Here is a 60,948-nt window from a genome sequence, read left to right on the forward strand (position 1 = left end):
AAGCAACCTCCTGATCCTCCAGCAGAGTTCCCACCACACCTCTCACCTGGCAGAACAAGTCCTGTGTGTGGGACTCCATCCAGCTGGTAGGAAGGATTTCACAGGATCATCTATTCTAAGTTGCTAATAGTAACACAATGGGCTAAATCTCCTTGGGCTGTTTGTATTTTCATGAAAGCAGACAGCTGAAGGGAAGAAAGTCAAGGGGTGAGATTTCTGGCAAAACTGCAGGCTTCTGGGGGGAGGGAGGTGTTATTTGGGAACAATGAGTGTTTTATTTCTTTTTTTTAATTAATTAATTTATTTTAATTGGAGGCTAATTACTTAAGTGCTCTCAGGTTGGTTGCCACCTAATGGTTACCCTGCTCATCAATTTTGCAAGTCTGGGAAGAACTGATGACAAGAATAACAATGATGATGGTGATAACAATGATATCAATGTTAATGTCTATCTGCTGTCGGTCCCATAATGTCCCAGGAGATTTCTCTGACTTTGGGGGAAAGCTCAAAGAGTAGAGAGAAATGGCTGGAACTTAATCTCTGTGAGGCACTGATGTGAAAGTGCTTGTTGAAGAGCAAAGATGTATTACCCATGATTTGACAAGATTCTAAAGACTGTCCTGTGATAGCATCCAGAAAAGGCGCAGTGACTCAGAGGGAGCAAACTCGGGTCTCCTGGGGACCACAAGCATCCTCTCCTTTGACCAGCGTGCTGATTCCTCACTCCTGGAACTTTCACCTCCCTGGAAGTTTCCTTCTGGATGTCATGAACAGGATACACCTGGATATGCCTCGTCCACAAACAGGTTGGGGAATCAGAGACTGGAGACAACCTCCGGAATCATAAACCCAGGAGTGGCTGGCGGGTGTTGTCCGGGACAGTGACTCAGGGGCAGACCCAGACTGGCCTCCCGTTGGCAGGCTGCCAGGGGAGGTCTGGGAGCTCCTATCATTTCTCAGAGGCTCCTCTGGGACTTTTCACTCTCTGGCACCTGTTTCTTGTTCAGCTCTTATTGCTTATGACTCATATGGCATTTTCTTTTTAATGCCTAATACATTAGGGACTCTGCTGATTCATACCAGGAGGAAAGCAAACTGGCTTGAGGTGAGTTCAGAGTCCTGTACTGAAGATGGGATTCATTGAGTTTAAGAACACAGGACTTGGGACTTCCCTGTGGTCCAGTGGCTAAGACTTCGACTTTCAATGCAAGGGGTGTGAGTTTGATCCCTGGTGGGGAAGCAAAGAGCCCACATGATTTGTGGCCAAGAAACAGAAGCAATGTTAGACTTTAAAAATGGTCCACATTAAAAAAAAAAGATATCGGACTTAATTGGAATTGACATGCATACAACACTATGTATAAAATAGATAACCAGTAAGAACCTACTGTGGAGCACAGGGAACTCTGCTCAGTGCTGGGGTATCTGTAAACATATAGTTGATTCACTTTGCTGTACAGTAGAGTAACACAACTTTGTAAAGCAACTATATTTCAACAAGAAGTAACTAAAAAATAAAAAGGACGTCTGTATCTTGAAAAAAAAAAAAGAAAGAACACAGGAATTAAAGACAGACAAGAGGTAGAATTCTGAGGCCCTGGAGATAAGAGCCTTTTCAAGGTATGGTGTTCAACACTTATTGTCAAACTCAAGCTTTGGCTAAGCCATTTACACTTCCTGGATAACTGCTTTATTTTTCATGAATGTTTATTCACCTTCTTACAAAAAAGAACTATGTACTTATTTTTAAGATAAAAAGAACCAACTCTGGAGAGTTCTGTAATAATACATCTTTATATTTCTATAATACTTAATAGTTTACAAAGCATATTATCTCATTTGATCTTTTTTTTTGGGGGGGGGGGTGCGGGTAGGGGGCTTGCTACGCAACTTGTGGTTATCTTAGTTTCCAGGGATTTAACCCAGGCCCGGGACAATGAAATTGCCAAGTCCTAACCACTGGGCCACCAGAGAATTCCCCTCATTTGATTCTTACATAAACTTTTTGAGGTTGATATTTTTATTATCCACCTTTCACAGATAAGGAATTAAAGTTCACAGAGGTTTGGAGACTTTGCCTAAAGTGTTGTGGGTGAACTAAAAATCGAACCCAGGTATACAGAATCCAGAGTGCAGGTTTACAAACAGAAAACAAAACCCTCAAGCCCTATACCATAACTCTCGGAAGAAGCACTGCAGTGTAGAGTTCAGGAAAATTTGATCTTGAACTCCTTTTTGCTCTTTCAAAGATGATTGAAATCCTGGAGGCTCTTGTAAGGACAAGGCCTTTCCTATAACACAGAGTCCTCAGGATGGTTCTAAATAGTGATGTTCCAAATCAGATTAGCACTGATCCATACAGCTCTGGATGGAACTTCTCTTTGCACCCAAAAATTAAACAAACAAAAACAAACAAAAACTGCAATTTTTTAAACTGCTAATCGGTCCACCTTAGCAAGTATGCCATTCCTTATCTGGAAGATAAAGAAATATTCCCCAAGGGACTCTAGACTCCTGCTGTCAAAGGCTAGATGACTGTGGAAATACCTGTCAGTACTCTGGTGTATGCAGTGTTTAGGAAGATCAGATGAATCCCTGCAGATGAAAGCACTCTGTAAACTCTAGGGTTCTATGTGGGTGTTTCCCACCTTCAGATGAAAAGAAAGCCAATAAACTTGTTCAGATGGGCAAGGAGTGTCCAAGCTATACTTGTATTTAGGAAGAACATAGACATATATGAGAATCTTAATGAGAACTGGTTTGAAATACCTCTAGGTATCATCTTGCCTACAAATTATACCCCCACAACAATTTTCTTTATTCTCAATAACCCTTTTTATTAAGCACCAGGGCTTCTCTGGTGGCTCAGCTGGTAAAGAATCTGCCTGCAGTGTGGGAGACCTGGGTTCAATCCCTGGGTTGGGACGATCCCCGGGAGAAGGGAAAGGCTACCCATTCCAGTATTCTGGCCTGGAGAATTCCATGGACTGTATAGTCTATGGGGTCACCAAAGAGTCAGACACAACTAAGCGAATTAAGCATGAATTAGAACTGAGGAACATACACTCGCGTGACATCTATGGTGCAGTGACTCGGATTTAACCTGGTTGAAACAACCTCCTCGCGGAAGAGGCCAAGCACAGCAGGAGCCCAGCTCAGCGAAGCTCCCGCCGTAGAAGCAGAAGGCAAAGAAACCCAGCGCAGGGGAAGGCCCATTGTGCTGGAAACTGGGACAGCGAAAAACGAACTCAGCAGAAAGCTCACGCGGCCCAGTCTCAGATTCCAGAAGACCTCCGGTTAAGGTAAGAGGTCCTCGCTCCTATGGCTGGAGGGACCTTTAAAATCTCTCGTTTCTTTACATCAGTGTCTCTTTTGCTGTCTCGTACACCGGGTTATTGTTACCATCTTTCTAAATTCCATATATATGCGTTAGTATACTGTATTTATGTTTTTCCTTCTGGCTTACTTCACTCTGTATAATAGGCTCCAGTTTCATCCACCTCATTAGAACTGATTCAAATGTATTCTTTTTAATGGCTGAGTAATACTTGTTTCCTCGAACCTCCCGCAAACAGGCTTAGGCAGGGGCACAATTGAGGGACTCTGGAGAGGCTACTCCTCAGCATGTCCCAAAGGCGCTATCTGCTGAGCCCCAGTAGCTTTTACACAAGTCGGTGGGGGCTCTTCTGTCCTTTCTCTTCTCTGTGCCAAAAGTCAGACCAATGAAACTGTGAGCACCGGTCAGATATTTAGCAAATTTTCCGGCGGGCTATAAAGGGGATTCCTTGGCATGTTTTTCCCACTGCTTTTTCCTCCTGTCCTTCAGCTCTCTCCCGGGACTCAAGCCCGGCCAAAACTAATGAAACTCAGGCTCTGATGTCTCATTGCAAAAATTCACTGAGAGACAAAGCAATAAGAGGTAGATTTGTTAGGATCCAGAGAGAAGCCTATGGCACCCCACTCCAGTACTCTTGCCTGGAAAATCCCATGGGCAGAGGAGCCTGGTAGGCTGCAGTCCATGGGGTCGCTAAGAGTCAGACACGGCTGAGTGACTTCACTTTCACTTTTCACTTTCATGCATTGGAGAAGGAAATGGCAACCCACTCCAGTGTTCTTGCCTGGAGAATCCCAGGGACGGCGGAGCCTGGTGGGCTGCCGTCTATGGGGTCGCACAGAGTCGGACACGACTGAAGTGACTTAGCATGCTTTATTCTGTACACATTTCCACTGTACATCACACATTCTCCTCTTGCTTTCACAGTAAACAAATGTACAGCAGTCCTCTGGCTCAGGTTTTACAGGTCTTCTCTGGAGAAGTCTGTCAGGCCAGTTAGACACATATAACTCTGGGCCAGCGTGTCCCACTGCCCAGGAGCCTTTGGGTCGTGTATAAGTGCCCACGAGGCTGGTCCCCTCCAGCTGGAGCTGCCGGAGCAACTGTCCAGAGGAAGTGGCTCTGGCTGGAAAAGTGATCTCTCTGGGGATATAACTAGATCAAGATTAAAAGAGGCAGAACTTGTCCTGAAGGGTCAAATCTTAGAAACCTGGAAGGTACCTAATCAGTGCTTCAGTTACAGTGGGAGGCAGAGGGATGAACAGATGCTGGACAAAGTGGTCAAGAAGGAGGGTGTGGGACTTGCCAATGAAAAGGGTCGTTCAAGAGCTAAGCCCACGAGCTCTGGGTATCCACCAGCATGACTAATTTTAATGTTTGAATCAGAGTGATCCATTAAGAGGGTCAAGTTAGGACACAGAGGATACGTAGACCTCTTACAATTTCTTAGTTATTCATCAAAATTATCTCTTGGTTCATCTGATTAGTATGGATTCTTCTTTATAAAAATAATCTCTTATTTTTAAAGGGTATGCGATCTTCAGTGATAGGAGGTGGTTTTATATCCTACTCAAGCCTGCAAAGTCCAAATGTGTTGTCAGCATCTGCTTTGGATGGGACTCGATCACCCAAGGATGGCACTGCAGCTGAGAGGCAGGACCTCTTGGAGGTTGTTCCTGGTTCGTGTAGAGCTGGTGGGGGGAAGGGCTGGTCATTCTAGGGTGAGATCTAAGGATTAACTAAGGGGATCCAGCGATCCTACCTAATCAATGCTCCAGGATCAATTAATCTTTGGGGACAAATTCATAATGCTTTAACTCACGAGACTGACTATAAAGAAGGTTGACTATTTACAGGGAAGGTCATCCTTTTCAGCCTTAATGTGTACATATTCTCTAGTTAACTCTCTTTGAAATACTGGGGTTCCTGAGAAACTGAATCTGTTATAAAACTACGGACTTAGCAAGGAAGGGTCTGGAGGGGAAATACTTCTCTACTCCAGAGACCAGAGGTGCTCATGCCTCCCTTCCTGAGCGCACGCGCTGTTGTGTCTGACTCTCTGCGACCCCAGGGACTGCAGCCCGCCAGGCTCCTCTGTCCATGGGATTTTCCAGGCAAGAATGCTGGAGTGGGTTGCCATGCCCTCCTCCAAGGGATCTTCCCAACCCAGGGATGGAACCCACATCTCTTGTGTCTCCTGCATTGGCAGGCAGATTCTTTACCACTGAGCAACCTGGGGATTGCTTTCTGAATAGGTGCTGAAAAAAAGTAGAGCTGTTGTTCTCAGAATCCCTCTTTCTAGAATCTAGCTCCAGCCCTTGCCTGTCTCTTCAGATACACTGATACCACCGATGAGGCTCTGGATTCCTTCATTTTCATTCCCGACCTCAACTCCCAGACTGTACTTTAACCCTCGCCTTTCCAGCTCTGATCCAGAAACGTCCTGACGTCTAAGGCAACTTTGTCATTTCACTCAAGATGCACGGATATTGTGACCAACAATAGCTCTACAACAACAATTAACATTTACTAGGTGCTCCCACGTGACAGGCATGGGAATAACGCTTCATCTTCATTAACTCACTGAATTCTCATAACAATTCTCTGAGGTGGGTAGTGATAATTAGCCCAATTGTATAGACGAGGAAGCTGAGGCTTTGGGTGGGACCTTCCCCAGTATCGTAAGCTTGTTAAGAAGTGAAGCCTGGACTGGAACCTAAGTCATTCTGACTCCAGGGTCTGGGCTCTTACATTAGGCAACACGCCCTCTAGGAGTGACCTTGATCCTCTGCTGAGAGCATCTCCTTATGAACACCAACTGAATGGCACACAATCAACAAAGACAAGTGGTCTCAGTGTTTTCCGTGTTGAAATTTAAGCTTAAAAATAATATTTTATTTAAAATGGATTACCAGTGAGGACCTACTGCATAGCACAGGGAACTCTGCTCAGTGGTACGTGACAACCTGGATGGGAGGGGAGTTTAAGGGAGAATGGATACGTGTACATGTATGGCTGAGTCCCTTTGCTGTCCACCTGAAATTATCACAACATTGTTATATATGTATAATTTACTTACTTAATTGTTTTGGCTGTGCTGGGTCTTCGTTGCTGTGAGGGCTTATCTCTAGTTGCAGCAGCAGGGGCTCCCCTCTAGTTGAGGTGTGCGGGCTTCTCCTGGTGCACAGCACAGGCTCTAGGGCGAGCCTGAGGTTGCAGCACGTGTGCTCAGTAGTTGTGGTTCTGGGCTCTAGAGCGCAGGCTCAGTAGTTGTGGTGCACAGGCTTAGTCGCTCCCTGGCAGGTGGGATCTTCCCAGATCGGGGATCAAATTCATATCTCCTGCATTGGCAGGTGGATTCTTTACCACTGAGCCAGCAGGCAAGCCCCCTATCACAACATTGTTAATGAGCTATACTCCAAATCAAAAAAAAAAAAGTTTGGAATGTAATTATTAGAAATCAAGCCATGATCTGGGAGAAAATACTTAGAGAGAGAAAGAGTGAGAATTCTGAGAGCCCATTTATGAAGGCCAAGGAGTCTACACTACACGGCTCCTAGTGTAACATTTTGAAACCTCAGTGGGTGACAAGTTTAGGTGAAATGCTGAACAAGACATCAAATCACACATAAGACCCAGCCCACAGTGGGAAGGCAAGAGCTATCCCAAGGTTGAGTGTCCTACCAAAGGCCACAGAAGACCACCTGTGTTGAGAAGACCACCACTCAACCATCCCAGGGTTGAAAGCCCTACTAAAGGCCACAGAAGACCACCTCCCTCCAGAGACTGTGTCGTATCTCACACTGTGGCGGGGGTGGGGGTGGGGGGTGGGGGGTGGTATTCCTAAAATAAAAATTTAGAGTGTTCCTATAACTTCCTATGTGATTCAGAATCAGTGAAGCAGTAGGTTCCTGGGTACTTCAAATATTTCATGTCTCAAATAGCTTTTCAGAGAAATAACATGGAAAAAAGGTCCAGGGCCGTTTCACTGATCTAACCTCTCTGTTTTCTCATGTGTGATTAAAAAATTAAAAGAAAAAAATCCAGGTGGGAGTGGAAATGGCTTGAGTTAATGTCAATCAAGAAGAAAATGGAAAAAAAATAAAATAAAAATCAAAGATAACCCCCAACCTCCTTCCAAGATTCTCCCCCTTTATATATTTTCCAGAACAGCTGATGAGTTGTCAACAATTATTTTATTGAGCATTGCAAGGTGCACAGCATTGTACATAGCTTGAAAATGTCAAATTGACTCATCACGCCCTTTATAAAGGCTTCCCCAACGTCCATGTTTTGTGGGTTTTCCTGCTGTGCTCCAGGGATGCTAGTACCATTGCAGGCTTACCACGATGTGGTACATGGATCAGCTCACCGCGTCCTCCCCACTAGATATCTGAACTCCTCGAGGATGGGATGCACGTATTGTCAATCTCTGCAACTTAGATGTTCAAATGGACATTGGATGGATGAATGACCAGTGTTTCACTCTAGCTCCTTCTCCAGATCCCTTCATCTGCATTTAGGGGCAAGTGCTGATGCTGAGTGAGAAGCGAACACTCAAAAGGCACAATGGAACAGAGGAGTGTCCAAAGGCGTGGCTGATCCAGACTAGAAAGTCAGCGCAGCAATGATGAAGAGAAGGCTGACCTCTCCAAGGGCCTGAGAACATAGCAGAGCCACAGAAAAATCTTTCAGCCAGATGGGGCTCGTCAATTCAAAATCCCACCCCAAAGGCCAAAGTGGCTCACTGGGGTGGGCCAATGGTCTGGCCACCTGCTGGGGCTGGTGAGCCACAGGCACAAAGACCCACAGTCCAGAGTGGAGGCTCTCAGCCACCCAACCTTGGGGATTAGTTTTCCCTTTATTATCCCTTTCCAGATTTCAAAAAAGGCCACACCATAATAAATAAATAAGACGCAAAACAACTAGAACTGAAAAGGAAGACATTTTCGAATGGTTCTCGAGAAAAGTTCAGATGCCCTGCTCCTTGCATGGTGCCAAGGGGCTCCAGCTGCCATGGATGGCCCCCGTGGGCCTTTCGGTATGCAGATAGGTACTCTGAGGGGACATTAATTCCACAGGAGGCAACAACCCTACTGGTGCGCATGGACAGCTAGTTGCTTCATCACATGGGCCAAACCCATTTAATTCATCAGAGTCCAGTTTGTTCGATGGATGATGGAGAAAACCCCGCCCTAGACCAGGGAGACACAGATCTGACACCCAAGGTGTGGGATGTCACCTCGGATAGGATCCAAGCAGAAGACCTTGGCTCCTGGTCTACCATCAGTTAGCATCAGGCGCTAGCTTCCTCATCAGAGGCAGCTTTGGTCAGGCTGAGCTTGTGTCTGGTCAGACCATCTCTCTGGTCCCCTCTGAAATTCCCTTTCTTTCATCTGGCAGGATTCTACCTGACCCATCAGTACCAAGGCAAACTCTTCTCCTCCATGGCTCCTCACACTACCGAAATGAAGGAAAGCCTGACTACAGATTTTTACGGTCACCAACAGAAGTGTTGGTAAAATACTGCTTAAGAGTCTTAGATAACCTAGTGTATTACTTCCTATGACAGGTTCACGGTCTGGTGTCCCACTACCCTACCTCATGCAACAAACTGATCAGAACGGCAGCTTGCTGGCTGCCCTGCTACTTCGGGTCCAATTCCATTATTTTTCTGCAAAAAAGTAACTCTCATCACACTCACATTTCTTGGGCATCAACTTGATGCCGACGGTTTGCCCATCCTTCTCCCCTCATTGCCTTTCTGGACCCAGATCTCTGCACTGAACTTTCAGATGCACGGTGGCCTGCACCCCCAAATCAGTAGTTTACACTGGGTGCTATTCTACCTCACAGGAACTCTTTAGAACACTCAGAAAAATCCAGGTGATTCCCTCTCAGCTCTGGAAGGCAGAGTAAAGTTTGGGAGCTTTGGCTTCCTCCTGTTATCGTTTTTCAGTGCAAGAATTAAAATGACAAGTGCTTGATCAAAAAATTGGAGATTAGCTCTCATAAATAACTTGCTTTAATTGGAAAGTTATGTTTTCTAGCATCAAACACACTATAAAAATAATTTCCTGAGATAATGATTCGGAATTAAGATTATATACATATAAACTTAGATATATGTGTCTATGATTTTTTTTTTGCCAAGATAGGCAGAAGAGTTATAATTTTCTGACTATTTTTTTAATACCTTTATACTAAAACCACCATTTAAGGACAGAGTCAGAGCATTTTACTCTATTGGGTACTTGCTGGAAGTTTAAGAAAGACTGATCTAGTATTTTGCAGGATATGAATTTTCATATTAGCTTAACATGTAGGTCTTTGAGCTCCATTTTCTCAGCCAGAGATTTAATATATGTCAAGTTAATCCAAGCTTGGCTAAGGATATCCTCAGACCTATGGCACCTATTCAGAGCAGAGGTCTGATCTTTGCACCCCCTTTTTAATACCTGGGTAGCATTCAAGGGGCAAACAATCTTAGTCCTTGCATTCAGAATTTGTTATGCCATATTTGCATATAATGCTTACCATTAACTCAAAGGAAAAATGCAGCAAAATTCAACATTGGAGAAACAAAACCACCTTACAGATTCTCGGGAGTCATGGAAAGCTAAGGGATGTAACAGATTCTATATCCTAAGAGAGCTATTTCAACAAGGAAGTGTCTGCACCTCACCAAGTCAGCTGAGCTGGGGAGAAAGAGAAGCAAAATGATCACAAATTGGCCAGGAATACTTATATCAGTTTTGTCTTGAGTCTCAGAGAGTGATAGCAGGAATAAATTCCTTTCTACTTTTCTCAGAGACAGTTTGGTTTAAAGTGGTCCTCTTCCAGATTCTCCTTCTTCTGTAATTTTTACTGATCACAAATGAACACCAGCATCTCTCACAAGGTCTCCTGTATCAGAGTGATTCACTGAAGGGGACGGCTTGGAAGTTCACCCACATCCCAGCAGGCAACCTACACATAATCCCACCCTGAACATGTCTCTTGGGTTAGGTTGGAACAGGCAGACACCCCCACCAAAGGCCAAAATATAATTGACAGTGAACAGAAACCCATAGTATAGACAAAATATTCCAGCTTTCTCTATTAAAAAAAAAATCAAATTCACTGGGACCGGGCACTCACTATTTTTTTTTCTATAACTCCCCAGGATTGTCAAAAGTAATCTTATAGCCAACCCGCTTGCAGACAGTAAAGATGACCTGAAATAGACCACCCATGGTGCCAAAAGCTGTGTCAAAGAGCAGAGAGAGGATGCCACCAAGGCCCATGGCAATTTCCCTGCAGACGATCGGAACTGCACCTATGGTGTACACGGGGAACGTGGCCACGTCCACAAGCACCCGGACAGGGACACCCACAACGCGGCAGACCACCTTCAGCAGGCAACAAAGGATCCGGAGCACGGCCCTGGTGATCCTGACCGTGACTTTGAGGACCTTCCAGGGAATGCTGCCCAGCTCCTCCCCGATGGTCAAGAAGTAGGTGATGGTGGCTGACCCCAGGCGATAAAGGCAACTTTCTAGACCGTTAATCACCTGCTTGGTGACATACCAGAGGAAATACACAGTGTACTTCAGGATCCCGAAGGCAAGGTAATAAATTAACTGGCAAAGCTTGATGAACGGGGTAGCGACAAAGCCCAGGAGGCCTCCCAGAAGGCTACTCCCTTCCCCAGATGTCTCCGGAGGTGGCAGGGCAGACCTGGTTCCCCTCGCGCTGGAGAGCATCTCGGAGCCCCCCTCAGAGTCCAGCCTCCGCTCCTCGTCCTGGACTTGGTTAACCACCTCCAGGATTTTTTTCATCTTCTCTGTGTCTTGGTCACTTTCCCCACAGTTGTTCTGGAACAGCTGAAGGTGGAACGGAAGCAGCTTCTCCAGGTCCCTCAGCATCACATCCTCGATGACCTCCCGGTCGCGGGTGTGCTTGACAAAGCCCATGGCCCAGCCTCCCGCAGGGACCGCGCAGCAGGCCGCCAGCCAGACAAACTCCGGGATGCTCACTCTGTCTCTGACCCTGAGGTCTGAGGGCACAGCGCCTGCGATGATGTAGAGCTCGTCCCCACTGCCACACTGCGGGGTCAGAGCTCGCTCCATCAGGCTGTTGAGATTCATGTACCACCTTTCCTGGAAGGACGGGGTCATCGGAGCTGCGTTTGTGAGAGTGAAGGTGGCCGAGTGGGGATCACTGCTGAGGGAGAACGGGTAGAGCTGCCCGGTCCGGTAATCAGAATCCAGGAAATCTTCATTCAAGGCTTGGCTGCTTCCCAGCTTGTTCACAGACCTGATGGCCTCGGCCTCATCCGTCACCTCCTCCAGGCTGCTGTTGGGGTCATCAATCTGAAAACAGAGAGCGAGGTTGAGATGCGTCCCTGTTGACAGCAGACTGGGGATCCTCAGACCATTCTGCCCAGACTCTAGTGAAGTCCCTACTATACAGACACTTCCAACACTTTGGTCTGAAAGTACACACACACTTCGTCCTAATACCCCACAACCCTAGTGTCTGAAAGCATCTTTCAAGTCGGCTATATCCTCTTCCACTCTCTGTGTCTATTCCACTTTTGACCTACAGTAATCACCTATCACACACTCACACAAATACACCATCAGAACACCGGTTTTCAATCTGCTGTGGTTTTATAAACGTCATACCCTTTTCCGGGAATGTTTTTCCATGAGATTCAAACTGACTGTAAAAACGAAAGCAAGAGGAAAAGTAAATCTCAGCAGGCCTGTAAAAATCAGAACTGGAATTCAGATAATCAGCCACCAATGTGAGCTGCAATTTAAAGAACATAGTCTTAAGTGAATTTTGCATATTTTGGGATATACAAAGAGCAATCAACTCTAGAGAATTTAAATCAAATAGAGGGACATGTATAGATTATTGTCAGTTATATTAGATACTTCCCAGGCCAAGATAAAATTTGACCAGCTGCTCTTCGAACTTCATCTCCTCATAATATTTGCTATTATTAACAATGCATTTTCTGTCTAGGCCTATTGAGCTATGTGCTAAATATCAATAATTATATATATATATATATATATACACACACACACACACACACACATATATACACACATCCCTTTAGTTCTGCTCTTATTCATTTCAAATTCAGCAGTATAATATATACTTCACCTTGCCAATCTGAAAAGATGAAAGGAAAGAGCTCAGGACTGACCCAAAACTCTGTTTTTAGCTCCCAAATTAGACTATAAATTTCTTGACACCATGGATCTTGTACATAGGACCCAGTCAAGGACTGACACATACTAGAATCTCACCTTGTTGTTTTTTAGTCACTAAATCATGTCGAACTCTTTGTGACCTACGGACTGTAGCCTGCCCAGCTCCTCTGTCCATGGGATTTTCCAGGCAAGAATATTGGAATAAGTTTCCATTTCCTTTTCCAGGGAATCTTCCCAACCCAGGAATCGAACCATGTGTCCTGCACTGGCGGGTGGATTCGTTACTACTTGAGAATCTCAAGGCACTCTTGTTAATCTGAGATCAGTATTAATTGATCACTGCAGTATTTATAATAGCAGGAAGCTGAACCAACCTACATTTTCAAAAACTAGGAACAGTTAAATGGTGTTATATCCATCCAGGAAATATCTCAAAGCCATTAAAAAGCACTTGTAATGATAGGGAAATATGTGCTATAATTTTGAAAGGAAAAGGCAGATTATACAATTAAATGGCAGATTATCAAATTAAATGGATTATAAAATTAAATTAAATTAAATAGGCTTAAATTAATTTAAGCCTATAAATGAGCAAGAAAAAAGTCTGAAACACATGAAAATGTCCATTATGGCTGATCGACTCCCAAGGATACAAGTGATACATTTTTTCCCTTGTTTTCTTGTTTCTCTTGGTGCACTTCTTATCTACATCAACCCGCAAATGATTTATATGTTACTTGCAAAAGGAAAAAAATAAATGACTTAAAAGAAGTAAATTCTGACTAATTGATTCCCTAGAGTTGGTGCCACTTGCTAAACCCAAGAGGGCCAAGGCCATGTGGATTGCTGTACCTCACGTGGGGAGGGCAACCCACTCTGCATTTCTCCAGCTCTGCAACAGCAAATGTAGGCATGCTCATGCATGCATGTGTAGCTTTAGTGAGGGCAACAGATGAGCAAGGTGGTGTGAAAGCAGGAATAGTTACGAAAGCTAATGGAGTATTCCACAGCCTCACCCTTCAAGGTCGTTCCGTCCCTGCCCCCAGACTTCGAATTAGAAATGATCCTGGATGGTCCCCACTCCCACCGCACCCCTAGAGGACAGAGATAAGAAGCTCATCCATTTTGTAAAGCTGCCCTTGCTCTCCTATGGCCAGAAGAAACAACCCATGGAAATATCTGCCTCATTCCTGAATCATGAGATCAAGGTACAGCAGAGCCAAGATTGTAGAGGCTTAGGTGGAATTTTAGGGTGCCTGTTTATTCTCCCTGCTTACTAGGGTACTGTGTCTGCATTTAGCCTGGTGTAGCTTCTTTATCCCATCTAGAGGAAGCCTGGAGCTGGTTTTTTTTTTTTTTTACTGGTAGCGATGACAGAGCATAGGGCAACACACTGGTTCATCTTCTGTCCAAGAGCCACCCAGCAATGAAATAATGCCTTCAAGGACAGAAGGCAGGCTGGAACACAAACAGAGAAGAGAGATTCTTAGATAAAGAAGGGGAAGGAACCAAAAAGTACAGGCAGGGAAAGAAAAGGGGAGGGATAAAAGAGAGGGGGGAGAAAAGAAGAGAGTGAGATTGGGTGTGTGTGTGTGCCTGTGTGTAAGAGACAGCCTACAACATCCTGCTTTTAGACAGAAACCAGGATTGTGGGTTGATTTACTCCCAAACTTCAGAGCGTGGTCTCCCGTGGCTAAGGTCAGAGGAGACTAAGCCGGGTGTTTCCACATCCTCTCAGGCCACTTGAGTTCAATGGGCTCCATATATCTGCCATAACGGAATCTCTTCTGCCCGCAGCTCACAGGTACATGGGAACGGGCCAGGATGACCCAAGGTGACTTCAGAGGTTGGGACCTAATTCCGCAGCGGGCCCTGTGCACCTCCCTGCTCTGAGCCTCTGCGGGCAAAGCAGAAACTAAACGATGTGGTCAGGATGCACAGGCAGGAGAGAGCATGTCTTCCTTTCCCTTTTCCTGGCCTTCTTCAGAACCCCACATCCATGGTCACTGTATTGTTATGAACCCCAAATTGGCCCTATGGTTTGATGACAAGGTAGAATATAGTGCTGGAAATGAAGATAGAATGTCTGCATCCGGTACCTATATAGCAATATAACAGGAGGTCAAGGACTAATTTTTCTCAACTACCAATTAAATGATTTCAATATAATGTTACAAAAGGTGTTTTTTTTTCTACCTGATTTTACAGGTGGGGAAACTAAAACACAGAAAGGTCAATTTTTCCAAAGTCATCCAATAATTAGCAGGACAAAATTTGAACTGAGGTCAGTCATTTTATTCCTAAGGCACACATTCTTTATGACTAAGCCATGCTTTCTGCATATTAACGGACACTGCTGTACCAGTCTTCTATGCCAGAGAGTAGAAAACCAAACAGAAAAAGAAATCACAGTCTCCTTTTCTCTCTATGACATGGAATAAATGAAATTCCTTAAATGTAAAGGGAGAGAAGCCGATGTCTGAGCGCCCTGGGGTTGCAGTCCCCAGAAAGAAGGGAGAGTGGGAAGGGGAAGGTAAATGGGCACACGTGCAGACCGGCCCTCAGGCTTGCTTTCTGCCTTTGCCCAGAGCACATGGAAGCTCAGCCGCCAGCTTCACAAGCCAAGGTAGGTGGCAGCTCAGGCAGGAGCAGCCAGCCAGAGTAGTTTCCAGCTTGCACGCTTGCACTCAGTCGCTCAGTCATGTCCTGACTCTTGCGACTCCACACACTGTAGCCCGCCAGGCTCCTCTGTCCCCGGGATTCTCCAGGCCAGAATACTGGAGTGGGTTGCCATTTCCTTCTCCAGGGGATCTTCCCGACCCAGGGATCGAACCCACATCTCTTGCATTGCAGTCAGACTCTTTACTGACTGACCTATGAGGGAAGCATACTACTACCCTTAGAAAATGGGCAGCTGGCTGGTCTCCCAGAGACGTTGGTTCTATTAGCACCTTACATGGTTACTTGCTTACTTTCTCTACACCAGCAGCTGTAACAGAGAACAGTAAGCACAGTGAAACGTCACGGAGAAAAACTGTCAGGCATTCTAGGACTGTCTTGCCTGGTCACAGTTCAATACAGTGATGTATATACTGTACATAAATCACTGTGGATGCTGCCAGTCAAAATTAAAACAGAAAATAAATACTAGATTTCTCAAGGCTTATCTAACACAGTCTTATGAGGGAAGTTGCTCAGTCGTGTCCGTCTCTTTGCAACCCCATGGACTGTAGCCCGCCAGGCTCCTCTGTCCACGGGATTCTCCAGGCCAGAATACTGGAGTGGGTTGCCATTTCCTTCTCCAGGCGATCTTCCTGACCCAGGGATCGAACCCAGGTGTCCCGCATTGTAGGGTGACACTTTACCGTCTGAGCCACCAGGGAACACAGTCTTAAATCTCTGACCAAAATGCCAAGGAACATTTTATGAGACCATATACTGATCTTCAGTGAACTCTCTATTCTCTCCTCTGAGGATCCAATCACATCAAAGCCTCTCTTTCTATCCTTTTTTGTGACTTATGTTCTTTTTCATAGTGTTGTCCGTTAGTCGTTCTGTCAGGTCTGACTCTGAGACCCCATGTACTGTAGCCCTCCAGGCTCCTCCATCTATGGACGCCTCCAGGCAAAAAGACTGGAGTGGGTAGCCGTTCCCTTCTCCAGAGGATCTTTCCAACCCAGGGACTGAAGCTGGGTCTCTTGCATTGCAGGCAGATTTTTTACCATATGAGCCATTTATATCTTATTATCTCTCTATATTGCATTCCAGGTGAGTCCCTAGATCTATCTTCCAAGTCACTAAGTCTCTCCTTAGCTATGTTTAGTTTAATACCTATTTTGTTGAGGTATTTTTCTTTTTTTCTTTTTGTTTCTCATTTCAATGACCTTCTTTCTTTCCTAGCATTTCTATTTGGTTCTATTGAAAATTCTGTTGTTGGTTTTTTCTCTTGAGAAATTCTTTTTTTTTTTAATCTTTCTTAGACATTCTTAAATTCCCTTTAAGATCTGTCTATTTTATTTGGCTTTTCAATTTATTTTGTTGCTCCTATTGCTTGACTTTAGGGTGGTGTGTATACTTAAGTGCTCTGTAATTTTTGCCCATGAGCTTGTCTTCATAAAAGGTCCATGATGGTCTGTTGAAAAAAAAAAAAGACAAAAATGGAAACAAAACCAAATCTAATAGGACTGCATTTGCAGTTGCCTCTGCTGGAGCTCTAAAGAGTTCAATGATTCTGGACTAGCTTCTGAGTTTTTCATAGGTTAGGGTTTCCACATGGAGAAAGCAGTGCACATCTGGACCCATACAAAGGAAAAATGACAGCTTCAGGCTTACTTCTGGAGGTTGACTGTTTGCACTAATGACATGGTGTAGGCAGCTACTTCCTATAAAAACTTGCAAGTAGCTTTCCTGCCCGGTTCACCAAAGCTGCAACAGTCTGCCAGCCCCCAGCTTTACCTGGAGAGCTCAGCTCCAGACCCACGTCATGAATAGGTTATGTAACCTTGACGTCTGTCCACAGGCAGTATAGAGCCCTAGCCCCTAGCATCTACGTGTCCTCCCACACACAGCTTTGGCTATTGATTTCTTATATATTTCTGGCACCTGAAAATTTCTTCGTACTTTTTTGCTGAAATATGAATTTAATTTAAATATATAGATAATTTTAAAATTCAGTATTTCTATGTGATTGCAGTGGAAGGAGAGGAACTGCACACCTGCCCAGGAACTTTGTCTAAGGTTATAAAGTTTCTGCTAAAGCATGCCTTGTTTACTTTTATAACTCACTATAGATTTATCATCCCCAAATTTACTTACTTTGCTTAAATCTCCTTCTTTTATATTTAGGCCACCTCCTGTGTGGTGTAAGTAGAACAGTACCTTCCAAGACCTTTCTCTGATGTGTCAAGAACTTTACAGGCTGAACTCTCTCACTAAGAATAAGACAGAAGGACTCCCAGCCCTTTGCCAAAACATACCAGCCAGCTTACAAACAACCTGTTTGGTTTTTGTTTATTTTTTACTAATTCCTTTGCTTTATCTATTAGCTATAATTCTCTCATCTCTTCATATAGGTATTTCTGTCTTATTCAAATTCATTTTCATTGATTTTGTATTTGCAATTTGGAGTCATTAAAAATGGATATTCCATTATGAAATCACTCTACCATCTCATCATAAAACATATTAAATCCCAGGGCCTTAGAACAGTCTGCTAACTGATCTCCACTGGGAGAAACGTCCATCACGATTTCTACTTCCTGTCTTAAAGCCGCTTTTTTAACTTATGACAAAACTTTGTTTTGATCTCAAGATGACTGTGGTTCTAATGTCATTTGTTCAAGAATCATCTGAAAATCTAAATAAAATCAGTTATAACAGCTTCCCCCATCATCATGCTTACGAAACTCCATGAAACAACCACTATGTCTTAGTAGGTTCTCACTTTCTGAAGGAACAGCCAAGTGTGAGTGTAACTAAAATCTCTGACTCGTGTATGGAAAACTGTACTGAAAACAATAAGAATATTTGATTTAAAAGTCGAATGCATTCTTTGAGACACTGTCACATAAAGGGCAGGTGCTTTTTGTTTTTTCCAGGCTCTCTGCAGACACAGTTTAATGAGCTGGTTACTGCAATTACACTAAATTACCAACAACACTGCTCCCTAAAGACAAAAATACACCTATGATGTAAGAAGTAATTTCAGATTACAGTTTTGGGGCTGCTCTTGCCCTTTTGCAAGTACCACTTATCTTTCTCTTTGGTTTCTCAGCAGACTCCCTGGATAAAGGGACAGGTACAAAGCTCTCTGTGTAATCTACCTCCCTATTGACCTCGTCCTCCTGGGCTGCCAGTGTTATTTGATACAGCTCCTGTATTTAACGGAATTTTTTTTTCCCTAATCGCCACCAGTTTTAGAAGAATGAGCACTCCGCATCCACCAGCATCCTGCCCCATAAACAACTTTATAATAAATTCCTTTTCAAATTTAATGCCAAGAAAAAAACTTGTTTCTCTCAGTGAGTTGGTCTGTTTACTTTAGCAGACAGCCAAAGCTACTTAAACCCATGGGATTGTTTCCCCCCCCCCCCCTTTGGAATTAAATAAAAGGAGCCTTTCAATTTTCCTGCTAATATGCATGGAAGAAAAATAGATTAGGAGAAAACTAAGAAGGAGAACTGGAGGGGAAATAGGCGCCCATTCAACAATATGTATTGAGGCTATTTATGTGTGAGTGCTACTGTAGGATAAAGCAGGAGGAATGGTAATAATAACAATCAGCAACACTTAGTGAGTAATACATGGCAGGCACTATTCTAAGAATTTCACAGTACTAAATCAGTAAGTAGCTGCACCAAGTACTCACTCATCTAAACCCACAAAAACTAGGTACTATTATTATCATTTTTTGACAAGTGGAGAAACTGAGGCACATGAAGATTAAGTAGCATACTCAAGGTCACATAGTTGGTGAGTGGTGATGTCACAGCTGCTGCTCTGAATCCCTGCTTCACATACCTCCAAATGGCATGAAGAAACTCACCATCTACTTAGGGAAGCAAGACACAGACACATACAAAACTAAATAGGAAACCAAGGAAAAACCAGATAAAGTTAACTGCCAAATAAATGTTATAAAGAAAAAAAGCAATCAGATTCCAGAGGAAGGAAGGACACCATAAACAGTCAGAGAAGATAAGATATCTTTAGCTTTTGGAGAAAACAAAAGTTGAGGCAGGGTTAGAAGGATAGGCAAGGTTTTGATAAACTTAGAGAAACAGAAAGGTCAGTATGGCTTAAGGAGACATCTGCACAAAGGCTTGAGAGATGGGGAGTCTGTGAAAATGGGACCTGAGAAAGGAAAAGCTTTAGCTGGGAGGGATAGCAGGGGACCAGATTATAAATGATCTGATACACAGATAACTCGTCATAGAATAATCACAACTAAAGCTCACTGAGTGTTCTCTAGGTAGTGGGCACCATGTAAGTGTGTTACAGGACATACCTTCTTTAATCCTAACAGGATCCCTACTACCTCCTCTGTAGAAAGTGTAATGTAGGCTCAATCACTGAGTAGCATGTGGATATCACGCTGTTGGTGAGGGAGGCCGAGTTTGCAAACCCACGTGGTCTGACTTCAGCAACCATAAAGCTCTCCAGCTCCACTCTGCTCTCTGGGTCCTTTCAATGCTGCGTTTCTGAGTCTGGACTTGATCTGTACATTCCCTAAGGCCAGAGCATCATTCAGTCAGTTCAGTCGCTCAGTCATGTCTGACTCTTTGCGACCCCATGAATCGCAGCACACCAAGCCTCCCTGTCCATCACCAACTCCCAGAGTCCACTCAAACTCATGTCCATCGAGTTGGTGATGCCATCAAGCCATCTCATCCTCTGTAGGCCCCTTCTCCTCCTGCCCCCAATTTCTCCCAGCATCAGGGTCTTTTCCAACGAGTCAACTCTTCGAATGAGGTGGCCAAAGTATTGGAGTTTCAGCTTCAGCATCAGTCCTTCCAAAGAACACCCAGGACTGATCTCCTTTAAGATGGACTGGTTGGATCTCCTTGCAATCCAAGTGACTCTCAAGAGTCTTCTCCAACACCACAGTTCAAAAGCATCAATTCCTCTGTGCTCAGCTTTCTTTATAGTCCAACTCTCACATCCATATATGACCACTGGAAAAACCATAGCTTTGACTAGCCGGACCTTTGTTGGCAAAGTAATGTCTCTGCTTTTGAATATGCTATCTAGGTTGGACATAACTTTCCTTCCAAGGAGTAAGCGTCTTTTAATTTCATGGCTGCAGTCACCATCTGCAGTGATTTTGGACCACCAAAAAATAAAGTCTGACAATGTTTCCACTGTTTCCCCATCTATTTCCCATGAAGTGATGGGACCAGATGCCATGATCTTCATTTTCTGAATATTGAGCTTTAAGCCAACTTTTTCACTCTCCACTTTCACTTTCATCAAGAGGCTTTTTAGTTCCTCTTCACTTTCTGCCATAAGGGTGGTGTCACCTGCATATCTGAGGTTATTAATATTTCTCCCGGCAATCTTGATTCCAGCTTGTGCTTCTTCCAGCCCAGCGTTTCTCATGATGTACTCTGCATAGAAGTTAAATAAGCAGGGTGACAATATACAGCCTTGACGTACTCCTTTTCCTATTTGGAACCAGTCTGTTGTTCCATGTCCAGTTCTAACTGTTGCTTCCTTAGGAATGTGTAATTCCAGGAAATGTACACCTACCCACACTGGGCAGGAAAGACCGTGAGGTAGCTGAGGGAATGGAAAGGAAAGGACATGTGCGTAACTACGGAAAGAAGGTGCCCCAAGATGTGGAGGTGGACCCGGAAGGGTCCCCAGAAGGTGAAAGATGATGTCCAACTCTGGAGCCCAGGTCACCCAAAAACAAAGGGCAATGGAGGGAAAGTGAACAGGCCGACCTCTAAAAGGGACCAAGCTGACAGGCAGAAACATTTTATAGCAGCTGGAGATACAGGACTGGAGCTTGGGCATGAAAGCAAGGTTGGCCACAGAGAGATAAAGGCTCATCCTGGTGCACACGCATCCTAGGGTCGGGGCACTGGGGCATGACTCATGTAAGATTCGCAGGACAGTGCCTGTAACTCTGTGGTTTCTTGTGGACAGCGAGAAGTGAACCAATGGATGCTTCTATTTTAATAGCTATGCATTCATGTTTAATTTCTCCTGGGAAGATATAACCAATAATTCCTACACACAATTTCAAGGATATGATTATTTAGGATAAGACTAAATTTGTTTTCCAATGACTTGATTAAAAGTCAATGTAAAGACCAAATCTCAAGAAAATAGCAGTACAAGCGGGACTCTGGTGAAGCAGGGGTGCAAATGACTATTATTTAGAAAACACTGCAGTGCAGCAACGCATTCAGTTCAGTTCAGTCACTCAGCCGTGTCTGACTCTTTGCAACCCCATGAATCGCAGCAAGCCAGGCCTCTCTGTCCATCACCAACTCCCAGAGTCCACCCAAACCTATGTCCACTGAGTCGGTGATGCCATCCAACCATCTCATCCTCTGTCGTCCCCTTCTCCTCCTGCCCTCAATCCCTCCCAGCATCAGGGTCTTTTCAAACGAGTCATCAACCCATTGACTCTCCACAGAACCCCACCAGGTAACTAGTATCATCATGTCCACTTTACACACAGAAAAACTAAAACTTGGGTAAGGGGCAGGTATGAGGCCACTCAATTTGTCAGTGGCATGGCCAAGGCCGTGCCCGGCGTTCTCAGATTCAAAAGGTCCTAGCCCCACCACAGCAGCAGCCCAGCCTCTAGGTGAGGGCAGTGAGGAAGGAGGCACTAGAGGATGGAGTGGAGGGTGGGCAGGAGGGGCAACTGGAAACTGATGGAGCCGTGGGAGAATCAATCATCCAGTATCATGTCGAAGTCAAGGGAGGACAGAGCTTTGGCTAGAGGAGGATCAGCAGTGCACGACACCTGCACAGAAAGGAAAAGGAAGGATGGAGACAAGGGCTGAGGGCTGTGATGATGAGAGAGTTATTCATGAGGATTCAGAGGGCAATTTCCCCAGCGGGCTCAGGAAGGAAGACAGGTGGTGGACGTGGCTGGGTTTGAGCAAGAAGAGGCTGCAGACAGACCTGCATTTGAGCAGTCTTCCCTAGTGGCTCAGAGGGTAAAGTATCTGCCTACAATGCAGGAGACCTGGGTTCGATCCCTGGGTTTGGAAGACCCCCTGGAGAAGGAAATGGCAACCCACTCCAGTATTCTTGCCTGGAGAATCCCATGGACAGAGGAGCCTGGTGGGCCACAGTCCACGGGGTCACAAGGAGTCGGACACGACTGAGTGACTTTACTTTACATAAAGGCAGGGGAGGAACATGGTCTCAGCAGGAGAAGCAGGGCCTACAGAGGTGAGCAAAGATGCTCCACCAGCCCCCCACAAACCCCCAAGAAGAAGGGGCACTGGGAAGGTGGGACAGCCTAGGTCTCCAGACATGCAGCATTGGGGAGCATCTCAGGGGATGATTACAAATCGATGGGCTAGAGGGGCAGGGGGTCCCTGAGCAGGGCTCCTGTCCCAGAGGACTCCTGGGCTGCGAAGTCCAGGCAAGCCTCAGGGCACCGCCACTGGGAGCGCACAGAGCAGGAGCAGAGGAGCAGGGTGGGCTCCGAGATGGGGCAGTGGCACGGGGAGGGGGCAGGTGGGCCCACGGCTGACGGGGGCTGACCAGAGTACAGACAGGGCTGAGGGGTGCAGGACACAAGGGAACCGGGTGCTGGGCAGGCAAACCCCAAGGACAAAGTGGGGAAGGGTCAGCCCAGGATACCAGGGAGACAATTTCAACACGATGAAAGAATGATCTCCCGTGTGAGCCACAGATGCACACACGATGTCCTTGCAGACAAGGAAAGAGGGGCTCCAGGGAGAACAGACGGGCCTCTATCTCTGCTCCAGGATTTCTCCCTGGGAAAGCTTGTCGTGGAAAAGGATGATCAAACGGGTGTTAGAGCTCCGCACTGATTCGCCCTAGGAAGGCTGGAGTCTCCTTCCCCGGCTCAGTCTCAATCTCCATAAGCACCGCGCTGATAATGATTCACACCAGACCCTATGGTCGCAAGCAACCTCGCCAACTCCTATCGAACTGTGGCCACGGGGACAGGATGTTTCCTCTGGGGGTTGTTTTGTTTTTCAACCAGAGTTAGGTCCATGGATGAGTTGAACAGCGGGAAACACGGTTATTAAAGAAACGCGGTCACCCCACGGCCCATCAGCAGGTGGGCGGGAGGGCCCCCCTCGCAAGAAACTGAGACTGCAGCTGACCATCGGAACATCAGATAACCTTATCAGAGCTGAAGCTGCGGACCGCCCCCCCGCACACTCCCAGCGTCAGAATGAACGAGATCTGAGGACTCACCACGGAAAACACCGAGCTGGGGGTTCAGAAAAGCCATGTTTCAAAAAAGAAGTGGAGGCCAGTGGGGCCACAAGAGGCGAGGAAGGACTTTTGAGAAGGAATAAACCGCAAGGCCTTTCAGCTCTCAGGAAAGGCATAAACAGCTCTGACCCACCCACTGGAGGAAAAAAAAGAAAGAAATCCTCCCTGCTTGGCATCAAAAATCTTCTTTATCCTCTTGGGAGTAGAAACAGCTTTAGAAGAATCAGAAGGATGCTTTTTCCTTTTTTTTTTTTTTTAGGGGATGAGAAATGCAGGATTTTTCTTTTCCTGAACAGCCTTCCTGCCCTGAGTCACCCTTCCTCCAGGCTGCCCACACTCCCCACTGCCTTCGGGAGGAGCTGCCCCGGCACTGGCACACCATAGGCGCCTGGCACGCATCTGCATTGGGGCAGCCGTGCAGACCCAAAGACACGGGCAACCTAGGAGTTCTCCCCTCCTAGGTCAGAAGACGGTGGGACAGGAGAGGGGAGGAAAGGATGGCGCCCTTGCATGTGAGACCTTCCTTTGTCTTCAAAATCTGATGAATGCAAATGAAAGGGGCGGGGTGAAAAAAATGATCCAATCCCGAATTTGCTGTATGACTCAGGGAACTCAAACGGGGGGCTCTGTAATAATCTAGAGGGGCGGGAGAGGGTGGAAGTCGGAAGAGAGATTCAAGAGGGAGGGGACCTAGGTACACTGGTGGTGAATTCATGTTGATGTGTGACAGAGATCAAACCAATATTGTAATCATCAATCAATTAAAAATTAAAAAAAAATTTTTTTAAAGGAAAGACAAAGCAGAAGAAAAAAGAAAGTGGAAGAAAAAGAAAAAAGAAAAAAAAAAAAAAAACAATCCTAAATTGGCATTGGGTGCAGGCAAGGGAGACCTTGAGGAAAACTCCTGTGGGACGTCTCCCACCGCTTCCCGGGGAGCCTGAGACAGCCCCCGGCGCCTTTAAGGCCTCTCTAGACCTGTGGTACCTTCTCAGATTACAACACCCCTGGTCCTATTCCTCCTTACTCGCTGAAGCCAGTTTTCCACTCCACTGTTGCTTTCTTTTCCAGAGCAATTATTTTTAGCACTTGACTATGTGCTACAGAATTCAGAAAAGTCAGTTAAATTGAGACATCCCCATTTCTAATTTTTTCCACCTTCTGCGTGCAGACAAGATCAGAGGTTCTTAGAATCACCTGTGTGTATACTCAGTTGTGTTCGAGTCCTTTCAACCCCAAGGACTGTAGCCCACCAGGCTCCTCTGCCCATGGGACTTGCCAGGCAAGAAGACTGGAGTGGGTTGCCATTTCCACCTCTGTCTCCAGAGGATCTTCCTGACCCCAAGATCGAACCGCATCTCCGGTATTGGCAAGCAGATTCTTTACCACTAGCGCCACCTGGAAGCTTCAAAAAGCTTGAGTGGAGTGTGGTGCTTGGAGATCGGTTCAGGATTTTTTTTTTTTTTTAAGTTCTCCAGCAGCAGCAGCAGCAGGTGATTCTAAATGGAGAACCCCTGCGCTAGATCACTCTTAGATTCATGTTTGGTCTTCAGTGGAAATAAGCCCCCCCTACGCAGCTTCTATAGGAAATCAGTGATGTTCCCTGAAATAAATACTTCTCAAAAATTCAGCCTGTATTAGAAGCAACTTAATCTTGTTAAAAATGCAGATTCCTGTGCTCCACACTGGAGATGCTTTCAGAAGGCCTCTGGTGGTTTCAAGATTGCATTTTTAACCACCACCCCCAGTAAGGCTGATGCCGGGATGGGGGTCTATGGACAACTCCTGAGGCACAAACTGCTGATGAGGTCAGCTCTGGTGGTGGCCCAGCTGGGCTTGATTTTTTCACACCCTATTAATACTCTGTAAGAGGTGTCATCCTCAAATTGCAGGAGCTGGGATGGTAAAGCCGAGAAAGAGAATAAAGTACTACAGGATCCTCCACTCATCAGAACAGCTAACGTTCTGATCACAAAACCGGATACACATGGATTTCCTGCCTTACTCACGTGTGAAGTGAGAAGCCTCTTTTTGCTATTTGTACTCTTTGGATCATGTCTAAGTACTCTTTCTAACATCTTCAAGAGCATCCTGAACTTGCAGGTTAAATGACAAACTGGCACAGTCATGACCACCCGCCCCCTCCAATGCCTCCTGCCAAATCTTCTCATACATCAACCAGAAAAGTACACTCTGGTCCCCTAGCTGAGTCAGTTACATGGTTAGGATGGAAATGCGGCCCTGCTTACCTCTGTGCTGCGGCCCATGTCAGCACTGGCTGGGGTGCCTTCACCACTCCTCTCTGCTACCTGTGTCCCACCTGGGGGCCCAGGCCTGCCTCTAACCTCACAGCTCCTGTGCGGGGTGCTCTTCTTTGGCCTCCCAGATCCATTCTCCACTCTCTTCCATCCCCTGCTCTGTGTCCCAGGGACCTGATTTCTAGGGACCACATCATCTGAGCTCTCCGGCCCTCTGGCTTCTGACTGGAGCAGCCAATGGGAGGAGAGAAGACATGATTTATTCCCTTGCTCCCTCCAAACTCCAGGAGACACTGAAGGACAGAGAAGCCTGGCTTGCTGCAGTCCATGGGGATGCAAGGAGCTGGACACGACTGAGCGACTGAACAACAACCTCCCCACCTGGCTGGTGCAGTTCTGACTCTAGCTGAGTTTCTCTGCAGTCACAGCTCTTTCCAGGCTCCCTGCAGGCCCCATAGGCCTGGGATGGTAAAGCTTCCTGCAATAACCAGGCCCTGGGTACTTGATCATATCTTAATGACTTCCTTGTGTGCATGTGTGCATGCTTAGTTGCTCAGTCGTGTCTTACTCTGTGATCCACAGACTGTAGCCTTCCAGGCTCATCTGTCCAGGGAATTTCCCAGGCAAAAATACTGGAGTGTGTAGCCATTGCCTTCTCCAGGGGATCTTCCTGACTCAGGGATTGAACCCAGGTCTCCTGAATTGCAGGCAGATTCTTTACCATCTGAGCCACCAGGGACCACCAGCCACCCTATTGACTCCCTTAATTCTCTGCAGTTTCTTCATTCAATTCTTAAACTACTTTTAAAGTTCTGTCTGTTTCCTTCCCAGATCCCGGCTGATACAGCCTCAGTAATATCTTTCCCAAGACCCCAACTCACGTAGTCCTGGGGGATCACACCCACCTCAAGGTCTTCTGGAGCATTAATCACACACATGGTTGGTACACAGGCCAGGCTGTGTTGAGCAATGAGGGTCCCTCGAGTAGTCTAGTCTGGCTGCCCACCCTACACTCAACCACTAGCTCTGCCAACCATGTCAGCCAATGCACCACACCCAACTCTTACGTCTAACTTAACCTAGCACTTATTTCTCCTCACATGACCTCTCCTACCCACCTCCTTACCAGGCATAACGAAACGACAGCCAATCTGACCAGCAGCCTACCAGATGGCTTTCTTGGATTCTCGATCCAAGTAGCTCAGAGCCCGACATTGTCAGGGTGGGGAGGTTGCTAGATGGCCTTCAGGAAGGCCAGGCTGACCCACAGGAAAATGGAAGAGCTGGTCAAGAGAGAAAAGCCAGAGGAGGGTGGGAGAGAGATCCTGAAGGCTCTGTGGGACCACTGACTTTCCAGAAGTTTTCCGGTTCTGGATCCTTTGAGGCCTGTGTGCACCGCTGTTCCTATGCCTGTGAATTTACCAGTGATTTCTAACGACAGTTCTGGCCTTCCCTTGAATAAGCTTGGGTAAGTTTATGACTCATGCACCAACAAGCCTGAAACCTCGGGAATCCTACTCTTATGAGAACCCAAGAGAATCAAGGCAGGGACCTTGCAGACCAGGAACTTTCTAGATACCTGGATTAAGTCTTGGGCACAAAGGAAGAGACATGCTTGGTTGCAGAAGTCTGGGAACGGATAAGAGGGGCACCTGTGGGACTGAGAGAAGGCACTCCTACTAAATTCTTCAACAGAGGAGAGCATCAATGGGCAGAGGAACACAGAGGACAGAGCAGGAGAAGCTGAACCCAGAGGAAAAGCTGAGACCAGTCTTGGGCAAGGCGGCAATGAAGCAGGGCAGAGGGAGAAAGGGCATTTCAGCAGGAGCATGGAGACGTATTACTGAAATGTCTGACCTCAGGGTCAGACCTAAGGACATGGGAACTCCCATCCTGGTTATCTCCAAGGAAGGCATGGTCTGGGAAGCAAAGGTTTCTTATTCATCCCACATGCTTAACATATGTGTATTGAGTATGCAGACACAACGCAGAGTCATCCTGAACCTCCCTAACTCATCCACAGGGTGGGAGTCTTAGTCGCTCAGTCGTGTCCAACTCTGTGACCTCATAACCGGCCAGGCTCCGTTGTCCATGGGATTCTCCAGGCAAGAATACTGGAGTGGGCTGCCATTTCCTTCTCCAGGGGATCTTCCCCACCCAGGGATTGAACCTGGATCTCCTGCACTGCAGGCAGATCTTGACTGACTGAGCTACCAGGGAGGCCCTCATCCATAGGTTAGGGGTGATTTATGAGCTCTGGGCCACAGATGGGGACCTGGGCTCTGTGAGATTCATTCACCTGGTCAGTAACTAACAGAGTCAGTTGTTGTTAAGCTGTGTTGCTCAGTTGTGTCCGACTCTTTGCCACCCCCTGGACAGCAGCATGCCAGTCCTCTCTGTCCCCCTCCCCCATCTCCTGGACTTTGCCAAAGTTCATGTCCATTGAGTTGGTGACACTGGGACAGAGCTGGGACTCAGCCCAAATCATCTCACTACAAAACCCATCTTCTGAATGACTCCATATGCCCAGTCCTTGCCCCTTCCAGTGGGGCATTTCTTGTCTCTGATCCACCTTCTTCACTAGGTGAAAAGACATCTGAGGGCAGGGACTAAGTCTTGTCCCAGGCCTGTGTCATGGACTCCTATTTCTGGGCTTAGACCCCAAAACTCAATAAATGGTTGTGACCAACAATAATAAAGACACTACTAGAGGAATCAATCAGCAGCCTGATGTCTGGGGACTCTTCCTTCAGGATGCTAACATTCTCCCCCTGCTGCCCAGGAATGAAGAGATGAAGGTACAGATAAACAGGGTGAGCTTGTTTCTGCCACTGAAAGAAAGTGAAAGTGAAGTCACTCAGTCGAGTCTGATTCTTTGTGACCTCATGGACTGTAGCCTACGAGGTTCCTCCGTCCATGGGATTTTCTAGGCAAGAGTACTGCAGTGGGTTGTCATTTCCTTCTCCAGGGGATCTTTCTGACCCAGGTCTCCCCCATTGTCCATATACACCCCAAATCATTCGCAGAAAACAAACTGAAGATAATCTTTCATCCGTGATTGGCTGTGACCATATTTATTATGTAAATGAGTGACAGGAAACTCCCAGGCTCTGATTGGCCTGCGACAGGAATGGAGGGGCAGAAGGCCACCCAATATTGAGAGCAAAAAAGCAAGAGCAGTGATAAGCCGGGTCAATGAGCTCCCCGGGTGCAGAATTGCAGCCTGCAAGGTCCCACTGTCAACTCAATAATGCGTCACCTTCATCTGAAAACTGGGGAAGGCTCACAGCCAGTCTCCACACAAGACTGTAACTATGAGATGGCCCTGCTCCAAAGCTAACAGGCGAAGTGCTATCTTTATCTTCAAGTTCATGAGGGAGGGGGACCTGATAGCTCTTGGGCCCTTTGCTCTCACATCAGTTCAGTTCAGTCACTCAGTTGTGTCCGACTCTTTGCCATCCCATGGACTGCAGGATGCCAGGCCTCCCTGTCTATCACCAACTCCCAGAGTTCACTCAAACTCACATCCATTGAGTTGGTGATGCCATCCAACCATCTCATCCTCTGTTGCCCCTTATCCTCCTGCCCTCAGTCTTTCCAGGATCAGGGTCTTTTCAAATGAGTCCGTTCTTCACATCAGGTGGCCAAAGTATTGGACTTTCAGCTTCAGCATCAGTCCTTCCAATGAATATTCAGGACTGATTTCCTTTAGGATGGACTGGTTGGATCTCCTTGTAGTCCAAGGGACTCTCAGGAGTCTTCTCCAACACCACAGTTCAAAAGCATCAATTCTTCAGTGCTCAGCTTTCTTTATGGTCCAACTCTCACCTTCATACGTGACCACTGGAAAAACCATAGCCTTGACTAGACAGACCTTTGTTGGCAAGGTAAGGTCTCTGCTTTTTAATGTGCTGTCTAGGTTGGTCATAGCTTTTTTTCCAAGGAGCAAGCATCTTTTAATTTCATGGCTGCAGTCACCATCTGCAGTGATTTGGGAGCCCCCAAAAATAAAGCCTCTCACTGTTTCCACTATTTCCCATCTATTTGCCATGAAGTGATGGGACCAGATGCCATGATCTTTGTTTTCTGAATGTTGAGTTTTAAGCCAACATTTTCACTCTCCTCTTTCACTTTCATCAAGAGGCTCTTTAGTTCTTCTTCACTTTCTGCCATGAAGGTGGTGTCATCTGCATATTTGAGGTTATTGCTATTTCTCCCGGCAATCTTGATTCCAGCTTGTGTTTCCTCCCGTCCAGCATTTCTCATGATGTACTCTGCATATAAGTTAAATAAGCAGGGTGACAATACACAGCCTTGACATACTCCTTTCCTGATTTGGAACCAGTGTGTTGTTCCATGTCCAGTTCTAACTGTTGCTTCTTGACCTGCATACAGATTTCTCAGGAGGCAAGTTAGGTGGTCTGGTATTCCCATCTCTTTAAGAATTTTCCACAGTTTGTTCTGATCCACACAGTCAAAGGCTTTGGCATAGTCAATAAAGCAGAAATAGATGTTTTTCTGGAACTTCTGCTTTTTTGATGATCCAACAGATGTTGGCAATTTGATCTCTGGTTCCTCTGGCTTTTCTAAAACCAGCTTGAACATCTGGAAGTTCATGTACTGCTGAAGCCTGGCTTGGACAATTTTGAGCATTACTTTACTAGCATGTGAGATGAGTGCAATTGTGCAGTAGTTTGAGCATTCTTTGGCATTGCCTTTCTTTGGGATTGGAATGAAAAATGACCTTTTCCAGTCCTGTGGCCACTGCTGTGTTTTCCAAATTTATTGGCATATTAAGTACAGCACCTTCACAGTATCATCTTTTAGGATTTGAAATAGCTCAACTGGAATTCCATCACCTCCACTAGCTTTGTTCATACAGATGCTTCCTAAGGCCCACTTCGCTTTGCATTCCAGGATGTCCGGCTCTAGGTCCTATATCAAGAAATGATTTATTTGCATCTGACCTCAATCCTCCTCATGGAGAAGGAAATGTCAACCCACTCCAGTACCATTGCCTGGAAAATCTCATGGACAGAAGAGCCTGGTGGGCTGCAGTCCACGGGGTCGCAAAGAGTCGGGCACCACTGGGCAACTAACACTAACACTTACTCAATCCTCCTCAACCTGTTGAAGCTTAAGGCCTCTTGTCTTTAGCACAAAAGACAGCATTTGCTTCTCCATGTTGTGTCACCAACAGCCTCTGAGGCTAGTAAGTCTGCCCCCAGGCAAAATCATTTCCCTTTCTTTGACCTCTCCTCCAGGCTTTTGTGGGCATCCGGTCCCATCACTTCATGGGCAATAAATGGGGAAACAGTGGAAAAAGTGTCAGACTTTATTTTTTTTGGCTCCAAAATCACTGCAGATGGTGACTTCAGCCATGAAATTAAAAGACGCTTACTCCTTGGAAGGAAAGTTATGTCCAACCTAGATAGCATATTCAAAAGCAGAGACATTACTTTGCCAACAAAGGTCCAGCTAGTCAAGGCTATGGTTTTTCCTGTGGTCATGTATGGATGTGAGAGTTGGACTGTGAAGAAGGCTGAGCACCAAAGAATTGATGATTTTGAATTGTGATGTTGGAGAAGACTCTTGAGAGTCCTTTGGACTGCAAGGAGATCCAACCAGTCCATTCTGAAGGAGATCAGCCCTGGGATTTCTTTAGAAGGAATGATGCTAAAGCTGAAACTCCAGTCCTTTGGCCACCTCATGCGAAGAGTTGACTCATTGGAAAAGACTCTGATGCTTGGAGGGATTGGGGGCAGGAGGAGAAGGGGACGACAGAGGATGAGATGGCTGGATGGCATCACTGACTCGATGGACGTGAGTCTGGGTGAACTCCGGGAGTTGGTGATGGACAGGGAGGCCTGGCGTGCTGCGATTCATGGGGTCACAAAGAGTCGGACATGACTGAGCAACTGAACTGAACAGAACTGAACTGGTGGCTCAGACAGTAAAGCGTCTGCCCACAATGTGGGAGACCTGGGTTCAATCCCTGGGTTGGGAAGATCCCCTGGAGAAGGAAATGGCAACCCACTCCAGTACTCTTGCCTAGAAAATTCCATGGATGGAAGAGCCTGGTGGGCTACAGTCCATGGGGTTGCAAAGAGTCGGACACGACTGAGTGACTTCACTTTCTTTTCTTTCCAGGCTTTTGTGAATGTGCTTTTCTTCAAGCTCCTCTAAAGGTGAGACTGTTCAGCAGCAGTGACAGAACACCAGGTTGGAAACGAGATCCCTTCAGCTCTGTCACTTAGAGCTTGTGACTTCAGGCAGCCCAGGGTCGCCCCAGGCCCACTCTCTTCTTAATGTAGAGGATAACACTTCCTCTACTCAGCTGGACAAAGAAGGTATTTCAGGCCACCTGTCAGTTATACATGACTTTAAAGTTGCGAAAGAAGAAGGCGATGCAATAGACTTTGCATTTCGAGTCCCCAGGCCTTCTAAATATTTATTACATTTTGCCAAATATCAAAATGAATCCATCACAGGTATACATGTGCTCCCCATCCTGAACCCTCCTCCCTCCTCCCTCCCCATACCATCCCTCTGGGTCATCCCAGTGCACTAGCCCCATGCATCCAGTATCGTGTATCAAACCTGAACTAATACAATTATGTAAAGTTTAAAAATAAAATAAAATTTTAAAAAAATAAAGAAAAAAAATAAATATTTATTACGTGCAAATGCTTCATGAGACAAACTGTTTATGCTTCTGTGCAAATCTGCTCATCAAAAATCCCTTTCCTCTCCCACTCCATGCGGGTGCTGATTGTTTGAGAGACTAGTTAGACGTGGCTTCACAGAATCCACATGGATTCTGTGGATGGATGCTAATGCTTGACCAGAAGAAAGGATGTGAGACTGCACAGTCTCTCTGTATGTGATGGAAATTTCTGAAATGTTACACACACACACTCATACACACACCCATACACACAAACTGTGAAGACTGGCTATCTGTTAGAAGCAGGATCTTTTTCTTTATATACTTCCAAAATGCTCAGAAATTTTTTAACCATAAGCACATGATTACTTTTATCATCCTGCTGCTGCTGCTGCTGCTGCTAAGTCGCTTCAGTCGTGTCCAACTCTGTGCGACCCCATAGACGGCAGCCCACCAGGCTCCCCCGTCCCTGGGATTCTCCAGGCAAGAACACTGGAGTGGGTTGCCATTTCCTTCTCCAATGCATGCAAGTGAAAAGTGAAAGTGAAGTCACTCAGTCCTAAAAAGGCCTAAATATAAAGAACCACCACCAACACATTAAAAAAGTTCCTGGAAATTGACTGTAGGTCTCAATCTGGGGCTGCCATGCCCTAAGAGGAAGAAGACTGCACAGTTTTCAGATTTCACTGCCAACGCTCAATCCATACCTGCTGAGTGCTCAATATTCAACAACATTGACTAATAAGCACATACTCGGGGCTGGCATCGTGCTAGACCAGGAGTTGGCCAGCCACAGCCTGTGCACCAAATCCAGCCCACTACCTGTTTCATAAATAAAATTTTCTTGGAACATAGCCACGCTTACTCATTTATGCATTGTCTGTGGCTGCTTTGTGCTAGAAAAGCCGAGTTGAATAGTTGCAATAGAGACCAAATGGCCCCAAAGTCTAAACTATTTACTCTGTGGCCCTTTACATTAAAGATTACCAGCCTCTGTGTTAGGATGGTGAGTGCAACAGGCCCATATCCTGCACGCATGGAACTCAGAGTCTAGTCAGGGGCACCCAGTCATACAAATAAATGTACATTTGTGCCACGCTAGCAAAGAAAGCTGTGTTTGGTGCCTTTAGAGAGTATTATTGACAGCTGACAGCTTCGCTGGTGGCTCAGATGGTAAAGAATCTGCCTGCAATGCAGATCTGGGTTCGATCCCTGGGTTGGGAAGATTCCCCTGGAGAAGGAAATGGCAACCCACTCCAGTATTCTTGCCTGGAGAATCCCATGGACAGAGGAGCCTGGCGGGCTACAGTCCATGTGGTCACAAAGAATTGGACAGGACTGAGTGACTAGCATCTCATTGGCGGCTGACGTAGTTGGGAACGTCATGGAAGACAAAAATGTCCAGTAGGTACAAAGACCCTATGATGCAAGAGAATACAGAAATTAAAAACAACAACAAAAACAAAACAGGAAGAAGCCAAAGCAGACAGAGGTTAAGGCCTGGCAATGTGTGACAGCAGATAAGGCTGGGAGGGGGCTGGGAGGGGACTGGGAGGCCGACCACACAGGACTCTGGAGACCCCGATAAGGACTGTATCTGAAGAGAAATGGGGAAACCTTGAAAGGTTTCCAGTGAGGTCAATGGAGACAGGATGAATGTTTTGAAAGACTTTGACTTCCAGATGGAGGAAGGCTAAAGGAGACCCAGGCGGGATGGGTCAGCCAGTTGGGAAGCTGTTTTACAGAGACCTGGATGAAGATGTGGCAGCTTGAACCTCGGGGTACAGATGGTAGGACTTAGAAGGGTGAAGTCTGTCTAGTGAGGCGCAGAAGCAAGACCATCAACCATCCCAAATGGTCCCACCTGGCCGTGAAGGAGGCATCCGAGGTCATCACGGCTCCATGGTTTCAGATACAACAGAAATACTCAATAATGAGAAAAGATCTTTCTATGGTTCATAAGCCGAGTTTTCCTTTCTCTGTGCTTCCTGAGTGTTCTGAGACTGTGGTGGATGCCGAGTCTTTCAGATGCATAAATAGTGGCCATTTCCTCACATGGTCCCTATTCCATCATGCCTCCCGGTCAATTCAATCACCCCTAAAATGAAGGTGCAAGTCAACTGGAACATGCAATTTATGTCTTCAAGCCCTAGTTCAGTCATCTATTTACTCTGAAAGAGGAGAAGTACTCATTTTTCAATTTTGATTAAAAATATAAAATGCCCTCATTTGACCTCCTTTGAATGAGCCACACGTCTGTCAGGCACTGGGTCAATAAAAGCATGACCGGAATACTAAATGGTGCTTCTATTTTGGGTTCACTCGAAGAGTTGGTTTCTTTCTTATGTCTCCTTCTTTTCAATGGCCAAATAGCTATGTCAGTAGGCAATGAATTACTGCTTCATATGTGTCAGGTTCTATGGAACCAACAGGCTACGGGACCACTCAGAAGATATGATATGCAACTTGAAGGAAAAGACACTGTTGACCAAACAGGAATTCTGGGAGCAAGACCAGATCCCTGGCAATGAATACTACTGGCAAGTGGGAGTATTTATCTTCTCATATTTCCACTTGTAGAGTTGTCAGTTTGAAAGGAAGAGGAATTTGAAACCCAACAAACAAAATCTTTATTCCTTAAGGCAAGCTCCATTCAATGACCATGAATTGTAACTGAGATTTCCAGAACAGTGTGTTAGAAGCCCAGCCAGACAACACCCAAAGAAGTGGATTAATTCAGTAAAATGAAAATAACACATCTGTCCGTTGAGAATCTGGAGAGAAAATACTGACATTGTCATTGGAAAGCAGCATGACATAGCAAAAAGAGAGCTAAGAGCTTTGGAGTGAGGCAGCATAAGCAGCTGGCAAATTTAACCTTGGATAAGCTATTTAATGCTTCTGAACGTCAGTTTCCTAAACCACAAACCATGGATCATAAGACCTAGAGTTGTTCTATGAATGAGCTAATTTGTGAAGATCCTTGCACACAGTAAGGGATTAATAAATGATAGTTCCTTTCCCTAAACTGCCCAAATTTAAGTCTGGACTGAAAGAATGGTGTACATATCCATCACACTGGACAATTCCAGGACAAACAGTCACTCAAGTGTTCTGCCAGTTTAGGGCAAGTACCCTAACTTGCTCCTGAGAGTGACCACGAATCCGATGAAGACACTAGATTCAAAGATGAAGAAAAAGCCAGAAAAGGAGAAAAAGGCAGCAAAGGGGAGAATGTGTGACTCCTGTTTTTACTACCTGCTAAGAAGAAATTGTGAGCAACTGACTGTGGAACCAGCCCTGTGAGTCAGGCGCTGCCCGGCACTCCTCGGGCTCGGCACAGGAGCCTGGAATGCAATTGCTCACTGTTTGCTTTATGACAATACATCTTCTGGTTGCTCAGGACAGGGAGGGTGGAGGTATCTCTGGCCTCTGTTTTGTTTTGGTTTTTCCAATCACCTATATCCATCCATCCATCCATCTATCTTCCATTCACTGTCTCTCACCAGATACCTTCTGAGTGCCTATTATGTGACTGTGGGACACACACCAAGCATTTGAGAAGATACACAGATAGATGTTTTAGGAAAGACATGCAGGGTTGCAGGAGTTACTCCAGCATTCCATTCGTGTGCGTGTGCATGTGCGTGTCAGTCTAACACCTATTAGAGGAAGACGTTAATAGTGTACACATTACTATTAAGACCTCACCATATTATAGGTTCCATGCTACATGCTTATATGTGTTATCTTATTTGTCACAACTACTTTATGAAGTCAACATTGTTATTATCTTTAATGGACAGATCAGAAAAATAGGACTGGAAGAATTTGATTACACAGCTTGTAAATGGCAGAGCAAGGATCCAAAGTCAGGTTTCGTAAGGAGGAAGAAAGAATCAGCAATGTCCCGTTTGCTGAGCCCCTTACCCAGAGATGTCAGTGCATGATATCTTTGTATCTTCTTCTTTGTATCTGTTCTCTGACACAATAAAAAGAGGGCTGGTGTTAGAATGAATGAAACAGTGCATCTAACAGCTTCAGAAGATACCAGCAAAAAGGTACTGATGGAAGTGAAAGATTAAAGACTTAACTGAGGTTCTAGCTGTGACGACTGTTCACGTACATTTACCAAGATCTGAAACATGACTTCACTGGGCCCTTTAGGAAAATACTTTTGCCACTGACCAAAATATCTGCTTTACTCTGGAGTCACTGACACCTAAACAACATTCACATGGCCAGATATGTGCTCCCACTTGTTCTGTGACAGTGGGGAAAGAGAAATGGGGTAGAAATTCAGATTCCCATGTGAAAGAGGTACTGGCGGCTCAAGACAATAAAGAATCTGCCTGCAATGCAGGAGACCCAGGTTCAATCCCTGCACCAGGAAGATCCCCTGGAGAAGGGATGGCTACCCACTCCAGTATTCTTGCCTGGACAATCCCACGGACAGAGGGGCCTGGCGGGTTACAGTCCACGGAGTCACAAGAGTCAGACACAACTGAGCAACCACACTTCCACTTTTCATGAAAGATGAGAATTAAAGTCCTATGACCACTAAAGCAGTGGAAACCACGGGAGGTCAAAAATCTCCACAGTAAAACAAAAGAGCTCCGGACTAGGAGCAACTAGTCATGAGTTCAAATCCAAGCTATGTGACCTTGGGTACAACAATTAATTAACCCCTCTGAGCCAGTGCTTCATATCTACAATGAAGAGAATAATATCTACCTCACAGTATTTTTGTAAGACTAAATAAGTTTAGGCAGACTATAAAGCCAGTTCCTTCCAACAGTCACATTTGTAAAATGACAAGGGCTTGGGGACTTCCCTGATGGTCCAGTGGTTCATGGGTTCGATCCCTGGTCAGGGAACTAAGATCCCACATGTCGCATGTCCAAAAAATAATGTTTTAAAAAGAAAATGACAGGATCTTATACGTTGGCTTCTAGTGTAAATTGACAAGATCCTTTGCAAAGACATCACTAGTACGTTATACAAAAATTCTTCCATTAAATGGAAATAAGTAGAGCGGCTAAAAGGTCGAGGCTCCCTGTACTAAACTGGAACCCAGTCCTCAGTTCTGACTGCAAACCCTTCAGATCATTTCCGTCCTGCTAATAGGCACACACGCTATCCCATCTCTTTCTTGCCTTCTCCCCATTCTCAATTTAAAGGTGACCATATTTCACATAATACCCGCAACACCCCTATGTCGTCTCTGCTTCCTTTTGAAGTTCTCATTATGTCCCTCAGAAGGCCCCTCAAATGTGGGGCCCTGTTATATGACACCAGTGGTCGTGGTGATTTAGTCGCTAAATCTTGTCCCAGTCACTGGGACCCCGTCAACTGTAGTCCGCCAGGCTCCTCTTATCCCAAGCAAGAATACTGGAGTGGGTTGCCATTTCCTTCGCCAGTTACATGATGCTAAAGAGAGCTAAATCATTTGAGGTAGTTCCAAACACCAGAGCTAGAACTGGTGGGGTGGATTTAGAGGAAGGTTCCAGCTCTGCGTATGGAATATGCTTGGAACAGTGGCGGCTGGCCAGCTGGGAGGCAAGCTTCTAAAGCAGGCAGCTCTCCACCAAAAAAGCTCAGCAGGATATCTCACCTCCTGCTGCTTGACTGAACCCCCGAACATCACATGATTTCATCCAGAACTTACTGAGTGCTTTCTAATGTCCTAGGCATTAGAAATGCAAGTATGAGTAAAATGCGGCCCTCAGCTCTCAAAAGCTCACACTGGAGAGACAAACTCATGAGCAGGTAGTTATAAAGCATGTGTATGTGCATGTGTCTGCACACACGCACGCTCAGCCATGTCCAACTCTTTGCAACCCTAAGGACTGTAGCCCCTCAGGCTCCTCTGTCCATGGGATTCTCTAGGCAAGAATACTGAGTGGGTTGTCATTTCCTTCTCCAGGGGATCTTCTCAACCCAGGGATCGAACCTGTGTCTCCTACATTAGCAGGTGAATTCTTTCCCACCGAGCCACCAGGGAAAGTGAAAGTCCCTCAGTCATGTCCTACTCTTTGAGACCCCATGGACTATAAAGTCCCTGGAATTCTCCAGGCCAGAATACTGGAGTGGATAGCCTTTCCCTTCTCCAGGGGATCTTCCCAACCCAGAGATCAAGCCCAGGTCTCCTGCATTGCAGGTGATTCTTTACCAGTTGAGCCACAAAGGAAGCCCGAGCCACCTAGGAAGCCCTTTATAAAACAATGTGGTAAGTACAAAAATAGAGAAATTATAGGGAATGCTGCAGGGTGGTCTAACTCAGGAGGTGGCCCTCACTCAGGTGGGCTGTTCTTTCTGGAGGAGATGACACTGGACAGTGTTAAAGGATGGAGTAGGGGAAGCAGTGGAGGGCGAGATGGGGGCAGTATAGGACGGGTGTTCAGGGCAAAAGGACTGAGCGTGAGCAAAGGAACAACCGTGACCAACAGAATGGTGTAGGGGAGGTCCTCCAGGCAGCTGGATAATGCTAGAACAGTCCACAGGAGTGGGGAGGGGTGGGAGACAGGCTGGAGCTGCAGACAGGAACCTGGGGAATGCGGGCCTTGTAACCTGCATTCTGCAGCATGAACTTTGTCCTGGAGGCAATGGGCAGCCAACACCCTAAAGGTTCTAAGTACACAGGTGACTGAATTTCCATCACCTTGGATTTAGGAGGTTTTCTTTTCTTTTCCCAAAGGGAGACTGCAGGACAGCTTTGAGAACTGCTGCCTTGAACTCCGGGAGCCCCAGGGTCAGAACAGCCCTCTTGACTCACCACTGAAGGCAAACACCCAGTTCCTTTGGTCCCTGCCTCTTCCTCTTCTGTCTCCTGGGCCTGTTGGTAATGCTGACCTCACAAAAAAGTGACATGGGCACTAGGTGACTCAGCGTTACAGAGGGCTTGGAAGCGGCCGAAGTCCACGTTGAACCCTGAGCATCTTTCTGCAGCAGGCACGCTGGCGGGGAGGCAGGTTTGCTGCAGTGAGCTTCAGGGCCCGCCAGCCTTGTGATCTGGCAGCTTCTCCCCCCTCTCGCCTTCCTTGCCTTCTACTTAATACCCGCTGGCTGCTGGCTGACTTGGCCAGACACCGTTGGGAAGGGACGGGCAGCACAAGCCCGCCTTATAGATGAAAGCATCCTTTTGGCTTGGTCAGCCACCAGACCACTCCCACCTCCCCAGGAAGGGACCCTGGCCTCCTGGGCTTTTCTGAACTGCTGCACCTCCTACCTCTCAAGCTGCCCCCTCCCCAACCCTGGACTTCCCCGATGGCTCTTCAGGTAAAGAATCTGCCTGCCAATGCAGGAGATGTGAGTTCCATCCCTGAGTCAGGCAGATTCCCCTGGAGAAGGGAATGGCAACCCACTCCAATATTCTTGCCTGCGAAATCCCAAGGACAGAGGAGCCTAATGGGCTCCAGTTCACGGAGCTGCTAAGAGTTGGACACGACTTCATGACTAAACAACAAAAACCTCCCACCCCACCAGCTCCTTCCTCTTTCCCCATCCTATTTTATCCCCCAGACCTATTCCTCACTACCCAGGGCCCAGAGTCTCCACTGCCTCCCTGAAAATCCTGTCCATCTCTTCTCTCCTGAATGAGTCATGCTCCTTTGGGCTCCTTCAATTAGTGCCTAAATGCCCCCCACCCCTCAAACTTCCTTGATCACTCCATTCCCAACCCCTCCCTTCCACCACTCCCCTTCAGTCTGAGCACAAGTTGACCGTCATCTGCCCCCTGGTACTGGTTCAGCTGCTCCGACCACTCCCTCCACACGAATCCCTGAATCAGCCACGAACTTCCCACTACGCATATTCCCTCTGCTGGGAATGTCCTCATCACTGTCTCCCTTCTGAACATCCTTTTGGGCACAGCGCAAATGTCACCCTGACCCAAAGGCTCTCTCCTCTCACCTCCAAGACAGATTAAATCTAATAGGACTTTGCTTACTTTTTTAAACAGAGGGTGTTTGGCTTATCTTATAATAACAGCTAGGGCTGATGTATCAGGCACTCCTCAGAGAACCTTGTACAGAGTAACTCATTTAATTCTCAGAATCACCCTGTTATTACCTCTAAGTCAACCTGCCCAAGTTTACAGTGAGCCAGTGGGAGAACTGAGGCTTAAACTGAGGCTCTAATGAGAAGCAAAGCCACCTCTCCCACCCAGGAAGCCTTTGAATCTTGGAGTCTCACTCTGTTCCCCTGGCACACAGTGGGTGACTACTAAACGTGAGAGTTCTGGGTTTAACTGAAATTTGTTCAGCATGCATCCTGGTACCTTCCTCGCATGTATGTTCTGGCTCCCCAAGCCATCCACAAGATCCTTAGGGAGACAGGACCAGGTCATCTATTTTCTTCACAGGCCTGCCATCAGAAGCATAATGGGGAGTTGGGGGATCCTCAGAGAGCTCTAGGGGTGAAGATGGGGGCAAACTAACTTTGGATTAAGGTATGCCTTGAAGAGTGAAAGTGTTAGTCACTCAGTCGTGTCTGACTCTTTGTGACCCATGGACTGGAGCCTGCCAGGCTCCTCTGTGCATGGAATTCTCCAGGCAAGAATACTGCAATGGGTAGTTATTCCCTTCTCCAGGGGATCTTCCCGACCCAGGGATGGAACCCGGGTCTCCTGCCTTGCAGGCAGATTCTCTACCATCTGAGCCATCAGAGAAGCCCCAGTGTATGCCTTAGAGTATCTAATTTACCAAGGCTTTTTCACAAGCCTGAGTTCATCAGCTGGATGTGGAGAAGGTAAAGAGGACAGAGGTGCAGATGGCCTGAGATCTGGTCAAGGTCTTAGAGCTAGAAACAGCTGAGTGAGATGATAGAAATTACAACCCAGGGCTCTGAATAAAACAACAGAAAGCCAGTCCCCTGCTCATGGTGTGGTCCTGGGCAGCTGTGGCCATCAAGAAGAGGTAGGCTGGTGTAAATCAACTGTACTTCAATGAAAACATTGGAAAAAAGAAAAAGATCAAGGTCAGCCGTTTCTTTAAAAGAAAAAAAAAAAAAAAGGGTGGGCCGCGTGTTCAGCTACCCCCTCCCGCCATGGATGAAGTGCCCTTGGTTGCTGGGCAGGGGAGCCTGACCCGGACTTCTAGACAGAGGCTGGCTGAGCTGACTAGGGCAGAATGTGTTAAGGCAGGTTCAGCAGGACCTCTGGGGACCTCTCGGAATGTTGGGTCACTCTCATCAGACAGAACCCAAACCCCCTGAGAGACCACCTGATTTTCCAAGCGGTCTGATAATATATCAGTAGATATAAATAAAAAGAGTCAGGAAAAACTGGTTTGTCCCTCCCATTAGCTGGAGGCAGTCAATGGTTGCCTACTACTTGTAACTATCGCATCCCATTTCTAAAACATCTGTATCTTTATTTCACTGTCCTAAGTCAGAGGGTGAAGAATCCGCCTGCATTGCAGGCGGCACAGGTGACGCGGGTTCCATCCCTGGGTCGGGAAGATCCCCTGGCGAAGGAAATGACAACCCACTCCAGTATTCTTGCCTGGGAAAATTTCATGGACAGAGGAGCCTGGCGGGTCGGACAGGACTGAGCGCATGGCACAAGCCAACACAACTTCAGATGGGATTTACTCAATGTCTTGTGCAGAACGGAAGGCTTTTCCGGCTCAGGTGGCTTCTGCAGAAGAAAAGCTTTTCCCTAGAAGGAAGACGGACCCCATCTTTCCGCCAGTTTGGCGGCCTCTCTGAGCCTTCATCTACCCACCCATCCCGCAGAATCGTGGCAACAACTTGTGAGCTCCCAGCCCCCGCGTCCTGCAGATCCGACTGATCTCCTGGGTCACCGTCTCATGCTCCTCACAGTTCAGGAAATGAATGAGACACTGCAGATGTCTACGCTGTAGAACCACTGCCTACTGGGAACCTCAGACCCTTGTAGCTTCATCTCAGGCTCGCAGATGGCCGAGCTCCGGCCCGCGGTGTTGACAGGGGACTAAGCAGGCTGTAATTCCGGGGGCGCGGCGGGGAAGGTCGGAAACCCGGGTCTCCAGATCCCGGTATCGAAGCCCGGGGCCGCCGTTCCCCCCACGCCCCCGACCGCTCGCGAGAGCTGCCAAGCACCCTGCGAGGCCAGTCCGGCGACCCGGCTCGGGAAGCGCCTGGCTTACCTGCGGCTCCACCAGCCCGCGCGGCTCCGCGCCCAGGGGCGCCGGGCGCGCGGCGCGGAACGCCGAGTACACCGGGATGCGGTGCTGGGTGCTGTACAGGGTGGCGAAGCGCTCGGCGCCCTCGGAACGCTGACAGATCCTCACGTGGGCAGCGGCCGCCGGCCCCGCAGGCGGGGTCCCTGCGTAGAAGAAGCGGTCGCACTCGCCGAAGCCGGCCTCCTCCTGGCGCACCAGCCGGCCCTCCAGCAGCCCGGCCAGGGCGAGGAGGCCGCCCAGCGCCAGGCAGCGCTCGGGGCCCATGGCGCGTCTGCGGGCCGGGCGGGCGGAGCGCGAGGCCGCACAGCTTCGCAGCCGGGAAGTCGGAAGCCGGGCGCGGCGCGGGTGGGGCGAGCTCGGCCGACCGGGGTGGGCGGCCCCGGCGGCGGGGGCGGGCCCGCGTCCCGAGGCCGCGCCCCCCTCGTGCCCGCCTCTCCGAAGACGCCGGCTCCCGCCCGCCTCGGGCTGGGCGCGCGGGTGCGGGGATGCAGCCCTGTCCCCCCGGGGCCGCCCCGCACCTGGCACCGCCTGGACTCTGCCGTCCGAGTTCACAGGCTCTGGGACGCGCGCTGCCCCGGCGGAAAGGGCTGAACCAGGTCGGCTTCATCCGGGGAAGCGGGGACCGTCCCCGGGGCGCGAGCCTAGAAGCCTCCGGAGACAGCGCGCCCCAGGGATCCTCAAGGATGCCAAGAGGCGGCGTGAGATGCCCACAGCAACTGCGGCTCTTTGGGGCGAATGGGCAGAGAGCCCCCCGGTGAAATCCGATGCAAATCAGTCTCCTGCCTTCCCAGTGGAAGTCTTCCCATCCGCCCGCACATGGGCATAACTCAGAGATGAAGTTTTAGCAGGTCAGAAGCGGGGACACCCAAGTTAAGAAATCCTGTTGTAGGAAATTCCTAACCTAGGTAGACAGTTCAGCTCTGTGGTTTACTTGGAATCAAAACCAAAACCAAGAAAGGAACAAGACCGGCTGATTTCACCGGTTGGTAGGTCGGTTGGTTCATTATTCTCTTTTGAGTGTCTATGTGCCAAGCTGGGTTCGGTGACAGCATACAATGGTAAACAAGAATAGGATCCCTGCGGTCCGGATGACGAAACCTAGTGGGAAAGCTTGTCGTTAATCAAAGAAGCAGTCTATTAAAGGAATAATGAAACACAGAGCGTGGAGCTGTGAGAAACTGCCCCTCTGGGAGTGAGGGTGTGTTTGCCTGAAGAGTGTTGTCTGAAGTGAGATCAAGAGGATGTTCAGTTCAGTTCAGTTCAGTCGCTCAGTCGTGTCCGACTCTTTGCGACCCCATGAATCCCAGCACGCCAGGCCTCCCTGTCCATCACCGACTCCTGGAGTTCACTGAGACTCACGTCCATCGAGTCAGTGATGCCATCTAGCCATCTCATCCTCTGTCGTCCCCTTCTCCTCCTGCCCCCAATCCCTCCCAGCATCAGTCTTTTCCAATGAGTCAACTCTTCACATGAGGTGGCCAAATTACTGGAGTTTCAGCTTTAGCATCATTCCTTCCAAAGAAATCCCAGGGCTGATCTCCTTCAGAATGGACTGGTTGGATCTCCTTGCAGTCCAAGGGACTCTCAAGAGTCTTCTCCACAGTTCAAAAGCATCAATTCTTCAGCGCTCAGCCTTCTTCACAGTCCAACTCTCACATCCATACATGACCACTGGAAAAACCATAGCCTTGACTAGCCGGACCTTTGTTGGCAAAGAGGATGTTAGGAACTAGGCAAAGATGAAAGTACCACGTGCTAAGGGAGTCTCCCAGCAGAAGGGATATGTTGGAGGGATTTAAGGACGGCAGGTGTGCGTAGAGAACAGTGAACTAGATTATGAGAAATAGGGTTAAAGGAGGCAGGGGACATAGCATTCAGAGTGTCATAGGCTGGAGGCTGTCAACTGTTTTCCGACAGGACTCATATTGAGAAAAAAAAAGCTGGGACTTCCCTAGTGGCTCAGATGGTAAAGAATGTGCTTCCAGTGCAGGAGACCTGGGTTCGATCTCTGGGTCAAGAAGATCTCCTGGAGGAAGGCATGGTAACCTGCTCCAGTATCCTTGGCTGGAGAATCCCCATGGACAGCAGAGGCTGGCGTGCTGCAGTCCATGGGGTAGCAAAGAGTCGGACATGACTGAGTGACTAAGCACACAGATGGGACTGGGGTGCTTCTAGAGACAGAGTCAGAATGCCTACTAGGGCGCCTTCAGTCACATCTTACTGTTTAATCTTAGTTCCTTAGTGTGACACATGGGGAACTGGACCAGAGTGTTCTAATGCTTGCCTATGACTCAGTGAGTGTGGAGACAGGTTTGATCCAGGCCTATTTGCTTCCTAAGCCTGGCCTTTCCTCAGCACATTGGTAAAGTGAGCCTGTAAAATAGGAGACAGATTGTCAGGAGAACACATTTTGAAGCTTCTTAAGCTGTTGTTCTTAACAAATTCCTTATGGACTTCAATATCTCAAAATGTTAACTAGGGGTGGTCCCTGAAATGAAACCTAAACTTGTTTCTTACTTTAAAAAAAAAAAAAGACAAACGCCTATAATGTGATGTCACAGAAATGGCTAGACTCAAAATTCCCTTTGATACGGAGTTGATGACTCTGGTCAAATGGGGCTTGTCCCTCAGCCAGGTCGTCTTGTCCTTGTACACCTCTACCATGCCCTCCACGGGAGGCTGTGAGGATAATAGGCTTCGTGGGATTTTTTAATATTTATATTAGTATATAGGATTATACATGTTCCCCAATGGCGATTCGTGTTGTCAACTCTAAACACAATTAAACAACTAGAAATCAGTCCCTCTCCTCTCTGTGTCCTCTGTACCTGCTCACTATGCTACTTATCACATTAGACCAGCTGTCCCCAACTTTTGGCACCAGGGACCGGTTTTGCGGAAGACAATTTTTCCATGGGGTTGGGGCATTAGTTTCAGGATGATTCAAGTGCATTACTTTTATTGTGCATGCATGCATGCCTCCGAAGTCACTTCAGCCACGTGCGACTCTTCGTGACCCTGTGGACCGTAGTCCATTAGGCCCCTCTGTTCATGGGATTCTCCAGGCGAGAATACTGGAGTGGGTTGCCATGCCCTCTCCATGGGATCTTCCTGACCCAGGGATCAAACCCGCATCTCTTACATCTCCTGCATTGGCAGACGGGTTCTATTATCATCACATCAGCTCCACCTCTGATCATCAGGGATTAGATCCCAGAGGTTGGGGACCCCGGATGTTAGGGTATTAATCATTCCCGAGTCTGTCTTCTCTACTAGTCAGGTACTCCTGGGGACAGGCTTGTCCCTTCTTAGTCTTTGGGTCTCACTGGCTACCAGAGAGTCTGGAATAATAGATGTTATATGTGATTTTGTTGTATTTGAATAAATGCAGAATATAAAAATAAATTCTCAGTTTTATGACTAAGGCATATATATGACCTTAATTCACTGTTTCTCAAACTTTCTTGATCCTTCCCCCTGCCCCCCCCCCACCCCCGGAAGCATAACTGTCTCTGCCACTACTCCTCCACACCCTACAGCAGATTCTAGTTTTCCTCCAGGCCCCGGTCAGGAACCAACACACATATACACAGAATATTTGCATATCCCACAGCTGGGGTAATTCTGTCTACTTTAGTATCTTTTACTTTTATAGTATAAACAAGAGAGCTTCTTTTTGTTTGCCTGCTTTCCAAAGATAAAGTATACTATGATATTAAATTTACTTTTGCAAATTACAAATGTCCACATGCCAAGATTCTGGAACATACTACATCGTGGGAGTACCTTGGTCTAATCAAAGGTTTTGCTGACAGCACATTCCAAGGGAAGACTGTCTTTCACAGCATCTTTATGAGTGATAATTCATTCTCTCCACTGGAGGTCCCTTTTCTTTGCCACTGACTCTTCTCACTGGCATGAGGTTTCACAGCAGACCGTCTTAGACCTCAGCACTCACACCCGTGCCAATCCAGCATCTGTCAATGCGTGTTAGTTGCTCAGTCATGTCCGACTTTTTACAACTCCATGGACTGTAGCCCATCAGGCTCTTTTGTCCATGGAATTCTCCAGGCAAGAGTACTGGAGTGGGTTGCCATGCCCTTCTCCAGGGGATCTTCCCAATCCAGGGATTGAACCTGGGTCTCCTGCATTGCAGGCAGGTTCTTTACCACGTGAGTCACGAGGGAAGCCCTGTCAATATCCTCCAGAAATGCCCAAAGAGGAAGAATAATGATTGATGTGAAATAAAACGACATGCTACTTGGACTTCAGTGGCTCGGTTGATTCTGTTCCAGATTGTCTGAAACCATAAGCCACACTAGACCCTTCTCCAACTTTGCAGCCCCTACCACCTTACCTCTCATACCCAGTCTTTAATCTCTTCACCTCCCCCAATTCATTCTGCAGCTGGTGTGGCTTCCTAAAAATAAACCTGATGATGTTATCCCACTCTCACAGCCCATCAATCCCTCTCCATCTGCCTTGGGGTAAAGCCTGACTCCCTACCTGACAACTTAGACCACTGAGATCTGCCCCCCTTAGGTCTCACCTCTGACAGTAGCCACCTGGCCCTCTGTGCTGGGAGCAGTACAATTCAGCTTCTTGCAGTTCCTACAGCAGAGTTCCTCTCTCTGCTCCCTGAGACTTTGCATCATAAAATACTTCCCTTGGTCTGGAATTCTCACCTTATATTCCCATCCCTTCATCTCTTTCATTCAGCTTTTTTTTTTTTTTTAACACAGCCCAGCTAAACATTAGTTCCTCAAGTCATCCGTCTTTCTAACATGCGTGTCCTCACCCCGTGCCCTCCTCCTGCACTATGCCCAGTTACAGGCCTTTTCTGATCGTGCCTTTTCTTTTTTGGCCACACCACACAGCTTGCAGAATCTTAGTTCCCAACCAGGGACTGAACCCTGCAGTGGAAGCTCAGAATCCTAACAACTGGACCACCAGGAAATTCCCTGATTGTGCCTCTTAAATCTAGTTTTTCCCCCTGTCTCTAATTGCTACCTCCCCACTCAGCCATAAATACAGTGCCTGCTATACAGTAGGTATTCAATACAATAAGTGAGTAAATGAAAGAGGAAAAATCCCTCCATGAAATTCCATTTGAAGTCTCGTGGCTCTAATTCATTCATTCATTTTCAAACGGTTTTTAAAATATCTGTCATTAAGATGAATGGATAAGGAAGTTGTGGTACATACACACAATGGAATATTTCTCAGCTGTAAAAAGGAACACATTTGAGTCAGTTCTAATGAGGTGGATGAACCTATTAGAGACTATTATACAGAATGAAGTAAGTCAGAAAGAGAAGACAAACACCGTATATTAACACATACAAATGGAATCTAGGAAGATGGTGCTGACTATCCTAAGTGCAAGGCAGCAAAGGAAACACACATGTAAAGAAGACACAGGCTTCTGGACTCAGTGGGAGAAGGAGAGGGTGGGATGATTTGAGAGAATAGCACTGAAACGTATATACTGCCATATGTAAAATAGATGAGCAGTGTGAGCATGATCTACGAGGCGGGGCACGCAAAGCTGGTGCTCTGTGACAGCCTGGAGGGGTAAGGCGGGGAGGGAGCTGGGAGGAGGGGTCAGGAGGAGGGGACACATGTCTACCTATATCCAGTTCATATTGATGTATGGCGAAAGCCATCACAATACTGTCAAGTAATTATCCTCCAAGTAAAATAATTAATTTTTAAAAAATCTGCTATGAGAACTGGCTAGATGACGAGAATTCATGGAGGAACAAACTTAACCTTGGTCCCTCCTCTCACACCAGCACCACACAGGGCTCCATGGGTAACCAGAGCAGAAGGCAGAAGGTAAGTGATGCTCTGCTTTAGACAGGGAAGGCAGTGCTGGGGACCTTTCATGCCACTAATGAGTTCTGTAATGTAGACTCCACGCTGGGTCAGCTCAAGTCCAGGGCAAGACTGACACAGATCTTTGCACCACAGAACTCAAAGTAGGTAGGGAAGACAGAAAGACAGACAAGCAATTACAATACAGTGTGAGAGGTGCTCTTTAAGAGAGCTGTGTGCTATGAGGGCAGAGAAGGGTCACTGAAGCTAATCTGGGAGAAGCACCTCCGTAAAGACAGTAGCAACGGTATAAAATCTTACTTGAGGAGATGTGTTGAAGCCATGGCTCATAAATTAGAATAATAACTAAATTTCTGGTTCCCTGAAGCTACTTCTTCAACTCTCGTCTCTGCTGATTGTCCAACACATGTATGAAATTGACAAGTAATAAGAAATTTAATCCCATTTGGATTGCAAAGAGAAGTGATGAGGCTGAGGTGTAGCTCCTATTTGGGTGAGAATGCATGAGTTATTTTCCTAATCATCACTAAATGTAAGAAAGCATTCCCCGCTCAACCCTCAAGTTGAGAGTTAAAAGGACTCAGAGTCAAAAGCGGTTAACACCCAAGCCAGTCAGAGGCTGAGTCATGCTCTCCTGAAACTGTGGGCCGACAGTCTTCTTTCTAGCAAAGTTAAACCTTGGATGAGGTTTGAAATAACACTAGACAACCTTAAGGAAGAAGCCATGTGTCCACATGCATGCTCTCACCCCATGAGCCTGAAGTAAAAAAAAGACACATGGTCCATAGAACTCTGAGCACTTCCAGATTGCTTAGCCATCTTTTGGATACTGGAATAGAAAATTAGAGATACCAAGGGAACACTTCATGCAAAGATGAGCACAATAAAGGACAGAAATGGTATGGACCATTTATGGACCTATAGCAGAGATGGTATGGAAGATATTAAGAAGAGGTGGAAAAAATACATAGAAGAACTATACAAAAAAGATCTTCACGACCCAGATAATCATGATAGTGTGATCACTCACCTAGAGCCAGATATCTTGGAGTGCGAAGTCAAGTGGGCCTTAGGAAGCTTCACTACAAAGCTCGTGGAGAGGATGGAATTCCAGTTGAGCTACTTCAAATCCTAAAAGATGGTGCTGTGAAAATGCTGCACTCAATATGCCAGCAAATTTGGAAAACTCAGCAGTGGCCACAAGACTGAAAAAAGTCAGTTTTCATTCCAATCCCAAAGAAAGGCAATGCCAAAGAATGCTCAAACTACCACACAATTGAATGCATCTCACATGCCAGCAAAGTAATGCTCAAAATTCTCCAAGCGAGGTTTCAACAGTATGTGAACCATTAACTTCCAGATGTTCAAGCTGGATTTAGAAAAGGCAGAGGAACCAGAGATCAAATTGCCAACATCTGATGGATCATGGAAAAAGCAAGAGAGTTTCAGAAAAATACCTACTTTTGCTTTATTGACTATGCCAAAGGCTTGGACTGTGTGGATCACAATAAACTGTGGAAAATTCTTAAAGAGACGGAAATACCAGACCACCTGACCTGCCTCTTGAGAAATCTGTATGCAGGTCAAGAAGCAACAGTTAGAACTGGACATGGAACAACAGATTGTTTCCAAATTGGGAAAGGAGTACATCAAAGCTACATACTGTCACCCTGCTTATTTAACTTGTATGCAGAGTACATCATGCAAAATGCTGGGCTGGAAGAAGCACAAGCTGGAATCAAGATTGCTGAGAGAAATATCAATAAGCTCAGATATGCAGATGACACCACCCTTATGGCAGAAAGTGAAGAGGAACTCAAAAGCCTCTTGATGAAAGTGAAAGAGGAGAGTGAAAAAGTTGGCTTAAAGCTCAACGTTCAGAAAACAAAGATCATGGCATCTGGTCCCATCATTTCATGGCAAATAGATGGGTAAACAGTGGAAACAGTGTCAGACTTTATTTTTTGGAGCTCCAAAATCACTGCATATGGTGACTGCAGCCATGAAATTAAAAGACGCTTACTCCTTGGAAGGAAAGTTATGACCAACCTAGACAGCATATTCAAAAGCAGAGACATTACTTTGCCAACACAGGGACGTCTAGTCAAGGCTATGGTTTTTCCTGTGGTCATGTATGGATGTGAGAGTTGGACTGTGAAGAAAGCTCAGTGCTAAAGAATTGCTGCTTTTGAACTGTGGTGTTGGAGAAGACTCTTGAGAGTCCCTTGGACAGCAAGGAGATCCAACCAGTCCATTCTAAAGGAGATCAGTCCTGGGTGTTCATTGGAAGGACTGATGCTGAAGCTGAAACTCCAGTACTTTGGCTACCTCATGTGAAGAGTTGACTCATTGGAAAAACTCTGATGTTTGGAGGGATTGGGGGCAGGAGGAGAAGGGGCCGACAGAGGATGAGATGGCTGGATGGCTTCACTGACTCGATGGACATGAGTTTGAGTAAACTCCGGGAGTTGGTGATGGACAGGGAGGCCTGGCGTGCTGCCATTCATGGGGTCGCAAAAAGTCGGACATGACTGAGCAACTGAACTGAACTGAACTGAACTGAAAGAACTAAAGAGCTTCTTGATGAAAGTGAAAGAGGAGAGTGAAAAAGTTGGCTTAAAACTCAACATTCAAAAAACTATGGTCATGGCATCTGGTCCCATCACTTCATGGCAAATAGATGGGGAAACAATGGAAACAGTGAGAGACTTTATTTTGGGGGGCTCCCAAATCACTGCAGATGGTGATTGCAACCATGAAATTAAAAGACACATGCTCCTTGGAAGAAAAGTTATGACCAACCTAGACAGCATATTAAAAAGCAGAGACATTACTTTACCAAAAAAGGTCCATCTAGTCAAAGCTATGATTTTCCAGTAGTCATGTATGGATATAAGAGTTGGACTGTAAAGAAAGCTGAGCGCTGAAGTATTGATGCTTTTGAACTGTGGTGTTGGAGAAGACTCTTGAGAGTCCCTTGAACAGCAAGGAGATCCAACCAGTCCATCCTAAAGGAAATCAGTCCTGAATATTCATTGGAAGGACCGATACTGAAGCTGAAAGTCCAACAGTTTGGCCACCTGATGTGAAGAACTGACTCAATTGAAAAGATCCTGATGCTGGGAAAGATTGAAGGTGGGAGGAGAAGGGGACAAAAGAGCATGAGATGGTTGGATGGCATCACCAACTCTATGGAGGTGAGTTTGAGTAAGCTCCAGGAGTTGGTGATGGACAAGGAGGCCTGGGGTGCTACAGTCCATGGGGTCACAAAGAGTCAGACACAACTGAGAGACTGAATTGAACTAATAGACTGTTAGGGGACAACTCCAGACAGAAATAACTTTGAGCACCTCATGAAGAGAAATATTTAAATAACATTTCTGAAACCTCCTCTTCTTTTTTGACTTTTTATATCTGCAGAGAGAAAAGTGTAATGGTTATGAACTTCAACCCTGGAGTTGGACTGTCTGCCGGCCAAGGCAGAGTGATCTTGGACAAATTGTGGAAACTCTCTATGCTTCAGTTTCCTCATCTACAAAATGAGGATAATGATAGAACCTACCTCCTAGAGTTGTTTAAGTATGAAATGTGTTTATATACTATGTTTCATTGATCCTAAGACATGTATTTTTCACATTTTAACATCTCTGAAATTGAGGTGCAATTTACTGTTGATAGCGTGGCATAGTATCATTACTTCAGTGGTGTGAAAAATAATGGTGCATCTTATAGTCAGTGACATGTTAAATGTGATGAACATGAAGGATACAAACAACCTAGGAATATACCTACACGTGCTGCTGCTGCTGCTAAGTCGCTTCAGTCGTGTCCGATTCTGTGCAACCCCATAGATGGCAGCCCATCAGGCTCCCCGTCCCTGGGATTCCAGGTAAGAACACTGGAGTGGATTGCCATTTCCTTCTCCAATGCATGAAAATGAAAAGTTAAAGTGAAATCGCTCAGTCGTGTCCAACTCTAGCGACCCCATGGACTGCAGCCTACCAGGCTTCTCCGTCCATGGGATTTTCCAGGCAAAAGTACTGGAGTGGGGTGCCATTGCCTTCTCCGAATACATACACATGGACAGTACTAAATTAATATTTACTAGATGATATAGAGATAAAATGCGTATATAGCTCTTCTGACCTCATCAATGCCAACATTAAGCTCATTTTTAAAAAATGTTCAAATAGCAATGGCAAATAGTAACATGACTGACCCATTTCCAAGAAAAGACAGAAGCTGCTCTTAATACCAGACTTGGAGTTGGAAGAGGCATCTGGTACCCTTCCCTTTATCTTACCCAAGATCAGAAAGGTGATATTACTGAGACCCACTGATATGTGGGTACCTTGGGCAGGCTAAAAATTTGATGCCTCTTTAGATGGATATTCTTCTCCTACTCCTTTATTAGAGAGAGTGCTGCCCTGAACATAGCAGAGAAATAGGATCTCTGATGATGAAGCTCAGAAATCCAGTTCTCATCCCGAGCCTGCATACACCAGGGAACAAATCTAACACCCTAGGTTAACCAACCACCCTTCTTAGGAGGACAGTGACTATTGGGCTACACTTCCCCAGGAGTCTTGCTTTCCAATCACAGACTACACTATATCAAAGAGAAGATTCACTACACATTTTTTTAAAAATATCATCAAATTTCCAGTGATGCTCTAATGAACCCTGGAGACTGGTTCTATAAGCAACCAGTCTCCTAAGTTGCTTTTGTTGTTTAGTCACTAAGCCGTGTCCGACTCTTTGGTGACCCCATGGACTATAACCTGACAGGTTTCTCTGTCCCTGAAATTCCCCAGGTAAGAATGGCCACTGTAATGGGTTGCCAGGGGATTTCCCAACCCAGGGATTGAACCCACGTCTCTTCCATTGGCAGGCAGATCCTTCATCACTGAGCCACCAGGGAAGTCCCCTAAATTGATTACAGAACCTTAATTCAGTTCAATGTATGGGCTACAAAAGGAGTTTATTCAGATGACAGACACACAGACATGAGTGAATTTTATATATTTAAACGGGATCAAAAGGAGCTTCCCTGGATTTTCGTTTCTTGCTGAGTACATATTCCTTTTTAAAATGTATTCAACTGTAAATGGGAGAAAGCAGAACATTCTGGTTTAAACTTCCACATTTTAAATTTTCGTCATTTTGAATAATCTGTGTATTTTTACCTGTACTGTTTTATTTAACTAGAACAAATATGTATATTGCCTTTGTATTATGAAAAGCTTTTTTAATTTCCAGGAAAAATGGAGAATTTTTCACGTGTACTGTTTTATTTAACTAGAACAAATATGTATATTGCCTTTATATTATGAAAGGCTTTTTTAATTTCCAGGAAAAATGAAAGATTAAGTTCTACTAATATATTTATAATATAAAGAATAATTAGAAAAGTAAATGAAAATATTATGCATGGTATGATCATATTGTGTGAACATATGCAAAGGCTCATAAAAGACTGAGAAAAGCTCAATAATTGCCTTTGTGTTAGAGGTAAATAAAATTATTTTATTTTTGTGTATTTAAATTTTTAAACAGAGAAACTATCTTACAAGAGAAAAACTGAAATTCTTCTTTAAAGCAAATGGTGTTAAATTCAGTTGAAATTTGGAAACCACTGTAGATTTATTCTGTGTACATTTTAGAAAAGCTCGCAAGAGCATTTCATTTTCATTAGTTGTTCATAGATCACCAAGGCACAGAGTCATTCTTCCTCATAATCAGTCAGTTCAGTAGCTCAGTTGTGTTCAACTCTTTGTGACCCCGTGGACTGCAGCACACCAGGCCTCCCTGTCTATCACCAACTCCCGGAGTTTATTCAAACTCATGTCCATTGAGTCAGTGATGCCATCCAGCCATCTCATCCTCTGCCGTCCCCTTCTCCTCTCACCTTCAATCTTTTCCAATTGAGCTATTTCAAATCCTAAAAGGTGATGCTGTGAAAGTCCTGCACTCAATATGTCAGCAAATTTGGAAAACTCAGCAGTGGCCACAGGACTGGAAAAGGTCAGTTTTCTTCCCAAAGAAAGGCAATGCCAAAGAATGCTCAAATTACCACACAATTGTACTTAACCTCACATGCTAGCAAAGTAATGCTCAAAATTGTCCAAGCCAGGCTTCAGCAGTACGTGAACCATGAACTTCCTCAAAATACAAACAGGAAAAGGAGGTTCTGATGAAATAAGATGACCAAAATCCACCTTTTTCAGATATGGATAAACTGCTTGGCTTGGCTTTCTTGCCTACCCTGTAATGTCATTTAGTATTTGTCATAGTCTTTTCAGGATGATATACAAAATATAATTGTGGTTTAGAAACAAACATTTGTTTTTCACTATTCTAGAGGCTAGGAAGTCTGAGATCAAGGGTTCAGCAGAGTCTGGTGAGAACCAACTTCCTGGTTCACATGGTTGTATTTTTGCTGTGTACCCACACGGCAGGAGGAACAAGAAAGCTCATGTGGTCTTTTGATAAGGGCACTAATCCGTTTCATGAGGACTCAACTCTCATGACCTAATCACCTCCCAAAGGTTCCACCTTGTCCAGATACCATCACTTAAGTTTCAATGAATGAACTTTGGAGAGACACAGACATTCAGTCTATGGCAGTATGGCTGAAGGCAACAGTCTGCTCAGTGTGTGAAGGAGGTCCATTTAAATTAAGTAGATGGTCTCTTTTTTTCCAAATACTGATGTGATAGAGCAAATACTTACTTATTCATTCAGCAAACACCGAGTGCGTTTCTCCCCACTATAGGCAAGGCTCAGTGCTCATTGCTGGGGACACGATGTATAAGGGGCTTCCCAGGTGACATTAGTGGTAAAGAATTCGCCTGCCAGTGCAGGAGATGAGGGCTCGATCCCTGGCTTGGGACGATCCCTTGGAGTAGGAAATAACAACCCACTCCAGTATTCTTGCCTGGAAAAGTCCATGGAGAGGAGCCTGATGGGCCACAGTCCATGAGGTCACAAAGAGTCAGACACAACTGAACGACTGGGCACAGAGCGTATAAAACATCGTCTCAGCTGTCCTGGAGCTCACAATCTCAGCTTTCTACCAGGGCGTCTCGATTTTTAACATGGAACCTTAAGTATTTATTTCAGAAATCTATGTGTCTAAATATCTATTCCATTGTAACTACTTATATATCTAAAATAATTGCTGTTTATTTTTTTCACTGCAGAAAACATTAAGAAAAATATTCAGTCCTATCTCTGTCTATATGTGTCTGTCTTAGTCTGAATGTAACAGCATCTAGCAATTGCAAAAGAGCTCCAGAAGTGCAGATAAATGGAGAAAGCAGAGGTTTGGGTATGAGGAGACTGATTTAAATCTAAGCTCTGCCATTTATAAGCTGCTTGAGCTCTTTGAGCCTTAAATCCCTCATCTGTAAAATGGGAATAATGATACCTACCTCATATTTTTGACTTGAGATTGAAAGGAACTAAAAAATGGGAAGCACTTAACCTAGAGCAAAACGCAACAAACACTAGTTCGTTTCTTCCATATTGTTTCACTATAGGTAGGTAGCCAGTCCTTTGTTTAGGGGGAAAAAAATGCAATTACAAAAATCTGAAATTTACAAGACAAGTTATTTTTAGGGCGCTGGTTTTCTTTTCAGAAAGATTAAACTCAGATTATAAACAGTTTAACTGCAGGATTCAACTTGATAATCCAATTTTCCAAATCAAGATAGCACCCTTAGAGCACAGAGCTCTCTAGCACAACTCTTCTGAGATCAAAAAATGCTCGATCAACTGGCTTTGACCATGTTTCGCCTTCCCCGGCACCAGCGCTGGGATCAGTGTGGGCAGAAAAGGCTCATCAGGACAATGCCTGTGAGTGTGTGAGTCCGTGTGGCAGGCAAGAGAGTCACATGCAATCTCCACCTCACTGTGCAACAGTGATTCCCTAAGCGTTCAGGCAACTAACTAAAAATCTTCGGGGGGCAAAAAGCACATTCAGTAAACATTAAAAAAATACAACACAAGATAAAGGAGAGATGGATTGGGAGTTTGGGATTAGCAGATGCTAACTTTATATATTGGAGAAGGCAATGGCAATCCACTCCAGTATTCTTGCCTGGAGAATCCCAGGGACAGGGGAGCCTGGTGGGCTGCTGTCTATGGGGTCGCACAGAGTCGGACACGACTGAAGCGACTTAGCAGCAGCAGCAGCAGCAACTTTATATATAGAATGGATCAACAGCAAGGTCCTACTGTATAGCACAGGGAACTATATTCAACATCCTGGGTTTATCCATGGTTTATTCGTCCATGGTTTATCCTGGGATAAACAGACCATGATAGAAAAGAACACGAAAAGGAATGTGTATATAACTGGATCCCTTTGCTGAACAACAGAAATTAGCACAACATTGTAAGCCAACTATACTTCAATAAAATAAATTAAAAAGAAAAACCCACAACACAAATTATCTTTCAATAAAAAGATGAGGGAGGAGAAAAGAAAGCCCAAGAGGTGCATGGTAGGTAACTATCCTCCTCTGATCTGTCCTGAAAGGTGTTATTGAGAACAATGGAAAGAAGCAAGAAGAAAAACATCCGCCATGTTCAAATGAATTATCTACTGTCTCCCTGGAGTTGCTATTAATGTTTGCGTCCCCTGGCTCTTCATTCTGTCCATCAGTGGTGACTAGATGACATGTCATTTCAACCACCTTACTCTCTGTCTCCACATGAAGATGCCACCTCTGGGTGCTTTATGCTCCCTACCCGTTTGCCCCCAGAGCTCTGCCTGCAGTTCTTGTGGTATCTGGACTGTGGCCCTAATTCCTGGGACTCTCACAGACCTGTCCCCTCACACAGTACGAGCCCCTCATCCTGGTAGTAAATCCTGCTCTTAAAGTCACTGAGCATTCGAGGCTTTGTCTTTGCCTTATTAATGTGCTCCACACGGACCCAGGGCCAACAATGAGGGCGTCTGTTGCAGATCTAATATTAGCAGCCAACACAAGTCACATCATCTTGTATAAAGAGAATATTGAGGGAGAAACGGTTACTGGCAGAGGAACGGCAGCATCAAACAAGGGGCCCTGTCACCCGCTGGGGCTGGCTCTCACTCAGGGAGGGCGGGGCAGCGAGAGAAAGGATCGAAGGGCGTAAACCTTCTTTCCTTCTGTTCGGCTGTCCGAGGGGAATACAACGACCATGCGCAACTCCTCCCCTATCTGGCCCCAGGTCAGGCAGAGAAGTCCCTTGTGCCCCTCGAGGACACACGGAGGTCTCAGAGGGTGAGTGTCAGACCGCCACGCTCGGGCCTATGGAAGGTGTGACTTCAGCAGCGTGCGTGCCCAGTCGCTCAGTCGCGTCTGACACTTTGCTACTCCGTGGGCTGTCGCCCGCCAAGGTGCCTCTGTCCGTGCAATTCTCCGGGCAAGAGTACTGGAGTGGGTTGCCATGCCCTCCTCCAGAAGAGCTTTCCCACCCAGGAATCCAACCCACATCTCCTGCAATGCAGGTGGATTCTTAATCCACAAAGCCACTTGGGAAGCCAGGCTTCAGCAGAGGGGCCACCAAACTAATAAGTCATCAAATTAAAAACCTTTGGCCACATGGTCTAGGCCACTCCCAAGCACCTCCCCTTTTCTACCAGCTTCAAAGGCACAGCAAGATCATTTGAATTAGTCACCAGGGCTTGTGGAATCTTCATGACCCAAATGAACTGCTTGGAACAGGAGGCAACTCTGAGCTCTGGAAATGTTTTATGTGACCATCAGGACTTTCAAGTCAACATGTAAATTTTTTTCGTAAAATTGCAAGTTTTTAGCTCCTCTGGAAAATTCCGAAAATGACAACCCCGTGCCCCTCATTTCCACAAAACAATAGTAGACTGGCCCCCAGGAGTTCTTGGCCTTACTGTGGGGCATGAGCCACCCTCCTGACAGCAAGAGTCACCTAGGTAACCAGCCTGAGCCTGGTGGGAATGCAGCTTTTCCACCAGGCATCAAGGGGTTCAGAGGAAAGGTCATCATCCTCTGGGCGCTAGGCAGGAGTGGCCAAAGGAAGGAGATGAACCCTGTTTCAAGGAAATGCAAATTCCCACCACCAAAAAGGCAAGCCCCAGGCACACAGGGCTGAAAGAGGGAGAGACTGCCAACCAGCCCTGCCGGACAGGCTGTGACCCACAACCAGAGGAACAGAAACACGGGCCAAGAAGCCTGCTCAGAGCTTCGTCACGTGGCCTTAGCTGGAATGAAGACTGGGAATGGCGGAGGCGGGGGAGAAGAATGTGTCCCCCGTGTCCCTCGGTCCTTCCACTGGGCTTGACAAGAAAGAAAGGAAAGCTGAACTCTCACAGGCACTTGCTGAAGAAACTACAGTCCCATCCACCCTTGCAGCCTAACTCCGCATGGACCAAAGCTAGATGGGTGGGTGTCAATCATGACTGCTCATCAGCTTTAACATTTGTGCTTCAGCCAAGAGAACTGGAATTTGGGGGTGGTGGGAGAGGGGAGAAGGATCTAGGCATCCATACGTTCCAGATGTGGTGCCGGGGGTGGAGGACCAGGGAGCCGTGCCCCTCCACACTGTGTGTGCCCCCGTCTCACCTGGATCTAGTTAAAAATGAAGATTCTGAGTTGCAGTTCTGTGCTGAAGTCTGAGCTCTTGCACTTCACCAATGTCCAAAGAGATGTCTGTGCTGAGCATCCTGGTCACTCTTTGAATCCCAAGAAGCTACAGCCTTTCCCAAGAGGCACTTGAAAAGATGTTCAACATCATTAATTACTAGAGAAAGGCAAGTCAAAACTATAACAAGATATCACCTTACACCAGTCTGAATAGCTATCATCAAAAAGTCCACAAACAGTAAATGCTGGAGAGGGTGTAGGGAAAAGGCAACCCTCCTACACCGTTGGTAGGAATGTAAATTGGTACCACCACTGTGGAGAACAGTATGGAGGTTCCTGAAAAAACTAAAAATAGGGCTACCATATGATCCTGCAGTCCCCCTCCTGGGCATATATCCAGAAAAAAAACATGGTCTGAAAGGACACACTCACTCCAATGTTCATTGCAGTGCCATTTACAACAGCCAAGACATGGAAGCAACCTAAATATCCATCAGCAGAGGAATGCATAAAGATGTGATACATATACACAATGGAATATTACTCAGCAGTCAAAAAGAATGAAATCATGCCATTAGCAGCAACATGGATGAACCTAGAGATTATCATACTGAGTAAAGTAAGTCAGAAAGAGAAAAAGAAACATCTTATTACAGCCTTATATGTGGAATCAAAAAAGACATGATATAAATGAACTTATTTACAAAACAGAAATAGACTCACAGATTTGAGAATGAACCTATGGTTACCAAGGGAGAAGGAGGGGGAGAGGGTTTGGGATTGACACATACATACTGCTGTATTTAAAATTTTTTTAAAGAAAAATCAAAAATACATAGCCATCAAAGACCTACTTTATATCACAGAGAACTCTGCTCAATATTATGTAACAACCTAAATAGGAAAAGAATTTGAAAAAGAATAGATCAGGTCAGTTCAGTCACTCAGTCGTGTCCGACTCTTTGTGACCCCATAAATCGCAGCACGCCAGGCCTCTCTGTCCATCACCAACTCCCAGAGTTCACCCAGACTCACATCCATTGAGTCAGTGATGCCATCCAGCCATCTCATCCTCTGTCGGCCCCTTCTCCTCCTGCCCCCAATCCCTCCCAGCATCAGAGTCTTTTCCAATGAGTCAACTCTTCACATGAGATGGCCAAAGTACTGGAGTTTCAGCTTTAGCATCATTCCTTCCAAAGAAATCCCAGGGCTGATCTCCTTCAGAATGGACTGGCTGGATCTCCTGGCAGTCCAAGGGACTCTCAAGAGTCTTCTCCAACACCGCAGTTCAAAAGCATCCATTTTTTGGTGCTCAGCCTTCTTCACAGGCCAACTCTCACATCCATACATGACCACAGGAAAAACCATAGCCTTGACTAGATGGAAAGCCAACTTTTTCACTCTCCACTTTCACTTTCATCAAGAGGCTTTTGAGTTCCTCTTCACTTTCTGCCATAAGAGTGGTGTCATCTGCATATCTGAGCTTATTGATATTTCTCCCGGCAATCTTGATTCCAGCTTGTGTTTCTTCCAGTCCAGCGTTCTCAGCATATAAGTTAAATAAGCAGGGTGACAATATACAGCCTTGATGGACTCCTTTTCCTATTTGGAACCAGTCTGTTGTTCCATGTCCAGTTCTAACTGTTGCTTCCTGACCTGCATACAAATTTCTCAAGAAGCAGATCAGGTGGTCTGGTATGCCCATCTCTTGAAGAATTTTCCACAGTTTATTGTGATCCACACAGTCAAAGGCTTTAGCATAGTCAATAAAGCAGAAATAGATGTTTTTCTGGAACTCTCTTGCTTTTTCGATGATCCAGCAGATGTTGGCAATTTGATCTCTGGTTCCTCTGCCTTGTCTAAAACCAGCTTGAACATCTGGAAGTTCACAGTTCACATATTGCTGAAGCCTGGATTGGAGAATTTTGAGC

The 60,948-nt window shown here is 46.2% G+C and overlaps 1 protein-coding gene across 2 annotated transcripts; it reads right to left on the reverse strand.

The window, feature by feature from the left end:
- Positions 1–7,511: 7,511 nt before the first annotated feature.
- Positions 7,512–42,912, reverse strand: ENDOD1 (endonuclease domain containing 1). 2 transcript variants are annotated; one of them, NM_001102519.1, is given in 2 exon segments: positions 7,512–11,688; positions 42,534–42,912. In NM_001102519.1, coding segments are annotated over 2 exon segments (1,503 nt in total). In that variant the 5' UTR covers positions 42,834–42,912; the 3' UTR covers positions 7,512–10,485.
- Positions 42,913–60,948: the final 18,036 nt, after the last annotated feature.

The sequence above is a fragment of the Bos taurus genome, chromosome 15, assembly GCF_002263795.3.
Source record: "Bos taurus isolate L1 Dominette 01449 registration number 42190680 breed Hereford chromosome 15, ARS-UCD2.0, whole genome shotgun sequence".
Lineage (NCBI taxonomy): Eukaryota > Metazoa > Chordata > Mammalia > Artiodactyla > Bovidae > Bos > Bos taurus.

What these genes read in the sequence shown, in the direction of transcription:
- ENDOD1 (XM_059874895.1), bottom strand. Translation starts at nt 21,096, where the DNA reads ATGAGCCTTTATCTCTCTGTGGCCAACCTTGCTTTCATGCCCAAGCTC.